Raw genomic sequence first — 72,089 nt, 5'->3', positions numbered from 1 at the left:
TACATTAATTGAAAGTAATTCCGATAACTCACAAGGGAAAAACAGCAGCTCATCTACAACTGAAATGTCACATTTTGAATGCAAGCTCAATGGAGCAAAATCAAGAAAACTCCTTACCCCAGTGATCCTAAGCACACCTTCGATAGCAGCAAAGGCAAAATACAGGACGCCTAGTCCCACCACTCTGTGCATCACAGTACCCAGTCGAGGCCTGATAGGAAACACAAAATGTACTACATATAGATAGCAGGCTAACCTATCAACAGATTGGGAGTGACAGGGAGTGAGTGATGACCTTTATTTTCTCAACTTACTTGACTATACCATATCCCAGACTAACAATAATGACCAGCAGCCGTGCCAGGGTTCTCTTCAGGGCAGAGATGAGCTCAGCAAAGATCAACAGGCCTGGAGCTGAAAACAAGAACATTGGAATGCATGGTAGAAAGGCAGAAAAACAATGTATTGCTCAGAATAATAACACTCCCTAAACCTCCCCCTTGGCTCTAAGCAAATCTGTAAGGTAGAAGCAATATGATGGAAGCACCATCATCACTACACTGCTTATACCTGCCTATTCAGACTAAGAATATGTCGAAGATAAATACACAACGCAGTGTACAAGAGGTCAAGAGGACTAAAAGTAAATAGAGTACTAACGATCAATGGAAATTGTGTTTTTTTTATGTAATAGGGAATTATTGATCAATGGGTCAGAGACATGGGAGGAATTTGTCTATGCATCGAGCCTGAAATAGGATAGTTATTCAGCCATTGGCCCAGATTTATTACAAGGAATTCTAATTGGTGAACCACAGGCTAGGGCTGGGTTATAAAGTACATATTGTCTCTTTGTCCTGTGGAGAGAAGCACAGGAGAGAATCACTGAGGACAGGGGAGCATGAACATCTACCATCTCCCTCCCCGCATGATTCGTCCTCTTTCAATAAGAATAAACCTATTTTCTTCCCCCTGATTTGCATTGGGGTCTGTGCTATTGAAGAGGAATATCAACTGCTAACAAGACCATACCCGCCTATTCAGACCATACCCGCCTATTCAGACCATTCCCGCCTATTCAGACCATTCCCGCCTATTCAGACCATTCCCGCCTATTCAGACCATTCCCGCCTATTCAGACCATTCCCGCCTATTCAGACCATTCCCGCCTATTCAGACCATTCCCGCCTATTCAGACCATTCCCGCCTATTCAGACCATACAGATTTGCAAAACAATTGGACAGGTTAGTGCCAAGAGGAAAGGGTAGGGAGGGAAATGGGACCGGATCAATGTGAGAGCTGGGTGTAGTGTACTGTAAACTCATAAGCTACCCCTGACACAGTTGTTCTCATACACAGCCTTCACCATGCTCCTATACAGAGGATCTTACTAATCTTTAAACCACTCAGAAAGAGAGCTCGGTGTAGTTTAGTAGTAGTATTAGTCGTAGTGTAGACTCACAAGCTGCCCCGACACCGTTGGTGTTCTCGTACTCAGCACAGAACACAGCCTTCTCCACCATGCCCAGAAATATGACTCCAGCTATCCAGAACTGGATCCGCAGTAAGTCCTTCCAGTAACAGGCAGCCCACATGAACCAGAGTAACGAGTACAGGATGTACACTATACACATCACCATGTAGAACTGAGAGGGAAAGAGATTGGTGTTAAAACATATGAACTAAACTACAATGATACAGGGTTTTAACCTGGCTCTCCTGCATGCCTGAAGAGCGCATTAGCCCACTAAGACAAAACCTAGGCTTTTGGGGAGTTAGAACGCACCTCCAAAAGTACATCATAAAGTTTGACAAACTGGTTTGTTTGATCACTGTCAAACCTAGGACTGCACAGCATCCAGTTTAATCAGGCCTGAAAGGGTCTTTAGTCATCTGAACAAACAACAAGGTCCTATATGGCTTGGTTGGTAGAGCATGGCACTTGCAACGCCATGGTTGTGTGCTCGATGTTGAAATATATGCACTCATGACTAAGACGCTTTGGATAAATGGCATATACAGTATTATATTACATATACAACACAAAACCCTGCAAGTGAAATGTGCAATTATTGGACAATAAAATAGATGACCTACGCGGAAGAATAAACTACCAACGGGACATTCAAAACTGTAATATCTTATGCTTCACGAAGTCGTGGCTGAACGACGACACTATCAACATACAGCTGGCTAGTTATACACTGCACTGGCAGGACATAACATGTATTTTTGTAAATAACAGCTGGTGCACGATATCTAAGGAAGTCTCAAGCTATTGCTAGTCTGAGGTAATCTCATGATAAACTGTAGACCACACCATTTACCGAGAGAGTTATATTTTTCGTAGCTCTTTACATACCACGACAGTAAGAGGCTGGCACGAAGATGCCATTTAATGAGCTGTATTCCGCCATAAGCAAACAAAACCCTCACCTAGTAGCCAGGGTCTTTAATGCAGGGAAACTTAAATCCATTTCACCAAATTTCTATCAGCATGTCAAATGTAGAACAAGAGAGATGAGAAAAAGAAGACTATGGATCACCTTTACTTCACACACAGAGACACATACAAAGCTCTCCCTTGCCCTCCATTTGGCAAATCTGACCATCATTTTATCCTCCTGATTCCTGCTTACAAGCGAAAATTAAAGCAGGAAGCACCAGTGACTAGATCAATAAAAAAGTGGTCAGATGAAGCAGATGCTAAACTACAGGACTGTTTTGCTAGCACAGAGTGGAACATGTCCCGAGATTCCTCCAATGTCAATGAGGAGTACACCACATCAGTCATTGGCTTCATCAATAAGTGCATCGATGACGTCATCCCCACAGTGACCGTACGTACAGTCGTGGCCAAAAGTTGAGAATGACACAAATATTAATTTCCAAAATTTGCTGCTTCAGTGTCTTTAGATATTTTTGTCAGATGTTACTATGGAATACTGAAGTATAATTACAATAATTTCATAAGTGTCAAAGGCTTTTATTGACAATTACATTAAGTTGATGCAAAGAGTCAATATTTGTAGTGTTGACATCTTTTTCAAGACCTCTGCAATCCGCCCTGGCATGCTGTCAATTAACTTCTGGGCCACATCCTGACTGATGCCAGCCCATTCTTGCATAATCAATGCTTGGAGTTTGTCAGAATTTGTGGGTTTGTGTTTGTCCACCCACCTCATGCTGGAAAAGGCATTGTTCGCCACCAAACTGTTCCTGGATGGTTGGGAGAAGTTGCTCTCGGAGGATGTGTTGGTACCATTCTTTATTCATGGCTGTGTTCTTAGGCAAAATTGTGAGTGAGTCCACTCCCTTGGCTGAGAAGCAACCCCACACATGAATGGTCTCAGGATGCTTTACTGTTGGCATGACACAGGACTGATGGTAGCGTTCACCTTGTCTTCTATGGACAAGCTTTTTTCCGGATGCCCCAAACAATCAGAAAGTGGATTCATCAGAGAAAATGACTTTACCCCAGTCCTCAGCAGTCCAATCCCTGTACCTTTTGCAGAATATCAGTCTGTCCCTGATGTTTTTCCTGCAGAGAAGTGGCTTCTTTGCTGCCCTTCTTGACACCAGGCCATCCTTCAAAAGTCTTCGCCTCACAGTGCGTGCAGATGCACTCACACCTGCCTGCTGCCATTCCTGAGCAAGCTCTGTACTGGTGGTGCCCTGATCCCGCAGCTGAATCAACTTTAGGAGATGGTTCTGGCGCTTGCTGGACTTTCTTGGGCACCCTGAAGCCTTCTTCACAACAATTGAACCGCTCTCCTTGAAGTTCTTGATGATCCGATAAATGGTTGATTTAGGTGCAATCTTACTGGCAGCAATATCCTTGCCTGTGAAGCCCTTTTTGTGCAAAGCAATGATGACGACATGTTTCCTTGCAGGTAACCATGGTTGACAGAGGAAGAACAATGATTCCAAGCACCACCCTCCTTTTGAAGCTTCCAGTGTGTTATTCGAACTCAATCAGCATGACAGAGTGATCTCCAGCCTTGTCCTCGTCAACACTCACACCTGTGTTAACGAGAGAATCACTGACATGATGTCAGCTGGTCCTTTTGTGGCAGGGCTGAAATACAGTGGAAATGTTTTTTGAAGGGGGATTCAGTTCATTTGCATGGCAAAGAGGGACTTCACAATTAATAGAAATTTAGACTGTGAAAATTCATGTGTGTGTCATTCTCAAAACTTTTGGCCATGACTGTACATACCTGAACCAGAAGCCATGTATTACAGGCAACATCCGCACTGAGCTAATGGCTAGAGCTGCTGCTTTCAAGGAGCGGGTCTCTAACCCGGAAGCTTATAAGAAATTCCGCTATGCCCTTCGACGAACCATCAAACATGTAAAGCATCAATACAGGACTAAGATCGAATCGTACTACACCAGCTCTGAAGCTCGTCGGACGTGGCAGGGGTTGTTAACCATTACAGACTATAAAGGGAAGCACAGATGAGAGCTGCCCAGTGACACGAGCCTATCAGACGAGCTAAACTACATCTATTCTCGCTTTGAGGCAAATAACACTGAAACATGCATGAGAGCACCAGCTGTTCCGGAAGACTGTGTGGTCACACTCTCCGCAGCCAATTTGAGTAAGACCTTTAAACTGGTCAACATTCACAAGGTCCCAGGGCCAGATTGTTTACCAGGACATGTACTGCAAGCATACGCTGACAAACTGGCAAGTGTCTTCACTGACATTATCAACCTCTCCCTGTCCGAGTCCGTAATACCAACATGTTTTAAGCAGACCACTATAGTGCCTGTGCCCAAGAACACTAAGGTAACCTGACTAAATGACTACCGACCCATAGCACTCACATCTGTAGCCATGAAGTGCTTTGAAAGGCTGGTCATGGCTCACATCAACACTATCATCCCAGAAACCCTAGACCCACTATTGCACTCCACACTGCCCTTTCACACCTGGACAAAATGAACACCTATGTGAGAATGCTATTCATTGACTACAGCTCAGAATTCAACACCATAGTGCCCTCAAGGCTTATCAATCAGCTAAGGACTCTGGGACTAAACACCTCCCTTTTTAATTGGATCCTGGACTTCCTGACAGGCCACCCCCCAGGTGGTAAGGGTAGGTAACGTCCGCCAAGCTGATCCTCAACACGGGCCCCTCAGGGGTGTGTGCTCAGTCCCCTCCTGTATTCCCTGTTCACTCATGACTGTACAGTCAGGCACAACTCCAACACCATCATTAAGTTTGCCGATGACAACAGTAGTAGGCCTGATCACAGACAGCCTATAGGGAGGAGGCCAGAGACTTGGTCCGTGTGGTGCCAGGACAACAACCTCTCCCTCAACGTGATCAAGACAAAGGAGATGATTGTGGACTACAGGAAAGAGAGGAGAGCACGCGGGGCTGCAGTGGAACAGGTTGAGAGCTTCAAGTTCCTTGGTGTCCACGTCACCAACAAACTAACATGGTCCAAGCACACCAAGACAGTCGTGAAGAGGGCACAACAAAACCTATTCCCCCTCAGGGGACTGAAAAGACTTGGCATGGGTCCTCAGATCCTCAAAAGGTTCTACAGCTGCACCATTGAGGGCATCCTGACTGGTTGCATCACTGCCTGGTATTGCAACTGCTCGGCCTACGACCGCAAGTCACTACAGAGGGTAGTGCGAACGGCCCAGTACATCACCAGGGCCAAGCTTCCTGCCATCCAGGACCTCTATACCAGGTTGTGTCAGAGGAAGGCTCTAAAAATTGTCAAAGACTCCAGCCACCCTAGTCATAGACTGTTCTCTCTGCTACCGCACGACAAGCAGTAACAGAGCGCCAAGTCTAGGTCCAAGAGGCTTCTAAACAGCTTCTACCCCCAAGCAATAAGACTCCTGAACACCTGATCAAATGGCTACCCAGACTATTTGCATTGCTCCCCCCCTTTTATACCACTGCTACTCTCTGTTGTTATCATCATATTCACTTTAATAACTCTACCTACATGTTCATATTACCTCAACTAACCGGTGCCCCCGCAAATTGACTCTGTACCGGTACCCCGCTGTATATAGTCTCGCTATTGTTATTTTACTGCTGCTATTTAATTACTTGAAACTTTTATTTCTTATCCATATTTGTTTTTAAACTGCATTGTTGGTTAGGGGCCCGTAAGTAAGCATTTCACTCTATGGTCTACAGCGGTTGTATTCGGCGGAAGTGACTAATAAAATTTGACGAGTGAGTAAAACAGGTGTCTGCAATCTATGACAATGATTAAGCCTACATTATATATTTGACTAGGGACAATTACTGGAAATTAGCATGAGCTAAAGTCTCATGGTACAATGCATCTGACTGTTTATTTAATGTGTTTAATTGAATCTGTCCCAACAAAGGAAAAAAAATCTATTAAATGTATACTCACAATCATGAGAGGCCATTCAGTGATGGAGATGTAGCCGTGAGTTCCTTTCATTACAACGTTTACTGGAAATATAAAGAGAGTATACATCAGCTTTCCATAACACAGAAAATAAATCAGGTTTACAACATACAACATTGAGCAATGTGATCAAAACAGTAGCCAATGTATTATTATTTTAAATAATTTCAATTAGTATTTATGCTGACTAAAGAAATGTCATTTCCATTTTGGTAAGCCTCATGGGCAAGTTTGACATTCAAGAACTGGGTCGTGTTCATTAGGGTAGATAACATAGATAGACATTATTGCAACGGAAAACAAAAATGAGTCCAGCTAGCTAGTCACGCCCAGTTTCAGTAAATGTTCTTCTGTTAGTTCTGGTGGTCCCGCCCTGTTGTTTCAGTCTGTATTTTTGTGTTTGGTGACTAATGAACACAACCCAGCTAAGGCGTATGGTGGTTAATGTAGCGAACCCACCAGTTAAATTCCAGTTGGCTTCCTGTTTGTTAGATTTAATCACCACCACAAACAGATAGGGGCCATCCTTCCACGTGGTGGCAATGACATCATCTTTAAGTGACACACTGGAATTCTTCACACCGCTGACTTTGTCGTACTCCTCCATCGTCCATTTGGTGTAGTTCTCATCCGAACCCTGAGTAGGAGGATTGAACCAACATTTGTTTTAAAAATTGCATTATGCAATGTATTTAGAAATCCCAGAAATATAAGAGAATCTGAAAAGTGATAGCCTGGTCCCAGATCTCGTAGTGCTTGCTGTATATGGCCAACGGCAACTCTATGCTCATTGACAATGACCTTAGGAATTGGCAATAGCCGAAAGCAATAGCTGAATGAGTGTGTGCTAAAAAAGTGATGCAAACACCATGACCCCATCATAGCAGCTCACCGGTGCTGCCCCTTCCATGGGCGGGACAACTGTCCGTGGTTCCACCTTGGCTTTCTGAAACAAAGTTGTCATAGTAAGTTGTCAGTAACTCAAACAACAAGTACATTCGGAAAGTATTCAGACCCCTTGACCTTTTCCCACATTTTGTGACATTACAGCCTTATTCTACAATTGATTAAATACCCCCCCCCCCCCTCCTTACCAATCTACTACACACACACACACACACAATACCCCATAATGACAAAGCAAAAACAGATGTATAAATTAAATTCTCTCATCAAGGATCGCGCTGTTCATCTTTCTCTCGATACTAGTCTCCCAGGCCCTGCAGCTGAAAATAATTCCCAGAGCATGATGCTGCCATCACCATGCGTCACCATATGGATGGTGCCAGGTTTCCTCCAGATGTGACGCTTGGCATTCAGGCCAAACAGTTAAATATTGGTTTCATCAGACCAGAGAATCTAGTTTCTCATAGTCAGAGTCCTTTAGGGTCCTTTTGGCAAACTCCAAGCGGGCTGTCATGTGCCTTTTACTGAAGAGTGACTTCCGTCTGGCCACTCTACCATAAAGGCCTGATTGTTAGTGTGCTGCTGAGAAGGTTGTCCTTCTGGAAAGTTCTCCCATCTCCACAGAGGAACTCTGGAGCTGTCTCAGAGTGACCATCGGGTTCTTGGTCACTTCCCTGAACAAGGCCCTTCTCTCCCGATTGCTCAGTTTGGCCTGGAGGCCAGCCCTAGGAAGAGTCTTGGTGGTTAAAAACGGCTTCCATTTAAGAATGATAGAGGCCACTGTCTTCTTGGGGACCTTCAATGCTGCAGAAATGTTTTGGTACCCTTCCCCAGATCTGTGCCTCGACACAATCCTGTCTTTGAGCTCTACGGAGCTCTTGGTTTTTGCTCTGACATGCACAGTCAACTGTGGGACCTTATATAGACAGCGGTGTGCCTTTCCAAATCATGTCCAATCAATTGAATTTACCACAGATGGACTCCAATCATCTTGTAGAAACATCTCTATGATGATCAATGGAAACAGGATGCACCTGACCTCAATTTCAAGTCTCATAGCAAAGGGTCTGAATACTTAAGTAAATAATATATATATTTCTTTTTTTAATGCTTTTCACTTTGTCATTATGGGGTATTGTGTGTAGATTGATGAGGATCACATTTTTTTTTTTAATCATTTTTAGAATAATGCTGAATACTTTTTGAATGCACCGTATCCTTTTCAAACTATTGAGCCGACCCGAACAAAACTGTGGCTTGAATATTTTGTTTTCACCCTGTCCTTTTCAGTACGGTTCAAGCAACTATGGTAGCTGAGTAACCAGGCCTGCTCAGTTCAGTCCAGTAGTGTGAAAAGCCCTGTAATGGAAAGTAACTCATGTGCTGTATGTAACCTATAAGCCCTTACATTTAGCATTGGGAAGTATCGCAGGTCATTGTTGCAGGTCAAGGGCTTGTGCTTGTGCTCAATGCATTCCCCTTGTCCTAGAGGGTTAGGATCCATACTCTGTCCTCGACTCAGTGGCGTCCTCTCATACATTTCCTTGAAAGTAATGATATATATCAAAGTTGAGATATTTTTTTACAAGTACAATATGTATTAGTAGTTGAATGTAGGGAGACATACTTTTAAATCTCATTGCTCAAAAGGAAATGTAACTCCAAAAGTGCATATTACAGTCAACTGGTAATTCACATCAACTGTCAATATGTGGCACTACCATAGGAATCCTAAACAAATTAAGGTAGTGATAATGAAAGATGACTATGGCAAACACTCACTCTCTGCTCCACACACCCATATCTGATATCAACTTATAGACCAGGGGTAGGAAACTAGATTCGGCCACAGGCAGATGTTTGGCGGAGCGGAAGGCCGAAAAATAACTAGAATCATTTATACACTAAATTGACCACAACTAAGCCCAAAAATGTATTTTTCTTTTCAAACACAATTTCATACCTTGATTACATTGAGTCACTATCACATATACATTCTTTTTTTTTCATGGGAATAATTGGGAACAGATTTCCTACATTAAACTAATTTTTAGCTGAATTCCTGGTGATTTTACAATGTATTTTTGTACTAAAAACTTGGGAGCAAAACAAATTCTGGCCCCCGGGCCACCTGTTGCCGACCCCTGCTTTAGACTAACATGGTCCTAGTAACTTAATAACTAGGCTAGTGCATGTACTTTACTTACCTCAATATTATTGAACTCGTTGTGACAGGGGTAGTATTTCAAGTACCATTGAATGGTAAAAGTAATCTCCTCTGGACATCCAAAGGACACAACTTTAAAAAAGAAACCAATAAAAACAAATAAAGTGTTACTAGGTATGTTTCCATCCAATTGGTGATGTTAATATTCTAAAATCCACATAAATATGCAAATTTTCCCATCAAATTGACCTGTTGCAGATAAAATGCTGTGTGTGATAACGTGGCGCACATAAAAATAACTTTTGCGGCTAAATTCCCAAGTACCGAAATAAAAAATACAAGTTAAATGGGTTTCCATAACACTTTCCAATCTACTGATTGTTGGCAAAAATAGCAAATGTATATGGAACTGTTAAGGGATTTTTTTAATCAATAATGACTAATTATGTATACATTTCAATCAGGACTGACTAATCAGAATACTATTATGTTACTGTATAGATGTATGAATTTTCTTTTAATCGTAGTACTGAATATAATGTGTGTAATTATAATCAAGAATTAGAACAATGACTGTCTGTTCCTTGGTAGAAATGAATGAACGTATCGTCAGACTGGCTAGAATGCTTATCTACACAGGAAGACCTTGGCTTGGTCATAAATTATCTAAATTGGTGGGAGACGATGTAGGAAGGCTTAAGTACTATACTGCCATTGTACCGGAGTGGAGGAGAGACGGGACAGTTCTAAACCTAATGACGTCATTTTCAGTATATAACCTGTTGTAAATTGCATCATGTTCAGTACTCTTGAGAATAAACACTAGTGCTTGATTTTGAGACTGGTCTCCGCCCATTTTATGGAAAGAAGTGTCTTACAAATCCTTAGAAATGGGCTGAGTGTATTAATTTAATTGGGTATTAAACATATAGGAATTTAATTCCACTAACAGGAACATATGGAATCATATTTTATATTTGATTTTCTTCAAAGTAGCCACCCTTTGCCTTGATGACAGCTTTGCACACTCTTGGCATTCTCTCAACCAGCTTCATGATGTAGTCATCTGGAATGCAATTGAAATTAACAGGTGTGCCTTGTTAAATTAATTTGTGGAAATGCGTTTGAGCCAATCAGTTGTGTTGTGACAAGGGTGGTATACAGAAGACAGGGCTATTTGGTAAAAGTATTATGGCAAGAACAACTCAAATAAGCAAAGAGAAACGACAGTCCATCATTACTTTAAGACATGAAGGTCATTCAATACAGAAAATGTCAAGAACTTTTAAAGTTTCTTCAAGTGCAGTCGCAAAAACAATCAAGCGCTATGATGTAAATGTCTCATGAGGACTGCCACAGGAAAGGAAGACCCAGAGTTACCTCTACTGCAGAGGATACGTTCATTAGAGTTAACTGCAATCCAAATAAATGCTTCAGAGTTCAAGTAACTAACACATCAACTTTTCAGAGAAGACTGCGTGAATATCAGACCTTCATGGTCGAATTGCTGCAAATTGGATCCAACCACCATGTCTTGGAGATTTTTGGTTCCAACCACCATGTCTTCGTGAGATGAAGAGTAGGTGAACCGATGATCTCTGCATATGTGGTTCCCAACGTGAAGCATGGAGTAGGTGGTGTGACTGACACGGTTTTATTTCGAATTCAAGGCACACTTAACCAGCATGGCTACCACAGCATTCTGCAGTGATACGCCATCGCATCTGGTTTGCGCTTAGTGGGACTATCATTTGTTTTTTCAACAGGACAATGACCCAAAACACACCTGGGATTTGTTGATGTGAGTAGTTTTTAATTGAATGCCTTTAGAGTATCTAATGGGTTAGGACCCAGATTGCAGTTCCTATGGTTTCCACTAGATGTCAGTCTTTAGACATTGTTTCAGACTTGTTTTCTGAAAAAGGAAGGAGGAGGCCTTTCTGTCAGTGGACTGTAGAATCATGCAGTGCTGGTTTTGCGCATGACCGATTGCGCGCCCTTAGTTGTTTTTCCTTTCTATTGAATACACTATTGTCCGGTTGAAATATTAGCGATTTAGACAATTGAGAAACTGAGGATTAATTATAAACATTGTTTAACATGTTTCGACGAACTTTAACGGTACTATTAGGATGTATTCGTCTGCATGTTTTGACCACCTTGGAGCCAGTGGATTACTGAAAAAAAAACACGCCAACAAAACAGAGTTTTTGGGATATAAAGAGGGACTTTATCAAACAAAACTAACATTTATTGTGTAGCTGGGACTCTTGTGACTGCAACCATATGAAGATCTTCAAAGTTAAGTGATTAATTTTATCGCTATTTCAAACTTTTGTAATTCCTTTACTTGGTTGTAAAATGTTAGTATGCTTTTGTAAGCAGGCACTGTCCTCAGATAATCGCATGGTATGTTTCGCAGTAAAGCCTTTTTGAAACTGACAAAGCGGCTGGAATAACAAGAAGTTCATCTTTAAGCCGATGTATAACACTTGTATTTATTATGACCATTTCTGTATTTTGAATTTGGCGCTCTGCAATTTCATCGGATGTTGTCGAGGTGGGTCGCTAGCAGAACGCCTGCGCCAGAAAGGTTAACACTTTTTTGGTTACTATATGATTCCATATGTATTATTTCATAGTTTTGATGTCTTCACTATTATTCTACAATGTAGAAAATAGTGAAAAATAAAGAAAACCCCTGGAATGAGTAGGTGTGTCTAAACTTGACTGATTCTGTACGTGGCACTGATACACATTTTTGCAATTTATTTAAAAATAAAACTATATTGGAGCTGTGCCTGTTTTCCTAGAGATAGAGGACACAGATTTTTTACTTGCTATATTGTATTTACTTTGCCATCATGGCCTTTTTTGCCTTTACCTCCCTTCTCACCTCATTTGCTCACATTGTATATAGACTTGTTTATACTGCATTATTGACTGTATGTTTGTTTTTACTCCATGTGTAACTCTGTGTCGTTTTATCTGTCGAACTGCTTTGCTTTATCTTGGCCAGGTCGCAATTGTAAATGAGAACTTGTTCTCAACTTGCCTACCTGGTTAAATAAAGGTAAAATAAATAAATAAATAAAATAAAAGATATATCAAATAACATTTTAATGTCACAAACTCCCTGAATACAAGTGTAGATTACCATGAAATGCTTACTTATGAGCCCTTTCCCAACCATGCAGTTAAAAAGTAAAAACATTTACAAATATATAAGAGAATTTACTACTTTAAAATGAAGATAGGCTCAATGGCGTTGCCCATGCTGTCACAGACGCTATAATGGCACAGATATAAAGAGTACTCCATCTATCTCCATGGGCTGTTGTTCACATGCGCATCTGACATTTCATTGGCTAGAATGGTCTCACCTGACCTCGCCTCCTCTTGCCTGCCTTCCATCTTTGAGAACATGCATTTCCATTGTTAAAAAGGTCACTTGACTATCTTTTCAATAGAATAGGCAATCTTTGGTAGCGGGTCGAAGATCTAGAACCAGAGTACCAGGTATTGTGACAGGGCAGTGAGAGTCGCATGGAACCTTTTGCAGATTGTAAACAAGCTAATCGCACGCTGAAACGGTTATTTTCAGGTCTTGTGAAAGCAAAACATTTAGCAGAATTCTCACAAATGCTCGAGGAAACAGGTTAATGTTTGACATCCTCATGCGAGGCATTTCCCATATACAGTATGATATCAAACATTGGCTAATCTTACCTTTCAATTTGATATCAGTGTCTTTATACATAGATTTCCTCAAAAGCAATGGTCTTGAGGTCTGTGAAGAAGAGGAAACAGTGTTTACATTGGCATTAATTAGATAAACTGAGTAAGTCAGTCCTGACTAATGTAGTCTAGGCCTAATGCCTAACAGGTCCTCTGTATCTCAGTTGGTAGAGCATCACGCTTGCAATGCCCGGATAGTGGGTTTGATTCCCGGGATACCCCATACATACAGTGGAAGTCGGAAGTTTACATACACTTAGGTTAGTCATTAAAACTTGTTTATCAACCATTCCACATATTTCTTGTTAATTAACTAACTATAGTTTTGGCAAGTCAGTTAGAACATCTACTTTGTGCATGTGTAACAGTATAGACTTTAATCAGGGCAAGGTGACTGGTAACATGACCGAATACAAACAGTGCAGCTATTCCCTCCGCAAGGCTATCAAACAAGCTAAGCGTCAGTACAGAGACAAAGTAGAATCTCAATTCAACGGCTCAGACAGAAGAGGCATGTGGCAGGGTCTACAGTCAATCACGGACTACAAGAAGAAATCCAGCCCAGTCACGGACCAGGATGTCTTGCTCCCAGGCAGACTAAATAACTTTTTTGCCCGCTTTGAGGACAATACAGTGCCACTGACACGGCCTGCAACGAAAACATGCGGACTCTCCTTCACTGCAGCCGAGGTGAGTAAGACATTTAAACGTGTTAACCCTCGCAAGGCTGCAGGCCCAGACGGCATCCCCAGCCGCGCCCTCAGAGCATGCGCAGACCAGCTGGCCGGTGTGTTTACGGACATATTCAATCAATCCCTATACCAGTCTGCTGTTCCCACATGCTTCAAGAGGGCCACCATTGTTCCTGTTCCCAAGAAAGCTAAGGTAACGGAGCTAAACGACTACCGCCCCGTAGCACTCACTTCCGTCATCATGAAGTGCTTTGAGAGACTAGTCAAGGACCATATCACCTCCACCCTACCTGACACCCTAGACCCACTCCAATTTGCTTACCGCCCAAATAGGTCCACAGACGATGCAATCTCAACCACACTGCACACTGCCCTAACCCATCTGGACAAGAGGAATACCTATGTGAGAATGCTGTTCATCGACTACAGCTCGGCATTCAACACCATAGTACCCTCCAAGCTCGTCATCAAGCTCGAGACCCTGGGTCTCGACCCCGCCCTGTGCAACTGGGTACTGGACTTCCTGACGGGCCGCCCCCAGGTGGTGAGGGTAGGCAACAACATCTCCATCCCGCTGATCCTCAACACTGTGGCCCCACAAGGGTGCGTTCTGAGCCCTCTCCTGTACTCCCTGTTCACCCACGACTGCGTGGCCACGCACGCCTCCAACTCAATCATCAAGTTTGCGGACGACACAACAGTGGTAGGCTTGATTACCAACAACGACGAGACGGCCTACAGGGAGGAGGTGAGGGCCCTCGGAGTGTGGTGTCAGGAAAATAACCTCACACTCAACGTCAACAAAACTAAGGAGATGATTGTGGACTTCAGGAAACAGCAGAGGGAACACCCCCCTATCCACATCGATGGAACAGTAGTGGAGAGGGTAGCAAGTTTTAAGTTCCTCGGCATACACATCACAGACAAACTGAATTGGTCCACTCACACAGACAGCATCGTGAAGAAGGCGCAGCAGCGCCTCTTCAACCTCAGGAGGCTGAAGAAATTCGGCTCGTCACCAAAAGCACTCACAAACTTCTACAGATGCACAATCGAGAGCATCCTGGCGGGCTGTATCAACCGTAAGGCTCTCCAGAGGGTAGTGAGGTCTGCACAATGCATCACCGGGGGCAAACTACCTGCCCTCCAGGACACCTACACCACCCGATGTTACAGGAAGGCCATAAAGATCATCAAGGACATCAACCACCCGAGCCACTGCCTGTTCACCCCGCTATCATCCAGAAGGAGAGGTCAGTACAGGTGCATCAAAGCTGGGACCGAGAGACTGAAAAACAGCTTCTATCTCAAGGCCATCAGACTGTTAAACAGCCACCACTAACATTGAGTGGCTGCTGCCAACACACTGACTCAACTCCAGCCACTTTAATAATGGACATTGATGGGAAATGATGTAAATATATCACTAGCCACTTTAAACAATGCTACCTTATATGTTACTTACCCTACATTATTCATCTCATATGCATACGTACATACTGTACTCTATATCATCGACTGCATCCTTATGTAATACATGTATCACTAGCCACTTTAACTATGCCACTTTGTTTACATACTCATCTCATATGTATATACTGTACTCGATACCATCTACTGTATCTTGCCTATGCTGCTCTGTACCATCACTCATTCATATATCCTTATGTACATATTCTTTATCCCCTTACACTGTGTATAAGACAGTAGTTTTGGAATTGTTAGTTAGATTACTTGTTGGTTATTACTGCATTGTCGGAACTAGAAGCACAAGCATTTCGCTACACTCGCATTAACATCTGCTAACCATGTGTATGTGACAAATAAAATTTGATTTGATTTGACATCCGCCCCCTCGCCCCGACCTGGGCGCGAACCAGGGACGCTCTGTACACGTCAACAGTCACCCTCGAAGCATCGTTACCCATCGCTCCACAAAAGCCGCGGCCCTTGCAGAGCAAGGGGTACCACTACTTCAAGGTCTCAGAGCAAGTGACGTCACCGATTGAAACGCCACTAGCGTGCATCACCGCTAACTAGCTAGCGATTTCACATCGGCTACACATGACACAAGTTATTTTTCCAACAATTGTTTACAGACAGATTATTTCACTGTATCACAATCCCAGTGGGTCAGAAGTTCACATACACTAAGTTGACTGTGCCTTTAAACAGCTTGGAAAATTCCAGAAAATGATGTTGTGGCTTTAGAAGCTTCTGATAGGCTAATTGACATCATTAGAGTCAATTGGAGGTGTACCTGTGGATGTACATCAAGGCCTACTTTCAAACTCAGTGCCTCTTTGCTTGACATCATGCGAAAATCAAAAGAACTCAGCCAAGACCTCAGAACAAAAATGTAGACCTCCACAAGTCTGGTTCATCCTTGGGAGCAATTTCCAAACGCCTGAAGGTACCACATTCATCTGTACAAACAATAGTACGCAAGTATAAACACCATGGGACCACACAGCCATCATACATCTCAGGAAGGAGACGCGTTCTGTCTCAGAGATGAACGTACTTTGGTGCGAAAAGTGCAAATCAATCCCAGAACAGCAAAGGACCTTGTGAAGATGCTGGAGGAAACCGGAACAAAAGTATCTAAATCCACAGTGAAACGAGTCCTATATCGACATAACCTGAAAGGCCGCTCAGCAAGGAAGCCACTACCCCAAAAACGCCATAAAAAAGCCAGACTACGGTTTGCAACTGCACATGGGGACAAAGTTCGTACTTTTTGGAGAAATGTCCTCTGCTCTGATGAAACAAAAATAGAACTGTTTGGCCATAATGACCATCGTTATGTTCGGAGGAAAAATGGGGAGGCTTGCAAGCTGAAGAACACCATCCCAACTGTGAAGCACAGGGGTGGCAGTATCATGTTGTGGGGGTGCTTTGCTGCAGGAGGGACTGGTGCACTTCACAAAATAGATGGCTTCATGAGGATGGAAAATTATGTGGATATATTGAAGCAACATCTCAAGACATCAGTCGGGAAGTTAAAGCTTAGTCGCAAATGGGTCTTCCAAATGGACAATGACCCCAAGCATACTTGCAAAGTTGTGGCAAAATGGCTTAAGGACAACAAAGTCACAAAGCCCTGACCTCAATCCCACAGAACATTTGTGGGCAGAACTGAAAAAGTGTGTGCGAGCACAGAGGCCTACAAACCAATGTTACACCAGCTCTGTCAGGAGGAATGGGCCAAAATTCACCCAACTTATTGTGGGAAGCTTGTGGAAGGCTACCCAAAACATTTGACCCAAGTTAACATTTCTAGGGTCGGGGGCAGTATCCTGAATTTCCACCTGTCTGATGTGCCCAAAGTAAACCGTCTGTTACTCAGGCCCAGAAGCTAGGACATGCATATAATTGGTAGAATTGTCAAATAAATGTCTGAGTATAACAGAACTGATATGGCAGGCGAAAAAAAACTCACCAACTTCAAATGGGAAGCTATTGCAAACTATGACTTCCGCCTCCCAGATTGCAGTTCCTATGGCTTCCACTAGATGTCAAGTCTTTATACATGGTTTCAGGCTTGTTTTTTGAAAAACCAACGAGTAATAGTTGTTTATCGTGGGGAGAGGTAAGGCAAAAGTAGTCTCTTTGCACACGTGAATGAGGGTTCGCTCTTCGTTGTTTTCCTTCCCTATTGAACATACTATTCTCCATTATCCTATATTTAGCTATTAGACTACCTGAGGATGAATTAGAAACACCGTTTGACTTGTTTGGACGAACTTTACCGGTAACTTTTGGGACTTCTCTGTCTGCATGTTGAACGGGTGGATTACTGAACTCAATGGTGCCTACTAAAACAGACTTTTTGGGATATAAAAGAAGGACTTTATCGAACAAAACAACCATTCATTGTGTAGCTGGGACCCTTGGGATTGCAAACAGAGGAAGATCTTCAAAGGTAAGTGATTTATTTTATCGCTATTTATGATTGTGACACCTGTGCTGGTTTGTAAACATATGTTGATGTGAGGCGCTGTCCTCAGATAATCGAATGCTATGCTTTCGCCGTAAAGCCTATTGTAAATCGGATAACGCAGTTCGATTACCAAGATTCTAAGCTAAAGAATCATGTATGACTCTTGTATTTTCATGAATGTTTAATATTACGATTTTGTATTTGGCGCACTCCGATTTTAGCGGATGTTGTCGAATGCAGGATCAGCATGCTAAGATGTTAAGCAATTTAAAGGCAATGCTACCAAATACTAATTGAGTGCATGTAAACTTCTGACCCGCTGGGAATGTGATGAAAGAAATAAAAGCTTAAATAAATCTACCATTATTCTGACATTTCGTATTCTTAAAGTAAAGTGGTAATCCTAACTGACCAAAAAGGGAATTTTTTATTGAATTAAATGTCAGGAATTGTGAAATTGAGTTTAAATGTATTTGGCTAAGGTGTATGTAAACTTCTGACTTCAACTGACATTCAGTGATATGAGGAAACCCTATTCCCTCTATAAACCACAACACTCGTGTTCTCTCATCTGGTGCCGTATGTATCCAGCCAGAGTGATGATTTAGAATCCGTTTTGCTTTTTCAGATCACGATAAATTAGATTACATTGGAAGGGGGACTTGATCCTTGACCAGCACTCATTCCTACTCTTACACTTCATATAGGCCCTGGTAACCATTATTGGGAGTCCCTAAGCAGGCAATGGGTAGCTCTCACATTACTCTGCAACAGGATATGGTGGTGGACAGACACCTGACCACCTCCATGGAAAACAAACTCCCAATTAGCCTACCTCTCTTGTGCACTTGCTCACTTCCCTTCACGGACTTGAAAGCAATTCACTGGTAGATCTCTCCAATTCATTGGACACAGTAGCTAGTCTACCAAATAGATTTGGCACAGCCCACATTCTAATCTGAACATTAACTAGCTCACTAATTTTACTTGCTGAATGATTTGTAGACGTATGTTCTATCTGGGCTAAATTGCAGGCAATGATCTAACCCTGAGTACAGTGGTCTGTGTCTGATGCTTGTTTACATTTAGCTATGTAACTTTAGCTAGCTAGCTGCCCAACAGAGGTGTTGGCCAAGAAATTTAGATATGAAGATCGGCAAACACGGCTTCATTAAAAATCCCAGCTCAAATTTGTAGACGACGTCATGGCGACGTTGTCTAGCTAAACTCATGCGCAGAAATACGTAATCTCGTCTCGCGCCGAACTGCGCATGTGTATGCCGTCAAATATAAAGGCACACTTTCGATAGTAGTTTTGACAAATGAAAACGTCTGTCACTTTCACGAGGTTGGAGAAATAACATGTTCATCTACTTAATACATTGTCTCGAATCTATGTGTCTTTAGATTGAGAAAATTAACTAAGGAACAATGTTTCACTTCACTCATTGACTTCTCCAAACCCGGCCCTGGTCTGCTTGGCAAGCGTTCCCGGAAGTTTCGCAATGTTGCGCGTCTGCTTGGCAAGCGTTCCCGGAAGTTTCGCAATGTTGCGCCTCTGAGAGGTTAGAAACTCTGTGGCTACATCTTTCAACGATATCGGGTTAGTGAGCCTATGCTATCTAGCTCGCAGATAAAACATTAATGTTTGCTTCAACGCCTTGTATCGATAAAGTCTGAATCTGCTCAGGAAAATGCATTATTAATCAATAATGTTCAATTTTATGAACAGAAAAACGCCCCCTTCATCCAAACCCATGCTAACTGGCTAGGTAGGTTGGATTGCTAGCCGGTTAGTTGAAATTAATCGCACGATTGTTCTTGCTAACTAACTATATTACATATTTTAATACTCACATTGACAACTGTAATTCTCCACTGTCCTGGTTCTGGAGCTGCCATCACCCCGCTATTTACATCTCCTAGTAAAATAATCCCTGCCAAATAAAGGAGCCAGGTTTTCACTGAGCTAGATGTGTTCCACGTCCTCACCCGTACAGAAGCAGCCATGTTTTCAGCATGTGGTATAGCTGGGGCGACTAGCTAACTCACCTGAGTGGAAGTAACGTCACGCGCATGCTGAGTTGACGTTTTAACATCAGATGCATTGAACAACACACCACGTAAAGCAGTGCCAGTGACCATATATATACTTTATTAACCCTTGTGTGGTGTTCAGGTCTGTGGGACCCATTTTCAATTTTCAATGTAATGAAGAAAAATTATACAATTAATTAGTTTTTCACCTGCAACTCATTGGCCTTGGCTCATTTTCTGTGAAGAACATGTAAAATAACACATTTTCATTGAGTGCACAGTTTACCCCCTACACATTTATATTACATATGTGGTGTTCGGGTCCACCTGTCTGTCTGCCTGTCTTCCGCTTTTCTCACTCTCTTTACACCTTTGTAGTGTGTGAAACTATAAAATGTACTGTGAGAACCTGCACACCGCCATCGCATTGGCCCTGGTTACATCCTTATTACATTGGCCGCCATGCGGTGTGGCTGCCAATGTGATAAGGATGCAACCAGGGCCGATAAGGATGGCGGATTTCTCATGTGCAGGACATAAAGTCTTTTGAAATGTTCATCCCAGACACCATCTAGAAAATTATTCTGGACTGTACTAATTTGGAGGGAAGGCATCTTTTCGGAGAGAGGTGGAAGGAGATGGACCAAACTCATTTACATGCATACTTTGGGGTTCTTATCCTTTCTACTGTTTTCATATCCAATGGGGAATCTACAGAATCCCTGTGGGATGTAGAAACGGTCAGAGAACTCTTCCGTGCAAAACTGTCTCTGGAAAACGTCCACATTATTTCCAGGATTATCCGCTTCGATAACCGAGACACCAGACCAGCTCTGCGGCAGAGAGCAATCAGGTCAGTGCAGAGAGACTAGCTAGCTGCAATCAGGTCAGTGTGGGACAAGTGGTCACCTTCCCCTGTTGTACAACCCTGGGCCCAACGTTACTGCTGATGAGCAGCTTATGCCATTTAAGGGCAGCTGCCCTTTCAGGCAGTACTACAGAATCCCTGTGGGATGTAGAAACCAGCAAAATATGGAATCAAGATCTGGGCTGCCTGTGATGCTGCTTCATCATATGTGTGGAACATGCAAGTGTATGCAAGGGGTGGCAGGGTAGCCTAGTGGTTAGAGCGTTGGACTAGTAACCGGAAGGTTGCAAGTTCAAACCCCCGAGCTGACAAGGTACAAATCTGTTGTTCTGCCCCTGAACAGGCAGTTAACCCATTGAAAATAAGAATTTGTTCTTAACTGACTTGCCTAGTTAAATAAAGATTAAATTAAATACAAGGAAGCCAGATGGAGGAGCTCCTGAGAAGAACCAAGGGATGCGGGTTCTCCTGGATGTGACACAGGGACTCTGTGGCCACAATATCACATGCAATAACTTTTTTACTTCACACAAGCTGGGACAGGAGCTCCTCCAGAAGAAGCTGACAATGGTAGGACAATTGAGAAAAAAACAAGCCAGAGCTCCCACCTCAGCTGTTGAATACATGGAACAGGCCTATCAATTCCTTTAAGTTTGTGTTCACGTCCGGCACGTCCCTAGTGTCCTACATGCCAAAGATAAGCAAAAATGTGGTACTCACGAGTACGGTGCATAAGGATGGGAGAATTTGTGGCCAGGGACATCAAAAAACAGAAATCATAATGGATTACAATGCCACAAAAGGAGGGGTGGACAATTTAAACAAGCTGGGGACTGGCTACAGCTGCAAAAGAAGAACCCTAAGCTGGACACTTGTGAAATTCTTCAACAGCTGGGCCACAGTGTCTCCTGACCCCTCCTGTCTCAGACTCCAGTATTTATGCTGCAGTAGTTTATGTGTCGGGGGGCTAGGGTCAGTTTGTTATATCTGGAGTACTTCTCCTGTCCTATTCGGTGTCCTGTGTGAATTTAAGTGTGCTCTCTCTAATTCTCTCTTTCTCTCTCTCAGAGGACATGAGCCCTAGGACCATGCCTCAGGACTACCTGACAAGATGACTCCTTGCTGTCCCCAGTCCACCTGGCCGTGCTGCTGCTCCAGTTTCAACTGTTCTGCCTTATTATTATTCGACCATGCTGGTAATTTATGAACATTTGAACATCTTGGCCATGTTCTGTTATAATCTCCACCCGGCACAGCCAGAAGAGGACTGGCCACCCCACATAGCCTGGTTCCTCTCTAGGTTTCTACCTAGGTTTTGGCCTTTCTAGGGAGTTTTTCCTAGCCACCGTGCTTCTACACCTGCATTGCTTGCTGTTTGGGGTTTTAGGCTGGGTTTCTGTACAGCACTTTGAGATATCAGCTGATGTACGAAGGGCTATATAAATAAATTTCATTTGATTTGATTTAAACATCCATAGTGATAAACTTTTTCATTTATATTCGTTCAAGATAAACAATTTATTCCGCCCATGTAACTATTTTATTTTTAAAAACGAATAGCGCTTTTATTGATAAATGTGTTCTAGCAGGTAATTGCCAAATAATAACCATGTATGCTGTCTATATTGCTTGTAATTGATATAAGTCAACATCTAAGTATTTTTATGTAAATTGCTATGGCTGTATTGTTTTAAAACCCCAATAATATTGTGGGTCCATCAGACCCGCAAACATTGGGTCAATAACAAAAACATGAACACTACACAAGGGTTAAAAAATGATAGCAACTTGAAATCTGTTATTTATTTCCCTTTCTCTTATCTGATCTGATCATCATCATGTTTGGTGTGTGTGTGTGTGTGTTTTTGTTTAACTATCCTTGTCGGTACCAGAAGCCCTCACAAAGATAGTAAAACATTGAACATTCGGTGGGGACATTTTGCCAGTCCTCACAAGGGAAAAAATATATTTTAGACTTAGGGGTTAGGTTTATAATTATGGTTATAATTAAGGTTAAGGAAAATAGGATTTTGAAAGAGAATTAATATTTGTGGTTCCCACAAGAAGATTAAAACAAAACTGTGTGTGTGCGTGCATCTTATTCAATCCAGGATGGATTTATTTTCAGGGTCAGATGGATAAAAAAATTGCTAATTTTTTAATTTGCAAACATTTATTGCATCATGAAAAAAATCAACAATTCAGTCAATATCAACATTGACTATATTTATATTTAACAAAAGTTGAACTTCTATTAAAATCTGTAAAATAAACTATTAGATATTGTGGACATTCCAGGGTCCACTGCCTAACCTTGGTGGAGTACCTCAAGGCTGTATACAAGGTCCTCCGAGATACAAAATAACTGTTGTTTTTTTTCTTCAGTCCATCGATATCATATGTACACAATACTCTATATACACATATCATGTAAAGTTCCTATACACATTGCCACTTCAAAAATACTTCAATATATAAAAGGAATTCTTAAAATTACGTACAGTTTAAATGCTTTAGATGGCCTCTGATTGTAATGGGAGTGTACTACTGACTTACAACAGTGGTTGGCCGTAATTGTGCCTTGTTCACAGCTTTCAATATCTGCTAGGGATACACTGACAATTTTTAGCAGAGCTTATTTAATTGGAAATATACTATAAGAGAGATGTGCAAATGTAGCGTCTCTTATGTACATCTCTTATTAACACTGATAGCTAGTGGTAACCATTTGAGGTATAAACATCCACTGGAAAACTGGTCATAATTATTTCAATGCAAAGCATTGGGGAATAGACAAGGTAATAACACTTTTAATAATGCCACAAGACAGGATCATAGAAATAGGGATTATATTTCTATAGACACTGGGCAGATCCTTGGTGAAACAACTTGGAAGTGTTGCAACGTGAGACTACACATGCTGCACCAAGCAGAAGGCCTATGTGCTCATGATCCACACAGTACCATACGTTCAAACTGTAACAAAATGAGGGAGTAGCACGAGATTCCGAGGCGTGATTTGCACCCAGTATCATAGGGTCCAGATCCAGAAACGTTACCACTGCTCCAAGAAAGCTAGTTCCCTTGGGTGAGTGGTCATCATGCTTATCAACGGCAGGGTCTTTACAATACCTATATTATGTCCTCAACAGTCCAGAGTGCAGACAAGAAGGATGTGTATTATCATCAGACATGACCGCTGGGGGAGAGCTTTTCTTTTCTTTGACTGGTTTCAGATTACTGGATTTCTAGTCCCAACGTTCCATGCCTATCAGAGCAACAGCGTTGTGTCACTCGCGTGCTGATCTATCCCAGTGACATCACCCACTGAGTCACGAGTAGCTCCCCCCAAAACCCCACCCAAGCCTTCCCGAGCCAACAGGGGAGTGTCACTGTCCACAGCTGCTGTTGTCATGGTGACAGCGGGGGCCCCACTCCTATTGGCATTAGAGATGACAACAACGTAACGATCATCTTCCTCCTCCTTTTCCTCCATAGTCTCGTGGATGACTGCTGTTACCAGATCTCGGTTGTCTCGTCTCTGGCGACTGTTACTGCAGGACGGAGAAGAGCTGAACTGGTCGCTACAGGAAGGGGAGGGGCTGAATTCGTTTCTATGATTGCAGGACGGGGAGGAGCTAAAAAGCGGCAAATCCAGGTGGGAGTCTGCACAAGCACCGGGCTGATCCTCCTCAGGGAAACTGGTGTTGATGTAGATGATGTCCTCTTTGCTGGTAGAAGCCACCGGAAGTTTCTCTGTCAGCTTCTCCAACAGTTCTCTAACCTGAGGAAAGTCCGGAAGATTAGAAGATTAATCTTTACACAGTCTGTCTGCGTAGCAAATTTTACCTTGTTCGTTATATTCCCTCTTCCGCTGTTCCCATAGGAGAACGTTTTTTGGTTCCAGGTAGAACCCTCTGTGGAAAGGGTTCTACATGGAACCAAATGTGTTCTACCTGGAACCAAAAAGGGTTCTTCAAAGGGTTCTTATTTGAGGACAGCCGAAGAACCCTTTTAGGTTCTTGATAGCACCTGTTTTTCTAAGAGTGTAGTGCACAATTTTTGACCAGGGTGTCTATGTCAATGTCTGCATCCCAAATGGCACCATATTATTTCTTATATAATGTACTACTTTTGACCAGAGCCCTATGGGTTTCCCTAAGTAGTGAACTATAAATTGAATAGAGTGCCATTTGGGATGTAGACTGTCTAGAGCAGCTTCGCCGGGAGTTCTCTCACCTGAGTGAAGACGGGGCGGTCCAGGAGGTCAGCACGCCAACAGCTGTACATGATCTCGTACCTGGTGGACAGGAGAAGTAAGAATAATCATTCAAATGTGATCTGTTTTGCGTCTTAATGAACCACAACAGAGTTGCAGACATTACTTCTTCTTCAGTTTATCTATATTGTCCTGGCTGTAGCATAATGTTCCTTAACCTGGTCCCAGATCTGTATAGTTAATATGTCCATTCATTGACAATGACCTTAGGAGTTGGCAATACAGCACAAACAGGTATTGGATCAGGCTAAATGTTCCTATTCACTAAAGCCCAATCCGAAAGACAGCCATGTAGAGAGAAGATAAACACTCACAGTTCATCTAAGCAGTCTGTTGGCTGCTTCAGCCTGTGGCCCAAAAGTAGGTAATCATAAATCTCATGGTTCTGGATACCAGGGTACGGTGTCATGCCCCGTGTCGCTATCTCCCACATGGTCACACCAAATGCCCACTGCAAGAATACACACAGCACACATTTAAGTTAGCTGTAGTTTCTCTCTCGTGATAGACTGTTAACGTAAATGTTAAAATTGCTGTGTTCTGCTAGCTCCTACTAAAATAACATGTTAGATGCATCTACATAACGTGAGCAGAGAACTGTAAAGGCATTTTAATTTGTGAATTCAAGTATCATATTTGCAGTCTGTTCAAATTAAATTGTATTTGTCACATTCCCTGAATACAACAAGTGTAGACTTTACAGTGAAATGCTTACTTACGAGCCCTTTCCCAACAATGCAGTTAAAAAGTAAGAAAATTAACAAATAGATCAAAAATAAAACAGTACATTAATACAATAAAATAACAATAAGGAGGCTATATACATGCTATATACAAGGAGTTTTGCGTCAGTGTACTGGGGTACGAGGTAGTTGGGGTGATTGATTGAGGTAATATGCACATGTAGGTTTGGTAAGGTGATTGATTGAAGTACTATGTATATGTAGGTGGGGGGAGAAAAGCAGAAAGTCCGGATAGCCGTTTAACTGTCCTGCAGTCACACGGCTCTTTGTTGAGAACTCTGTTAAGCTATCCAATAACTTTTCCAATGCTGAGAGCTGTGGGCTGAACTTCACGGGCTGGCTGTTTAATTTCTCAGAAAGGGAACTAAATACTTGAATAACAGTACTTTTCATTTCTCTCTGACACATTCACATGTATTCCCATAATCAGTCAAGGATTGAAAGAAATGTTACTAGCTGATGGGGGCTCGATCTCAGACGTTCCTTACAACATCATTGTGTGTGTGGGTGTGTGGACCTCCATACCACATCACTCTTCACAGTGAATACTCTGTCCGCCAGGCTCTCCACCGCAATCCATTTCACAGGCATCTTGGCTATCCTGCCCTGTCTGTAGTAATCACCACTGTAGATCTTCTTAGACAAGCCGAAGTCTGCCACACACACCGTCATGTCATCACGCAGCCTGTAGGACCAGACCAACCAATCAATCAATAGAACAATCTATCAATTCCACATACTAGAAAAATATCAAAATTGACTAGGCAGGATACAAACGCAAGAATTTGGCATTTATTCAAAATGTCAAGAGCAATGTGTCTACATCACATTGGCAATATGGTGGACAGCAACAGTGAGTTTCTACTTGAATAAGTTGCCAAAATAGACCACAGTCGTACATGAACTGTACCAAGGAACAAGGATGGTTTAGCTGCCGTCCTCTCTCCGTTTACCATGAGATAAGACTCATTATATCTTTACATTGTGAAAAGGTCAGACCTGTAGACACACACAAAGTGGTGTAAAATACTTAAGTAAAAATATTTGAAAATATATATATTTTTTAATTACTTTACTATTTATATTTTTGACTACTTTTACTTCACTACATTCCTAAAGAAAAGTGTGCAAAGCTGTCATCAAGGCAAAGGGTGGCTACTTTGAAGAATCTTAAATGTAAAATATATTGATTTGTTTAACACTTTTTTAGTTACTACATGATTCCATGTGTTATTTCATAGTTTTGATGTCTTCACTTTTATTCTACAATGTAGCAAACAATAAAAGTGAAGAAAAACCCTTGAATGACTAGGTGTGTCCAAACCTTTGACTGGTACTGTATATATATATATATATATATATATATATATATATATAGTTCAACAAAAATAAGTTCAATAAGTTCAACAAAAATATAAACGCAATATACAAAAAATTCAAAGATTTAGCTGAGTTACAGTTCATATAAGGAAATCAGTCAATTGAAAATGAATTCATTAGGCCCTAATCTATGGATTCCACAGATATACAGATACCTTTAAAAATAGGTAGAGGATCAGAACACCAGCTAGTATCTGGTGTGACCACAATTTGACTCATGCAGCGCAGCACATCTCCTTCTCATAGAGTTGATCAGGGGGGCACTCTGTTCACAACGTTTACATCAGTGAAACGCTCGCCAACACGACACCATACACGTGGTCTGCGGTTGTAGGTACTGCCAAATTCTCAAAAGCGGCTTATGGTAGAGAAATGAAGATTCAAATCTCCAGAAACAGCTCTGGTGGACATGCTAATTGCATGCTCCCTCAACTTGAGACATCTGTGGCATTGTGCTGTGTGACAAAACTGCCCATTTTAGAGTGGCATTTTATTGTCCCCAGGAAAACGCTTTACATGTTGCGTTCATATTTTTGTTCAGTTTATATATATATGTGTGTGTGTATATACAGCTCTGATCTGTACTTTGTCACAATGTAAATATGTAATCCCTATGTGTTCAAAATATTAGGAATAGCTGCTATTTCCATGAAATAGACTGACCAGTTGAATCCAGGTGAAAGCTTTTATCCGTTATTGAGGTCACTTGTTAAATCCACTTCAATTAGTGTAGATGAAGGGGAGAAGACAGGTTAAAGAATGATTTTCAAACCTTGAGACAATTAAGATGTGGATTGTGTATGTGTACCATTCAGAGGGTGAATGGGCCAGACAAAATATGTAAGTGCCTTTGAAAGGGGTATGGTAGTAGGTGCCAGGCGCACTGGTTTGAGTGTGTCAAGAACTGCAACGCTGCTGGGTTTTTCACGCTCAACAGTTTTCCGTGTGTATCAAGAATGATCCACCACCCAAAGGACATCCAGCCAACTTGACACAACTGTGGGAGCATTGGAATCAACATGGGCCAGCATCCCTGTGGAATACTTTTGACACCTTGTAGAGTCCATCCCCAACAAATTGAGGATGTTCTGAGGGGAAAAGGGGGTGCAACTCAATATTAGGATGGTGTTCGTAATGTTTTGTACACTCAGTCTGGCTCTGGTTCAGGTGAAATGTAAACCTACATGCAGTTGCGTGCAGCCAAGTCACGGTGGAGGAAGTTCCGCCCACTGAGGTATTCCATCCCCATGGCGATGTCAATCATAAACTTTAGGAGTGTCTGAGTGGGCAGGAACTGAAAGAGAAATAAAGAAGAAGAAAGAAACAACATCTTCATCATTAGAATGTCATTAACCATATTCAGACAAGACAACACTTTTTTTCAACGTGCTCCTCGGGAAAGCATCAGATAGCTCACCAGTGGACTGTCTCCGAGGCGTGAGCGCAGCAGGAAGCTATGGAGGTCTCCATATCTCATGAAGGGAAGGATCACCATGGGCTTGGGGAAGTGACCAGACCCCGCCTCCAGACAAACACCTAGCAGGAGCAGATCAACGTAATAGCAGGTAAATAACAGTTGTAAAATGATTGTAAAATAAAGTTTTTACTAAGTTTTACAAAATCCTGTAGACATCAACTGTGATCTCTCTTATGTGTATGTATGGCTGGATGGAGTGAGGGAGCATGAACCCGTAGTTTCTGCATGATGGGCAGGACTGAGCAGGATGGTCTGTGATGGCAGCAAAGAAGACCTACAGTACCTAGCAGCCTGATGACATTAGGGTGGTCAAAGTCCTTCATGCAGGCAGCCTCATTCAGGAACTCCTCTATCTCCCTCTGGGAGAAGTTATCCACTAGAAAACAAAGAGGAAATTAATACAAATGTCATGTGTTATTTAGCCTGGTCTTAGATCTGTTTGCACTATCTTTCCAACTCCTTTGGTCATTGGCATGCCAAACATGGCATGAACGGTCATACTAGCTGGTTATACAGCACAAACAGATCTGGGAGCAGGCTATGAGGAATTCATCAACCATCTAGGATATTAATCAGAGGGTAAGAAAGAGAAAAAAGCACTCTGAATCTGACCTAAACGAATGGGCATTGTTAGATCAGCCCAATTAAAGAAAACTAACAAGAGGATGAAGAAGCTCACATTTCATGGTCTTCACAGCCACTTTCTCAGATGTTCCGTCCAGTTGTTTCAGATGTCCCTCCACCACAGAGCCAAATTCACCTGGTCAATAAACAATGGGTTGGTAACAGTCAGAAAGGGAACAGTCAGAAATACCTCTAAATTACGAGAAGCAACAAATAAATGACATGTGAAATGTGATTATGAAACAGCCACAAACAAATTAAATTACCAAAAAATGTAAGAAATGACATTGGGAGAAAATGACATATGACTGAGATAAAGTTGTATTCTACCTACTTTATAACACAAAAAGGCCCCTGATTTTGTGTACTAAATAATCAAATGAATGTCATCCTCACCCTCTCCCAGAACCTTCCCGATGGAAAGCAGATTTCTCATAATCATGAAGTCCTGTAGTTTGGCTTGGAGCTCATCACTCACACCCAGGTTACCTACTAAAAAGAGGGCAAGAGGGGAAAATAGAGCTGATATTTTTTATTATTGTGCAAAATCTGTGGATATAGATTTTCTTCTCCGATGTATGTTAATAGGAACATAGAGGATTAGAGTAGAGTAGAGAAAAGTAGAGTAAAGTAGAGCAGAGTACAGTAGATTAGAATATAACTTTTATTCACGTACGTGTAATTTCAATGGCTGATCGGTTGTAGGACTTCTGTGGCCTGTACTGAACGATGGGTTGAAGCTTCTCTCCACTTCCAAACATCTGACTGCAGGGGGCGCCAGAGAGAAATGAAACAAGTTACTTTATACAATGGAACAGAATGAGTCATTCACTGACTAACACTTTAACAAGAGCTTGCCTCAGAGTTGTAATCATTTGGTTGACTAGATTGAGAATTCATCTTGAATCAGGAAGTAAGCTCTATCACCGGATGTTTTCCTGCCTCTGGGTGATGAGAGATGTCTGCCAGTTCTGAGCATTCTTATCTGTATATCCCAAACGGCAACACTGAGTCACCTCTTTAACATAATGAATTCCAGAACAGAGACAGCAGAACGGAGAGGAGATGGGTTGTTTTGGTGATGAGGAGAGGAGGAGCAGAGGAGAGAGTAACAGAGAGGACTGGAGTGGGGAGAGGATTAGAGTGGAAAGGATTGTTTTGGTGTTTCTTTCCAACACAGCTAGACTACCTCTGTCTTCAGCAGTAAGACCAGGGATGGTTGTGTTCATTAGGCACCAAACAGAAGAAAATAGACAAACAGGGAGGGACTACCAGGGTTTGTCTAATGAGATAGGCCCATTTTCATTTTCTGTTGAAAAATTAAAATGTGAAAATGTTTTCCATAGTCTGTCCTAACTAAAAGGAACAAGTCAAGTACCGGTAAGTTATTTGAGGAAGGAAGACTTGTCACGCCTTGACCTTAGAGAACCTTTTATTTCTCTATTTTGGTTAGGTCATGTCACGTTCTGACCTTTTTCCTTTGTTTTGTCGTTATTTAGTATGGTCAGAGCGTGAGTTGGGGTGGGCAGTCTGTTTGTTTTTCTATGTTTCGGCCTAGTATGGTTCTCAGAGGCAGGTGTCGTTAGTTGTCTCTGATTGAGAATCATACTTAGGTAGCCTAGGTTTCACTGTTTGTTTGTGGGTGTTTGTTTCGGTGTGTGTGGTTGTCGCCACACAGTACTGTTTTGGTTTTCGTTCGTTTCACGTTTATTGTTTTTGTATTCATAGTGTTCAGTTTGTTTTTTAAATAAACAACCATGGACACTAACCACGCATTGGTCCTCCGATCCTTCTCGCTTCTCCTCCTCAGACGAAGAGGAGGAGGAAAACCCTAACAGGTCAGGGTGTGGGTAGTCTAGTTTTTTCTTTTCTATGTTGGCCTGGTATGGTTCCCAATCAGAGGCAGCTGTCTATCGTTGTCTCTGATTGAGGATCATATTTAGGCAGCCTTTTCCCACCTGTTTGTGGGATCTTGTTTTGTATTGTAGCTTTTTTGCACTACAAAGCTGCACGCTCGTTTTGTTACTCTTTATTGTTTTGTTGCTGGTTCATATAATAATAATAATAAACATGATGAACGCCTTCCACGCTGCACCTTGGTCCAATTCATACAACAACGCTCGTTACAAGACTGCACTTAGCTACACCGTTTCCCCAGACCAACTTAAGAATCAAGATACTGTGTGACTTCTAGTACTACAACAATGGACTGCAGCACGGTCGAAGTCAATACACAGGGGTTTAAAGTGATCATGATCAGATCATTAAGGTATTGAGAACACCATTAGGTTAGTGTCAGAAACAAGACAAACCAGATGTTACACAGCATTCTGGGTACTGTAGTACATCAATGTACACCCCTCCTTGTACATCCTGATACAATTAAGACTTTAATATGTGAAGAAGCATGCAAACTTACCCAAAGCGTGTGTCTAGTATCCTGCTTCTCATGCAGATAGCAGCCCAGAGTACTAGCAGCAGGAGACAGAAGCCACATACCACCCCCAGTATGATATACACAGAGTCTGATCCTATGGTGTCTGGACTGGAGGAGGGAGACAGGGGCCAATCTGGAACACAACACGCAATCAATCAATGATTGAATCAATCAAGCAATGAATGAATCAAATCAAACTACGATCGATTGATAGAACAGAACACACAAACATGATAGAAACATGATCAAAGTTTCAACTCAACTGTATGTTGTATTTGTATAGGTTTTGCTGTATATGTGTGTGTTCTCAGTTTGTGTGTAATTTTGCAACAAGCGAATTGCCCTTTAACACCACTGCAGATGCATCACTATTCTGCATCTTCCCAATTAAGTAGCCTCATTTTGTTGTATGGCTACTTGAAGAGAACTAGGCAGTGGCATGTATCATGCATGAGAAGGGAAGCAAGGCTTCCCCAAAACATTGACCAAACAAAAAAACATAAACATAATAATTGATCATCTTCCGTCTTAGTTTCATAATTATCCTTCAATTCGGAAGAGGCTGAATGTCTCTCACCGGAGAAAGCATCCAAGAGAGCAAAACAGTGCCCCTCTGTCTCTGTATGTGTAGCGTATCTGATACGGTCTGGTCAAAAAGAGTAGGACATTTTTTCCACCTGTAGTATTGAATGCAAGGGAAACCAGCAAGCATTTGGCCTCCCTTGATAAAAAAAGTATAAAATTAGCCAATCAGCGTTGGGCTAAACTGAGTTAGCTAAACTGTGAATGTTCCTGGCGCACCAAAAAAAAGGTATCAAGGGAAGCCAGTTTGGATTTGGCTTCACACCAATCACATCAACATAAAAATGTAATTGACAGAAAAACGTGCATTGTTACATCTCATTGTGTCATTGTCCTCTGGTGGCTAGCTAGCTATTTAAAAGTGTCCCTTTCCTAGATAGCCATGGATGGAGATAGGGATTTGGATTTGTGGTTTTACCTAATTCTCATTTGTGGTTTTACCTAATTCTCTGTACTGGCAAGTGATTATAACGGCGATTCTGATCCAACCATATATTGATACATTGTGCCTGAGAGGATGGAAGAGGGGATGGAAGTTGAGGATGGAAGTGCAACGATGAGAGGATGGAAGTTCAATATGTAGCTAGGTGAAGTAGGCTAATGTTAATTAGCTGGCTCATCGTTGCACATGAAAGGAAGTTTGGTTAGTGAGCAAGCATTTTAGCCAGTTAGCCTAGGGCAACAAAAACTAAAAGCATGTACTGTATGACAGAGTCAGAGCGTTTAATCAACATGAAAGAGAGGAGGATGGCATTGGCGTTGTGACAGAAATTTTTATAATGTGAAGAGACAGCCTTGAAAATGTTAATGTGGGGTGAGTCAACATGTTTTGTTCAACTTGCACACACACACACACACACACACACACACACACACACACACACACACACACACACACACACTAAGCAGAGGTAATTTGATGTTGAAATGTTGAAGTTGAAATGGTGCTGGAATAGTGGAGGCAGCTCCTGTTTTCTATGTGACTTGTGGTAACTCTCTGTGGTTCTAAATCAATAGTTGTTTAGTAGTCCGAAAATGTTGGAAACATTAACTTGACCATGCTGTAGTTCATGTAACTGTTTGTTACATTCAATATGCTTTGTGGACTTCACCAGACAGAGGTCGCTCTCCCTTTTTGTGATGAAAAAAGGTCTAGTTTAATTTATTCTGCGACTGTGTCTTCTTATTGTCTCGGCCTTAGGCCTATATATCACAGTGGCAAGGCATATGAATTAACAGGTTATAGAGCAAACAACGCAATTATCACAACACATAGGTTGTAATATGGCTTTTTATTCTGGATTGGCTTCCCTGGTGATTTTACCAGTGGTGGAAAAAGTACCCAACTGTCATACTTGAGTAAAAGTAAAGATACCTTAGAAGTAAAGTCACCCAGTAAAATTCTACTTGAGAAAAAGTCTAAATGTATTTGGTTTAAAATATACTTAAGTATCAAAAGTAAATGTAATTGCTAAAATGTACTTAAGTATCAAAGGTCAAAGTATAAATAATTTAAAATTCCTTAAAATACGCAAATCAGACGCCACCAAATGATAAATTTTTTAATTTACGGGAAGCCAGGGGAACACTCCAACATTCAGACATAATTTAAAAAACAAAGCATGTGTGTTTAGTGAGTCTGCCAGATCAGAGGCAGTAGGGATGACCAGGGATGTTCTGTTTATAATGGCGTGAATTGGACTATTTTCCCGTCCTGCTATACATTCAAAATGTAACGAGTACTTTTGGGTGTAAAGGAAAATGTATGGAGTAAAAAGTCCAATATTTTCTTAAGGAATGTAGTGAAGTAAAAGTTGTCAAACATATAAATAGTAAGTAGTACTTTAAAGTAGTTTCACACCACTGGATTTTACCCACAAACTGCTACTAGAACTAGGGCCTGTCACTTGCAACCCACCTCTTCCAATCCATTGTAGAAAAGTGTGCATTTAATTCTACTAGATGAAGAGCTGAAATTAATACAACATCCTGGCATTTAAAACATACTCAATTTTCAAAAATGCACAATGTAAAACGATATATTTTTGCATACTGAGACTGCGTCATGCGCTGTTGCGTTGTTTCACGTTATTGGTTAATTTCAGTAACACCATATCTGATTATCAGCTGTTGTCAAAGCCGAAATGAGTATGACATCCGGAAATTTAAAGTATACTCGATTTTCTAAATGTCACATACAATAAAACTTAATTTTTATCACATACTTAACCGGCCTACTATTTAGAACACGGTCAGGTTAAATATCTACTTGCGGTTGTTGACATGCTTATGTACGTCAATATGTATAATGATGTTAGGATTAGGAACTCCTGATGTAATTCAATATGTAAAGTGTTAGGATTAGGAACTCCGGATGTAATTCAATATGTAAGGTGTTAGGATTAGGAACTCCTGATGTAATTCAATATGTAAGGTGTTAGGATTAGGAACTCCTGATGTAGTGCGGTCTACTCACTGTTCTCTGGTACGAAGATCCTGACCGGTGGACTGAGCATGCCACGCCCAGCCTGAGTACAGGCAGCTACCTGAACACTGTATGTAGTGTTGAACTCCTGTAGGGCCACCGCAGCAGTGTTGGAGGAGCTGCGGATCTGAGGAACACCACAGCATGTTAGAGAGATCATGGTTGTACTCAGCAGTTTACAGTAATAGACACCTATTCAACTGATCAACTCATACCACTAATCAACTCATCATCAAACCTTTGACTAGTGGAATCAGATGTGTAGTGCTAGGGCAAAAACAAAAATGTCTTCCCAGGAATTAAGAAACACTGTTATAACTACAGAGGTAGGATCTTAATTTCAGCCAGTTTGCTACAGCAGGAAAATAATCCTGCAGCAACAGGAAATGTGGATTATAATCAATGGTTATTTTTTGTCGGGATTTATATATTTTTTGTTACGGCAAAACAAGTCTGACTGTTTTAAGTGGAAAATGCAAACTTTAGAAGCCTTTTGAAGCCTTGAATACATTACAAGTTTGCATTTGCTGCTGTGCATAAAAATGATCAGCAACAAAAGACTGATCAAATTAAGATCCCACATCTGTTGCCTTATCATGTCATGATATATTGCTAGTTTGTTTTTTGCTCTTGAAGCGCTTTGAGGTTCTATGAAAATACTATAGAAGTTTAGTAAATAATAATTATTATTATTATATGATAGCAAATCATTTACCAATGTAAAACTACAATCTGTGTTCTTACTGAGAATATTTCAAAATGTTTCCCTTCTACTGAACATTTTTTTTAAATTTTGTATTTATTTTACCTTTATTTTACTAGGCAGTTAAGAACAAATTCTTATTTTCAATGATGGCCTAGGAACGAACAGTGGGTTAACTGCCTGCTCAGAGGCAGAACAACAGATTTGTACCTTGTCAGCTCAGGGATTCGAACTTGCAACCTTTCGGTTACTAGTCCAACGCTCTAACCACTAGGCTACCCTGTACATCACCCAGTAACAGACGGACACCTGGGAAAATTGTCTGCCATTCGTACTATAGGCAATTTTTTGGATTATAGTGTTTGTAGTGGTCCCTTGAAGTTAATGATTATCTGTGTGAAGTCAAAGTCAGTGTTAGATATGCGGCAAATTCTTATTAACAGCCAGGGAATGATGTTAACCAAACACTATGTAACACTATGTCACGGATCCCTCCGGAACTTTCATCATGCACACCTGTCCCCTATTCCCACTGATTAGTATTTGTATATATGTGCCCTTTGGTTTCCATTGGGGGGTTGATTATTGTTACAATGTCTGTTGGTGCGTGTGAGTACCTGTGCAGTGTGTTTTGGGCTTTCGTGCCCTTGTGGATTGTGCAGATGATTATGGGTCTTGTCCTGTGTGTTAATCATTGTGCGCATGTGTTATTTATTTGAGGTACTCCTCGCTCTTTTGTTTGGGTTTCAATCCTGTGTTTTTGTTACGTGTTTGTTTGGTCTTCGTCCATGTGCCTTAACACGGCACATGGACGGCTTAATTAAAAACCCTATTATGCATTCCTGCGTCTGTTCTCCAGATCCTTCATGCCAACGTGAAATATATTTGTACTTGTAACACACATTTTTTTTGTGTCAAGTCATTGTAGAGCCATTCTGGATGTTTCTAGCTCTGCTAACATTGGGAAGCTGAGAACATTGTTTCACAGCGCTCTAAAAAAGGGGAAGAAAAGCAAACATTCTTGACAGGCTGGCTGGTATGTGGACTTGGGTTTAGTTCCAAATCGCAACCTATTCGTATTCCCTATGTAGTGCACTTCTTTTGACCAGGACCCATAGAGTAGAGCACTTAATAGGGAATATGTTGCCATTTGGGGCTCAGACATGATCAGCATGGTGTTTACAGAGAGCTGAGAGGGGGATTGTTTGGTGAACATGTGACAGTGGATAAAGCCCTTGGTTGCACAATACCACCGCATGGCAACATCTGGGGTTCCTCTCTCACTAGTTAACATGCTGACAGTGAGACTGGAGGCCTGGAAAAACATGGAAGTCACACAGACACATGGTGTACTATCTCTCTATGACAACATTTCACACCGGAACTTTTATTTTGGAAACTAAAACTGAACTAGCTAACATGCTGACTGCGTGACTGGTCTGCTGGCTAAAGGCATAGAAAATACACACGCAGAGTCATGTTGTACTATATCACTGACCAAAAACATATATTATATGTCTAAAAATAGCAATTATACTGTAGCTTGGTGATAGAATAGAGTAGTGTAGAGCAGAGCAGGGTAGAGTAGAGTGTAGAGTAGGGTGCAGAGCAGGGTTGAGTAGGGTGCAGAGCAGGGTTGAGTAGGGTATAGAGTAGGGTGTAGAGCAGAGCAGGGTAGAGTAGGGTGTAGAGTAGAGAGCATGGTAGAGTAGGGGGTAGAGCAGAGCAGGATAGAGTAGGGTGTAGAGTAGGGTGTAGAGCAGAGCAGGATAGACTAGGGTGTAGAGTAGGGGGTAGAGCAGAGCAGGGTAGAGTATGTTGCAGAGCAGGGTTGAGTAGGGGGTAGAGTAGGGTGTAGAGCAGAGCAGGGTAGAGCAGAGCAGGGTAGAGTAGGGGGTATAGGAGGGGGTAGAGCAGATCAGGTTAGAGTAGGGGGTATAGGAGGGTGTAGAGCAGATCAGGGTAGAGTAGGGGGTATAGGAGGAGGTAGAGCAGAGCCGGGTAGAGTAGGGGTATAGGAGGGTGTAGGGCAGATCAGGGTAGAGTAGGGGATATAGGAGGGGGTAGAGTAGAGCAGGGTAGAGTAGGGGGTAGAGCAGAGCAGGGTACAGTTGAGTAGAATAGAGCAGAGTAAAGTATAGTAGGGTAGAGTAGAATAGAGTAGAGTAGGGTTGAGTAGAGTAGAATATAGTAGTGTAGAGTACAATCTTAGAAAAAAAGGTGAAATCTAGAACCTAAAAGGGTTCTTTGGCTGTCCCCATAGGAGAACCCTTTTTGGTTCCAGGTAGAACCCTTTTGAGTTCCACGTAGAAACTGTTCCACAGAGAGTTCTAAAAGGAACCCAAAAGAGTTGTACCTGGAACCGGAAATGGTTTTCCTATGGGGACAGCTGAATAACCTTTTTTTTCTAAGAGTGTAGAGTAGAGTAGAGTAGGCTTGAGTAGAGCAGGGTTGAATAGAGTAGAAAAGTAGAATAAGTTAGGTGTCTGTGTAAGGTGTTTCTGTGAATCACTCTGTGAATCACTCTCTTGAACAACACAGCTGTTTGGCTGGTGAAACAGCTGAACAGCTGAGGATACAGGAGTTGGGTCTCTCACACACACACACACACACACACACACACACACACACACACACACTTTCCGTCACTGATATGTGAGTGTTGTTTCTGACCAAGCCTTTGTGTGATGACGTCATGCGGACAGCTTTTGACTGGACAGGACCCACATGGGTTATTATACATATCCATTCATTCACTGATGTCGTTACAAAGCCTTTGTACGTGCGGATGTCATCATTTGAATGGACAGGGCATATGGTTATTACACATGTATATCTTTGTTTGAGTCCCTATGTAGTGGGACACAAATAGAGCAGTCTTTCCTAAGCTTTGATGATTTGAATCAGCTGTGTAGTGTTTGGGCAAAAACCTAAAGGTGCACCCCTTGATGTCTCCAGGACTGAGTTGGGGGATCAGAGAACAGGGTGCCATTTGGGACACAGTCCCTCTCTATCTAAGGTATTCATTTTCCGTTCACTCCACCAACCAATGACTCAGACAGGGACACAATACTCAGACGGGGAAACACTATTCCAGTAAACCACGACACAACCAGAAAGTGACAGGAAACCTGCTATTGTATTAGAGAGACCTGGGAAGTGTCCTAAATGGTACCCTATTCCCTACACAGTAAACTACAGATCTAGGACCAGGATAATAACTTTCAGCATTCCCTAAAAATGACAACTCCTGCATTGCTACACACAGGAGAGGTTACTGTTGACTCAACAGTAGAGTGAAACACTTTAGTTCAGGACAGAGAATAGAGAAGTTGACCGTCTGTTGGGTAGAAAGGAATGACGTCAGAAGGACCAACAATCCCCCACCTCATACAATGCATGCACGCGCTCACACACACACAAACAAGCGCTCACACACACACAAACAAACACACACACTCCACCTTATGAACAAACTGACTGACTATAAAATCATATGACCATCTCACTTCTTGAATCCTGGTACCGAAATCACAGTATGAAACTGACATTGTTAATATTGAAAGTGCAACAAAACCTTTTACAGTAGGCCATCTCAAGTTTCTGCTGTTCTAGATCTCACAGAGGCATGGATGAATCAATAGAATAGAATACTTTTTGAGACCCATGGGGAGACCCACTGCCTCTTTCAGTGATTGAGAGAGGCAATGAGCGCCATAGAAATAGAATGGAAACGTCCATTCTAACAATCATATTTCTAGGGTGATAGCATCAATGTCTTCCAGGTTCCAAGAGGAGACTCACCTTGTTGACCCGAGTCCCATACGTGACGATGACATCATAACCCGTGAGGATTCCGTTGACCCTGTCCTGGGGCGGGTCCTTCCATCGGATCACCAGCAGTGACTCGTTTAGCATAACAGTCACGTTACGGGGGTAGACTGACGGTACTGGAGTAACAAAGGGAAGGAAAAGAGAGGGTCACACACTCAAATATGATCTTCAATCTTGGAATCTGTGATAATACTCAAATAGACTACTTTTGCAAACATTGGCACATTCGCATTGATAAGAACTGAAATGTTGATGCACGGTCCTTCACGGTTACACGGTCATGTGCACGGTCCTTCACGGTTACATCAACATTTTTATATAGGAGGTAATGAAACAAATAATAAATCCTTTTCAATAAGTCTAGTCGTCAAAGAAAATGACTGAGATGAGGCCACATTCGGGCCAACCACTTCTGATGTTTCCTACGGCATGGAAAGATTTCTGTCAGATCTGCAGACTAAAATATCCCCAACAGCGGCTTGAGTTTAGAGAGGAAGTCGGAAGCAGCCCCACCCGTACTCTATGAACTGCATGCTTTCTCCATGAGACCACTCCTGCTTTTGCTTCCTATGTGGCCTCTCAGGAAGATATGCAAAGATAATATCAGACATATTCTGGATGTGATGCACATTTTACTAGGGAACCCCCTGTCATGCAAAATATAATATGTACTGTACTTCTAATGATTACTGATCAATGAAATTAAACTGATTTCTGAATACCTGATGGGATGAGGGGACAAGAAAACTAGCCCCGATCCAAACTGAATGGCTCTCTTTCGTGAAGTGAAACAACTGTGAAATGTAACAATTCAATTTGGATCCTCCCAGGATACAATAACACACAGCCATGCATCTTATACAGAGGCAGGACCTAACACAGGATCTACAGAATTCAATACAGGCAAGTGCGTATGATGTATGCAGTCTTAAGAAGGCAAGGACCTGGACAGGCTGCTCCTGCGATCTATGCATTCTCTATGCATGAAAACACGACCGAAATCTCCAAACAGACCCATGGCCTGGCTGCAGTATAGCGGATCATGATGTGGTTGAAACATTGTCACCAATAGCGTAGACTCCAGTGTACAGAGTCTATTTTCACCTTGTATTGAAAATGTATTGATGTCCAGCACCTTTTCAAAGACAATGGGTCTGTGTCCTAAATGGCACCCTATTCCCTACATTGTGCACTACTTTTTACCCATAGATGTTACCCACCTCCTTCTGTAGTGTTGCTCTGGACCCAGGTACTGACTGGTGAATGGCCAAGCTCATTGCTACAGGAGACGCTCATGTTGTACCAGGTCATGGCCTGTAACCCCGGGACATCACTCTGGAACGGAGGAGCTGTAGTGTTGATTATCCTAGCCAGCCTGACCTCTCCTCTCCTTCGGCTCACCTCTTTCACCTTGAAGAGAGCACAGGGAAAAATATAGGTTAGAAAAATATATAGCCTACTGTAGACAGACATTTAGGACAGAATTTTCTAATAAAAAGATACATTTGTGCAAAAATTATCACAGTGGTTTAGGAACCACACTGCTGACGTCAAATTGAGGGGCATTATACCAAACAATCCATCAGCTTGTTAATATTTCCGAAACAGTGCTTTACCCACGTGTTCAGGCTCTGGCCCAACCCATTGGTTTCTGGGACCAATCAAAATGCTTTGAATGTGTTCGCATTCTAGAAGTCATCAGGTAGGAGATCAAATCCAGACTTATAGTGGAGAAGAAATGTTAGAGCTTTTTTCCATCTTCGTAACATTGCAAAAATCTGAAACCTTCTGTACAAAAATTATGCAGAAAAGGTCATCCATTTCTTTGTCACTTCTAGATTAGTATACTGCAATGCTCTACTTTACAGCTACTCGGATAAAGCACTAAATACACTTCAGCTAGTGCTAAATACGGTTGCTTTAATCCTGACTAGAACCCCAAAATTTGATCATATTACTCCAGTGCTAGCCTCTCTACACTGGCTTCCTGTTAAGGCTAGGGCTGATGTTTAGATTTTACTGCTAAACTACAAAGCATTACATGGGCTTGCTCCTACCTATCTCTCTGATTTGGTCCTGCCAAACATACCTACACATACGCTACGGACACAAGACGCAGGCCTCCTTATTGTCCCTTGAATTTCTAAGCAAACAGCTGGAGGCAGGGCTTTCTCCTATAGAGCTCAATTTTTATGGAATGGTCTGCCTATCCATGTGAGAGACGCAGACTCAGTCTCAACCTTTAAGTCTTTATTGAAGACTCATCTCTTCAGTATGTCCTATAATTGAGTGTATTCTGGCCCAGGGGTGTGAAGGTGAACGGAAAGGCACTGGAGCAATGAACCACCCTTGCTGTCTCTGCCTGGCCGGTTCCCCTCTCTCCACCGGGATTCTCTGCCTCTAACCCTATTACAGGGGCTGAGTCCCTGGCTTACTGGTGCTCTTCCATCCCATCCCTAGGAGGGGTGCATCACTTGAGTGGGTTGATTAACTGACGTGACATAGGGGTGATCTTCGTGGGCTATACTCAGCCTTGTCTCAGGATGGTAAGTTGGTGGTTGAATATATCCCTCTAGTGGTGTGGGGGCTGTGCTTTGGAAAACTGGGTGTGGTTATATCCTGCCTGTTTGGCCCTGTCCAGGGGTATCGTCGGACAGGGCCACAATGTCTCCCGACCCCTCCTGTCTCAGCTTCCAGTATTTACGCTGCAAAGGTTTATGTGTCTTGGGGCTAGGGTCAGTCTGTTATATCTGGAGTATTTCTCCTGTCTTATCTGGTGAATGTAAGTATGCTCCCTCTAATTCTCTCTCTCTCCCTCTACCTCCCCTCCTGGCCATGGGAGCATGCCTCAGGACTACCTGGCCTGATGACCCCTTGCTATCCCCAGTCCACCTGGTCGTGCTGCTTCTCCAGTTTCAACTGTTCTGCCTGCGGCTATGGAACCCTGACCTGTTCACCAGACATGCTACCTTGTCCCGGACCTGCTGTTTTCAACTCTCTCTCTCTCTACTGCACCTGCTGTCTCTAACTCTGAATGCTCGGCTATGAAAAGCCAACTGACATTTACTCCTGAGGTGCTAAGCTGTTGCACCCTCTACAACCACTGTGATTATTATAATTATTTGACCCGGTTGGTCATCTATGAACGTTTGAACACTTGGCCATGTTCTGTTATAATCTCCACCCGGCACAGCCAGAAGAGGACTGGCCACCCCTCAAAGCCTGGTTCCTCTCTAGGTTTCTTCCTAGGTTCCTGCCTTTCTAGGGAGTTTTTCCTAGCCACCATGCTTCTATATCTGCATTGCTTGTTGTTTGGGGTTTTAGGCTGGGTTCCTATATAGCACTTTGTGACATCAGCTGATGTAAAAAGGGCTTTAATTAATACATTTGATTGATTGATCGATTGATTGATGGTTAGAGGGCGTGGCGTTTGGCCGGAGCGATGTGGATTGGTAGCAAGGCTAGTCTCTCTGTGTCATCATACACCATCTAGGAAGAGAGTGTGGGGCTTTGCTTACCCTGATCTGGCAAGTAGTGAGTGGGGAGAATCCATCGTGTCCAGGGGTCCATCTCAGAATTAGTTTGTTAGATTCACGTTGTATCACTGTGACCTCAGAGACAGGAGCTGGAAGCACTGCAAACATACCAAACACAATCCATCATAACGAGAGAAGGGGAATAAAATCCACATAATCCCCATACAGTAATAAATACAGCCAAAACAGCAATCCATAAATTAACAAATAAAACCGAAAAACACCAGAGCAGCGACCTAACACCGTGGCTGACTCACCAAGAAGCACCGTGGCTGCCTCACCAAGAAGCACCGTGGCTGCCTCACCAAGAAGCACCGTGGCTGCCTCACCAAGAAGCACCGTGGCTGCCTCACCAAGAAGCACCGTGGCTGCCTCACCAAGAAGCACCGTGGCTGACTCACCAAGAAGCACCGTGGCTGACTCACCAAGAAGCACCGTGGCTGACTCACCAAGAAGCACCCTGACTGCCTCACCAAGAAGCACCGTGGCTGACTCACCAAGAAGCACCGTGGCTGCCTCACCAAGAAGCACCGTGGCTGCCTCACCAAGAAGCACCGTGGCTGCCTCACCAAGAAGCACCGTGGCTGCTTCACCAAGAAGCACCGTGGCTGCCTCACCAAGAAGCACCGTGGCTGCTTCACCAAGAAGCACCGTGGCTGCCTCACCAAGAAGCACCGTGGCTGCCTCACCAAGAAGCACCGTGGCTGCCTCACCAAGAAGCACCGTGGCTGCCTCACCAAGAAGTACCGTGGCTGCCTCACAAAGAAGCACCGTGGCTGCCTCACCAAGAAGTACCGTGGCTGCCTTACTGGGCACCACACACTGAGATTTAAGGCACTATTACTGCTCAGACAGCCTGAATGTGCACTCAAAAAGATCAAAGCCCATTTTCACAAAGTGCTAATCTAGGATGATCTCCCCTGTCCATGTTATCTTATTCAAACAGTTCAAAGTGTGGGAGGAGACTTTGGAGTCCACATTACCTTTAATGTTGACGTTAGCTTCCCTGGAAGTAGTGACACCTTTCTGGTTGTGGGCCTCACAGCTGAACTGGGTGTACTTGTCCACACCTACAGACAAAAACATAACACAGCAGAACATGCTAACTGAATTGTACAGAAGGACAAGGTAATGGAACACGTTTTATAATGATAACGCTTCAGGTGTAAAGTTGAACTTTGTGTATAACCAAATAAAAGTATGGTGGAGTAGTTTCAGTTCAACTTTGTGAACTCAACCGATGAAATATTTCAATTGAAACTTTTACAAACAATATACTGTATTTATCATGGGCATACAGTACATTAACTACTGAAATGCAATAGAAAGTATGTCAAGGTCTTGATAACGTTCATGCCTCTACCAACTACCACACAAACAGAAACCAACTGTCATATTGTGTCAGCCGCAAAATGAACATGTCAAACAATGTGATACAAGCCAACTAAAGCCACTTTTTAATTTAATTCCCTTCCTGTTACCGCCTGAAATTGAATGTTACTAATAATAGTTTACCATTAGCAGAATACAGGACTACATGTACTGTAGTGGGTAAAGTGTTAGACCATGAAAAAGATTGATGAGAGCTGTGTCAGCTTGACAGGGGGAAGAGCTTTAGTCCTGAGTAGGCCTAAAGAGAATTATTGACGTGAGTGGTTTGAGTGGTTTGTTGTGAGCGTGAGATTAAACGCTGTAAACCACAGTCATCCTTGAATCATCCTTGAATCATCCTTGACAAAACATAGGCCTAGTGTTAGGTTAGATAATGGCAGTACCTCAACAATAAACTAAACTTTTGAATCTTTCCACTTTGCAACCGCTTCTGATCTACTAAAGTCCCGACTGGACCAATGGCGTCTCTCTCAATGCCTGGGTTCTTTCTCCTGGCTACCACCACACAGGAGCAGTGTTTAAACCCTGCATCTGCCCAGCGTAGGCCTGCTCCAAATAATGTCCCTTTTGTGCTGTTGTTTTTTTCCACACTGTCCAGTGTTTCATGCTTGGAAACCTTTTCCACAACAATTCACTGCTTGCTCTGCCTCCAAGCTCAGAAACCATTCCACAATTCACTGCCTGCTCTGCCTCCAAGCTCAGAAACCATTCCACAATTCACTGCCTGCTCTGCCTCCAAGCTCAGAAACCATTCCACAATTCACTGCCTGCTCTGCCTCCAAGCTCAGAAACCATTCCACAATTCACTGCCTGCTCTGCCTCCAAGCTCAGAAACCATTCCACAATGCACTGCCTGCTCTGCCTCCAAGCTCAGAAACCATTCCACAATGCACTGCCTGCTCTGCCTCCAAGCTCAGAAACCATTCCACAATTCACTGCCTGCTCTGCCTCCAAGCTCAGAAACCATTCCACAATTCACTGCCTGCTCTGCCTCCAAGCTCAGAAACCATTCCACAATGCACTGCCTGCTCTGCCTCCAAGCTCAGAAACCATTCCACAATTCACTGCCTGCTCTGCCTCCAAGCTCAGAAACCATTCCACAATTCACTGCCTGCTCTGCCGCCAAGCTCAGAAACCATTCCACAATTCACTGCCTGCTCTGCCTCCAAGCTCAGAAACCATTCCACAATTCACTGCCTGCTCTGCCTCCAAGCTCAGAAACCATTCCACAATTCACTGCCTGCACTGCCTCCAAGCTCAGAAACCATTCCACAATTCACTGCCTGCTTTGCCTCCAAGCTCAGAAATCATTCCACAATGCACTGCCTGCTCTGCCCACGAGAGCTGACTGGAACTGGAAACAGCTTGGCTTGTTATTGTTTTCATTCTTCTGAATATCTAATGAATCTGTTTTGTAGTGTACCCTCAGTGTGATTCTACATTAGCCAATTGAAACTTCTACCACCACCTTACAACATACTTTTACACACATTTTTCTTCAGGACATTTACCTTTTCTAGTTTTGTTTACTTTCCTCTGAATATCTAATGAGCCTGTTGTCTTGGTGAGGAGTAGAAACATGATGTGCAGAGTATTATGGGTAATGTACATTCTTAGAAAAAGGGGTTCCAAAAGGGTTCTTCTCCTATGGGGACAGCCAAAGAACCCTTTAGGTTCTAAGAGTGTAGTACATAATGCCACATCAGTCTCGTCAGGGTATGGAGCCTCTCACTCAGTTGTCACGGCAGTCAAATATTGACATTTAAACAAGAGTGTTTCAAAAGTACAGAAGCTTACCTCCTAAGTCCAGTATAAGGTCTATATAAATTAGAGGTCGACCGATTATGATTTTTTTCAACGCCGATACCGATACCGATTATTTGAGGGCCAAAAGGGCCGGTACCGATTTAATCAGCCAATTTTTTTCAAATGTATTTTTTATTTGTAATAATGACAATTACAACAATAATGAATTAACACTTATTTTAACTTAATATAAAACATAAATAAAATCAATTTAGCCTCAAATAAATAATGAAACATGTTCAATTTGGTTTAAATAATGCAAAAACAAAGTGTTGGAGAAGAAAGTAATATGTGCCATGTAAAAAAGCTAACGTTTAAGTTCCTTGCTCAGAACATGAGAACATATGAAAGTTGGTGGTTCCTTTTAACATGAGAATTCAATATTCCAAGGTAAGAGGTTTTAGGTTGTAGTTAATATAGTATTTATAGGACTATTTCTCTCTATACCATTTGTATTTCATATACCTTTGACTATTGGATGTTCTTATAGGCACTATAGTGTTGCCAGTGTAACAGTATAGCTTCCGTCCCCCTCCTCACCCCTACCTGGGCTCGAACCAGGAACACAACGACAACAGCCACACTCGAAGCATCGTTACCCATCGCTCCACAAAAGCCGTAGACTTTGCAGCGCAAGGGGAATAACTACTCCAAATCTAAAAGCGAGTGACGTTTGAAACAGTATTAGCACACACCCAGCTAACTGGCTAGCCATTAGGCTGATAGGCTTGAAGTCATAAACAGCGCTGTGCTTGCGAAGAGCTGCTGGCAAAATGCCCGAAAGTGCTGTTTGAATGAATGATTACGGGCCTGCTGCTGCTCAGTCAGACTGCTCTATCAAATCAGACTTAATTATAACATAATAACACACAGAAATACGAGCCTTTGGACATTAATATGATCGAATCCGGAAACTATCATTTCGAAAACAAAACATTTATTGTTTAAGTGAAATAAAATACCGAACGGTTCCGTATCTAATGGGTGGCATCCCTAAGTCTAAATATTCTTGTTACATTGCACCCACGAAGCATCGTTACCCATCGCTCCACAAAAGCCGCGGCCCTTGCAGAGCAAGGGGAACCACTACTTCAAGGTCTCAGAGCAAGTGACGTCACCGATTGAAAAAGCTATTTAGCGCACACCACTGCTAACTAGTTAGCTGTTTCACATCCGTTACACTAGCAATTTATCTTGGCTTCTACTGCATTCGCGTAACAGGCAGGCTACCTAGTTAAATACATTTTTATTTTATTTTTTATAATCAGAAATCGGCGCCCAAAAATACCGATTTACGATTGTTAAGAAAACTTGAAATCGGCCCTAATTAATCTGCCATTCCGATTAATCGGTCGACCTCTAATATAAATACCTACAAATCCTTTATAAACTAAAACCTTACGCTTTGGTAAAACTATGATCAAAGTTTTGACATCTCTCAAAGTCTCATGATCTCTCTCATTTTCACTCAGAGTTACTAAATACTTCCAGCAGGGTTGAAGTTCTTCAAACAGACAAATAAACTAACCTCCCATTACAAACTGAGATAGGCTGTAGAGAAGCCAGTGAATGGTCACAGAGAGGGAGAGGGAGAGAGAGGTAGAGAGAGAGTTAAAGACAGAGAGTAAAAAGAGGGAGAGCGAGAGAGTGAAAGAGAGAGAGAGCGAAAGAGAAAGAAAGAGAGAAAGAAAGAGAGAGCGCGAGAGTGAAAGATAGAGTGAAAGCGAGAGAGAGAAAGTAAGAGAGAGAGAGAGAGAGTTACTCAGTTTATGATACTGGTTTTATAGAGCAGGAAAGCCTTTTTTGGCAAACCAAGGTTTGTCTATTTCAGGCAACAGCGAAAAGAGCCAAATCTAGTAAATAACAGCCAACGACTGCGTCCAGCTTCCCTTTCTATATAGTGCATTAAAGTTGACCAGAGTTCTATGTCCCTGGTCAAAAGTCATTCACAATAAAGGGAATCGGGTGCCATATTAACAGCGTCTTTCAGAGGGCCTTCCAACTCACAGATCATTCAATGAGTACTACAGAGTCTAAATAAAAAGACAACACACAAAGCAAAGGTCAGACACTTGCTCTTCCTAGACAACTCTTGCAGCCCAAAACGGAATCTCTTGAGACTTGCAAGTGACCATTCCAACTAAAAGGCTAACAACATTGAAACTGGTTTAGTGGATTACAGTAAATGAGAGAGTGAGTGGGTGGAGTGAGCTGAAACTGGGTTGAAATACTATTTAAAATCTCTCAAATACTTTTAGCATTTGCTTTAGTCTGCCTAGAGTGCCAAATGGGCAGGGATTTGCACTTTTGCGACTATTCTATTGGTTCGATTAGGTCAGGCAACCTCAATCAAGCCTAGATGTATGATCTCGCTATAACCAGCGAGCCAAATGTATGATCTCTCTGTAACTAGCCCTGGAAGTATTGCATTGCGGTTCCAAGTCCAACAAACAGTGTGTAATTATCAGGTTTAGCAAGGTTCCATTCTATTTCTATGGTTCCATTCTACCAGACTTTCACTGCTGAACTGACCTGGTTGCGGAACTACCTCATATAACCCAGTATGCGTCCCAAATGGCATTATATTCTCTATATAGTGCAGTGCACTACTTTTGACCAGGTTCAATTGGGCTGTAGTCAAAAGGAGTACACTTGGGGACACACACCTCTGCCCCAATGTCTTTTTCCATTTTCAACTAAAGTAGAATCTAAAATCTTTGAATACACTGTAACACATTTGTTCCCTTTGTGCTCTGAGGAGATTGTGGGCATGTAATGTGGTCATGGTCTGACCCTGTACTGTGCCTCTGGGGACTAGGTTTGTAAATCATTATGTAACATGTATTTTTCTGGGAGAGAACAGTGGCTAACTGGACTTTAATATACAGAAAGGAAAATTGTCAGAATTTGAGGGAGCAAAGGCTACATGTAACAACAGTAGGCTACCACCCCAGTAACAAAAGCTGAACAGGCTCAATCAGAATCGAGTCAGAAAAGGGAAGGAAACTGCTCAGTGTTAGTGGGAGGAAAGGCTACCCGTAACATCCAGAGACATGGATGTAAGTAAACCCTGCCAGCCAGGCAGTCCCCAGCCAGCTCCCCTTTCCAGTCCCTCCCTGTAAAGCAGAGTGGGGGTGGTGGGCCATCCCGTGAATGAGGCCTTTGTCCAGGGAGCCATCCCCCGATCTGTCCATCTTCCCTACGACCCCCATCACACACACACACACACACACACACACACACACACACACACACACACACACACACACACACACACACACACACACACACACACACACACACACACACACACACACACACACACACACACACACACACACACACACAGCCACAGCACATGCTGGAAAAAACACAACTTTGGCCTCTAACCCTCCACCCTTCACCTCCCAGCCAGGCTCTACAACTCACCACTGTGTCTGGACTACTGAAGGCTCTACAACTCACCACTGTGTCTGGACTACTGAAGGCTCTACAACTCACCACTGTGTCTGGACTACTGAAGGCTCTACAACTCACCACTGTGTCTGGACTACTAAAGGCTCTACAACTCACCACTGTGTCTGGACTACTAAAGGCTCTACAACTCACCACTGTGTTTGGACAACTACAGGCTCTACAACTCACCACTGTGTCTGGACTACTAAAGGCCCTACAACTCACCACTGTGTCTGGACAACTACAGGCTCTACAACTCACCACTGTGTTTGGACAACTACAGGCTCTACAACTCACCACTGTGTCTGGACTACTAAAGGACCTACAACTCACCACTGTGTCTGGACTACTAAATGCTCTACAACTCACCACTGTGTCTGGACTACTAAAGGCTCTACAACGCACCACTGTGTCTGGACAACTAAAGGCTCTACAACTCACCACTGTGTCTGGACAACTAAAGGCTCTACAACTCACCACTGTGTCTGGACAACTGGTGACATAAATGTAAAGTTGTGTATCGTGTGCGTAGCAGTGAAAATCATTGCAGTGCTTTTTGATAACACTACCAAGGGGAAAATTATATATATATATTTCAACTGAACATTACCGGACCCAAATCAAACCACAGAGCTCAAAAGATTCATGAATTATTTTAACCCCTTTTTCATGGTATCCAATTGCTAGTTACAGTCTTGTCCCATCGCTGCAACTCCCATACGGACTCGGGAGTGGCGAAGGTTGAGAGCCGTGCGTCCTCTGAAACATAACACAGCCGAGCCGCACTGCTTCTTGACACAATGCCCGCTTAACCTTTGAAGCCAGCCGCACCAATGTGTCGGAGAAAACACTGTACACCTGACAACCGTGTCAGCGTGCACTGCACCCAACCCGCCACTGGAGTCGCTAGAGCACAATGGGACAAGAACATCCCTGCCACTCGGGAGGCCCTAGATTCATAAATTCAATGTAAAATATATGTAAGGATAAAATATAATTAAATATGGGGGATTGGAAACAATGTAACAATTTGTAACAATTTGATAGAACCCACAATCTATATGCAATATTAAAGCTGATCTTCCCTCCAAAATAAAAAATAAATAAAAAATAAGGAATGCTTGGCCCCAGGTCACAAAGTAAATGAACTGCTGTAAATTGAGCCAATAGAGCCAATTTTATGTTTTCACATTGAAGACAGGTATCTGTCTGTGGGAGAACCTAATGGAGGCAGGTAACTTCAAGTTTTATGCTCACAACACTGCTCAGCTTCAAGATACAGTGCCTTGCGAAAGTATTCGGCCCCCTTGAACTTTGCGACCTTTTACCACATTTCAGGCTTCAAACATAAAGATATAAAACTGTATTTTTTTGTGAAGAATCAACAACAAGTGGGACACAATCATGAAGTGTAATGACATTTATTGGATATTTCAAACTTTTTTAACAAATCAAAAACTGAAAAATTGGGCGTGCAAAATTATTCAGCCCCTTTACTTTCAGTGCAGCAAACTCTCTCCAGAAGTTCAGTGAGGATCTCTGAATGATCCAATGTTGACCTAAATGACCAATGATGATAAATACAATCCACCTGTGTGTAATCAAGTCTCCGTATAAATGCACCTGCACTGTGATAGTCTCAGAGGTCCGTTAAAAGCGCAGAGAGCATCATGAAGAACAAGGAACACACCAGGCAGGTCCGAGATACTGTTGTGAAGAAGTTTAAAGCCGGATTTGGATACAAAAAGATTTCCCAAGCTTTAAACATCCCAAGGAGCACTGTGCAAGCGATAATATTGAAATGGAAGGAGTATCAGACCACTGCAAATCTACCAAGACCTGGCCGTCCCTCTAAACTTTCAGCTCATACAAGGAAAAGACTGATCAGAGATGCAGCCAAGAGGCCCATGATCACTCTGGATGAACTGCAGAGATCTACAGCTGAGGTGGGAGACTCTGTCCATAGGACAACAATCAGTCGTATATTGCACAAATCTGGCCTTTATGGAAGAGTGGCAAGAAGAAAGCCATTTCTTAAAGATATCCATAAAAAGTGTTGTTTAAAGTTTGCCACAAGCCACCTGGGAGACACACCAAACATGTGGAAGAAGGTGCTCTGGTCAGATGAAACCAAAATGTAACTTTTTGGCAACAATGCAAAACGTTATGTATGGCGTAAAAGCAACACAGCTCATCACCCTGAACACACCATCCCCACTGTCAAACATGGTGGTGGCAGCATCATGGTTTGGGCCTGCTTTTCTTCAGCAGGGACAGGGAAGATTGTTAAAATTGATGGGAAGATGGATGGAGCCAAATACAGGACCATGCTGGAAGAAAACCTGATGGAGTCTGCAAAAGACCTGAGACTGGGATGGAGATTTTTCTTCCAACAAGACAATGATCCAAAACATAAAGCAAAATCTACAATGGAATGGTTCAAAAATAAACATATCCAGGTGTTAGAATGGCCAAGTCAAAGTCCAGACCTGAATCCAATTGAGAATCTGTGGAAAGAACTGAAAACTGCTGTTCACAAATGCTCTCCATCCAACCTCACTGAGTTCGAGCTGTTTTGCAAGGAGGAATGGGGAAAAAAATCGGTCTCTCGATGTGCAAAACTGATAGAGACATACCCCAAGCGACTTACAGCTGTAATCGCAGCAAAAGGTGGCGCTACAAAGTATTAACTTAAGGGGGCTGAATAATTTTGCACGCCCAATTTTTCAGTTTTTGATTTGTTAAAAAAGTTTGAAATATCCAATAAATGTCGTTCCACTTCATGATTGTGTCCCACTTGTTGTTGATTCTTCACAAAAAAATACAGTTTTATATCTTTATGTTTGAAGCCTGAAATGTGGCAAAAGGTCGCAAAGTTCAAGGGGGCCGAATACTTTCGCAAGGCACTGTATTTATTACTAATTCATCATTAAGGCCCCTTTAGGTGTTTTGGAGCGTTTCAAAGGTGCAGTCCCCACTCTGTCAGTCCAGGATTCAAATTATAACCCATTTAACAAATCTCCAGGCCAAAATGTTGTAGCCCTACTCAGTCTTGACCAGTGGAGGGAAAAGTACCCATAAGTACCCATACAAAGTACTCATACTTGAGTAAAAGTAAAGATACCTTAATAGAAAATGACACCCAGTAATTCTACAGACAGACAGACAGACAGACAGACAGACAGACAGACAGACAGACAGACAGACAGACAGACAGACAGACAGACAGACAGACAGACAGACAGACAGACAGACAGACAGACAGACAGACAGACAGACAGACAGACAGACAGACAGACAGACAGACAGACAGACAGACAGACAGACAGACAGACAGACAGACAGATTGTTAAAGCATGAGTGGAACGAATTGCAAAAATCTCTGAAGTTGGAGACTTTTATCTCCCTCACCAACTTTAAACATCTGCTATCTGAGCAGCTAACCGATTGCTGCAGCTGTACCATAGTCCATCGGTATATAGCCCACCCAATTTACCTACCTCATCCCCATACTGTTTTTATTTATTTACTTTTCTGCTCTTTTGCACACCAGTATCTCTACCTGTACATGACCATCTGATCATTTATCACTCCAGTGTTAATCTGCTAAATTGTAATTATTCACTCCTATGGCCTATTTATTGCCTACCTCCTCATGCCTTTTGCACACAATGTATATAGATTCTTTTTTTTCCTACTATGTTATTGACTTGTTTATTGTTTACTCCATGTGTAACTCTGTGTTGTTGTCTGTTCATACTGCTATGCTTTATCTTGGCCAGGTCGCAGTTGCAAATGAGAACTTGTTCTCAACTAGCCTACCTGGTTAAATAAAGGTACAATTTAAAAAATATATTTAAAAAAGCTATTCAGCACTGTAACCCAGGGGGACCACAGTTACAGTGAACATGGTGATACATTTCTCTGTGGTAGCAGGACAGAAAAAGAGAAAGTGGGATAGGGCAGAGAGAGAGAGAGACGAGACAGAGACTGTAAGAGACACACAGTGATAGACAAAAAGAGAGAGGAAAATGGAGAAAAGCGGGAGAGAGAAATGGATGGAGGGAAAGAGAGAAAGGGAGAGACAGATGCTGAGACTGTAGATAGACAGACTGACATCACAGTATTCAGACCTCCAACACATCTCTGCTACAGCTGAGTAGGACACAGCTCTGCACATTTTACACTGATAAACACACAAACACTGACACGAATGTCCTTTACCATCGCTTATGAATAACTAACCAAAAGACTGCCTGGACATTCAGCGATATGAGGAAACCGTATTCCTTCCATAAACCACGACACAAGTTCTTCTTGGTCCTCATACTCTCTTTTGGTCTTACTTCCTCTCTCTATCTCAGTCTTACTTTCTCTTTATCACTCTATCTCGCTCGGTCTCTATCTCTTTATCCCGGTATCTCTATCTCTCCCTCTCTCTCACCATTCCGGTCGCTCTCTCTCTCTTACATGAAACAATTCATTTTAATGAAATAAAAGGTAATTTAATTCAGATAAGGGGATTTTAATTTTATCGTAATAATATGCACACATAACAAAACCTTTCCCTTAAGAGACCTATGCACACATTTTCTTTAGGACCTAGGAGATTTTGTATGCCAGAAAACCCAACTCAACATTGCAAAATACAACATGACCTACAGTACATTTGTGGTGTTATAAAGGAGAGATTCAGGTGAGCCTCTAAGATCCCTATTCAATATACGTCTGTGTATTAGCAAATGACCTGAATTCAAAGTTTAGCAAAATGGGCAAAGCCCGGTGTGGAATTCCACTTTTTTTTAAAGAGGTTTTCTAGGCCTTAGGAGAGAGGCTAAGGGTATCTCCAAAATGGCACCATATTACCTATGTAGTGCACCACTTTAGCCCAGAGGCTCTGGTCAAAGGTAGTGCACTTGATAGGGAATAGGGTGCCATTTGGGATCCAATCTAAGATGATGGAGCAATAGAACAATCCAATACACCTCCAGACTCTTTGTGAAACCCAGAAAGAGGTACTGAGATAGTATTGGCAGCCAGTTCAATACTTCATATGAAAGCAAGAGATTGTATGTGCATATGTGTGTGTATGTGCATGTTTGTGGGTATGTGCATGTGTGTAGGTGCATATGTGTGTGTATGTGCATATGTGTGTGTGTGTGTGCATATGTGCGTGCATGTATACGCACGTGCGTGTGCTCATCTGTGCATGAGCCTGTGCATGTGCTCGCGTGTGTGTGTGCGTGCATGTATGTGTCTCTCTCACCTGGTACAGTGTAGTTGCTGGGGGAGGAGGTAATGTACCCTATCACACGCACTCCGTTGCGTAGCCAGTGGATCCTGATAGGATTCGGGGGACCCACCGCTTCACACGAGAGGTTAAAGGGGCTGTTACGAGTTACGTTCCTGTCATCAGGCTGTCTGGTGAATGTTGGTAGACCTAAAAACACACACAGACAAACAGAGTACATGTTTGAGATCGACTACATTGCAGTCAGGCTGTGCAGAATCACCTTACATTGCAAATAACTACTTATTATGATCAAGATCAGTGATTCTACGCCTCGTCTTGCTCAAACTGGTCACCTAAAAGACACAGTATATAAGAACCAGTCATGGAAACCCTTGTCATCCATTTGAAGCACTCGTATGATGTTGGGACTTACCTTCGACCTGGATAAGGATAGGCTGGGACTCTATCTCTATGTCACTGACTCTCAGTCTACAGCGGTAGTCCCCAGAGTCAGCTCTCTGGACATGAGTTATGCTGAAACACACAAGTAGTGGAGAAATTTAGCAATCCAGACATTTCAGAACCACCTGATATATAATACTGATTGCACTCTCTGTGTCACTTTGTGTTTGTGTTTCTATGCTCTGACGAAGGTCGACTCTGACCGGAAGCTTGGCATTTTAATTGCAAAAAATTGCAAGGATCTAAGTATCCAAATGCTCTTTTCCTCACATGCTGTGTCTGCCATGAATGTCTCCCGCTCACACCCAAGTCCTCCCATCTCAGTTACCTGACGGTGGACAGCAGGGTCATGACCCCGTGTGTGACAGTCTGTAGTTCGTTGATGACCACCTGCAGGTTTTCAGCCAGCTCCATGTTGTTCTTCCACCACAGCACGGTGAGGTCCAGGTTGGCGTCAGGGATGTCGATGGAGCAGTTGAACTTTGCCTCGTGGCCCTCGGATAGGTGCACCGAACCCACCGTAGACTTGAACCTGGATGGAATCAAATAGAATAGAATTGAGTTGAATGAAATGGAAGTTGAGTTGAGTTAAATGTTGTTGAATTTTACGGTTGCAAATGAAATCACATCAGTAAGATGTGATTTAAACCTCAGAGGATAGCTCACGTATTGATTAATACAAATACTTATTCCCAAAGGGGTTCAGAATGGTAAAACAAATAACATCTACCTAATGATAATAAAAAAAGACAAGACAAAAGTTACAACAACAACAATACAAACAAGTGATTAATAGATAGTAACCTCAGCTTCCTGATGTCGTCCTGGCTGAGGTGGACCCTCGGGGCATGGGCTGGTATGACGAGGGTCTCGGGGGATACAGTGGGCTGGGAGGACCGACCCTGACGTCCTGGCATGTGGGGGGAGACCCCGCCACGGCCACGTCCTCCAGAGACACGGTAAACATAGGGACTCCCATGATGCTCAGCTGTATGTGAGCAGGAAGGGACGGTCATTTCCAAAGCCTGATACAATATTATAGACCATCTCTGTCATTTCTCCTACCTTAGATCAATAGTCAATAACTTTATATACTGTATTTCTCACAACAACAAAAAAACATAAAATAACGCCACAGGGGGATTGGAGAATAATCTGCAATTGAAACTAACATTTCACTTCCCTACATTTAGTATTTTCCCTCAGAGTTAGAACTACTCAAATGATTCAAGCCACCACGATTAGCCTAACTCAATGGAAACAAACGGTATTGAGATTGTATAGGAGGGGGTGGAACAGCTCATTTGATATTCAATACCACTCTGCATTTGTTTCTCCCTCTCCCTGTGCTAAGGGAGGAACCATACAATGTAAGCAGAGGAATCTACCAAATATCTGGAGTATTTCAGTCATTCTCAGCAAAGTCATATTCATATAGCCTGATTCCAGATCTGTTGGTACAGTCTTGCCTAAACAGTAAAAAATAGATATGGGACGAAGCAAATATGTGTATGGCAATATCCTTATAAAATATCAAGACAGGCTACTGCCACTTAGCCTGGTCCCAGATATGTTGTTGCTGTCTTGCAAACTCTGATGGTCACAGTTCAACAACCAGCACAGATAAAGGACCAGGCTAGCCCTCACAACCACAAAAAAACACATGAATAAAATGACTTGAAAAAAAAAATATATATATGTTTGTTAGTTGAGATTTTCACACAAGTCAGAGACGTGGTTTTCAGACACGTGTGAAGATGTACTTTTCCTGGCGAATTAGTTTTTGCTCATGTGACTTTTTTTTTACATGTTAATTTTCACCACTTCCAGCTACATCTGGTTTCCCATCCAGGGACCAACCAAGACCAACCCTGCTTAGCTTCTGAGGCAAACCAGCAGTAGCTATGTCGCTAGAATGAATGTGCCAAAACATGGAACTGGGAAAAAAAGGCAGCAACGGCCAGGGTAACATAACCAAAGATAGAGAAAATTGCAGGAAAGAGGGAGGTGTTTTATTTAATCGCATTATCATGAAAGAAAAATCACTGAAAACAATTTTTTTGCATCTATTTACAATGAATTTGTTCTCGCATTTTGAAATGATTTCCATGCAATATTTTGTTTGGCTATCCATACTTTTGGGTTTATGTTTTGTTTGGCTATCCATACTTTTGGGTTTATGTTTTGTTTGCAATGCTAGGTTCTCGACTTTAGATGTTTTACTTGTTATTATTGGCACAAAAGTAACTCCCTCACTAGAGGATTTCTCCATATAATATCACTATTACTCTTTAAAGGTGTTTAAAGCTGCAATCCTTAATTGAAACATGAACAAAGTGTACTCCCCACCACAGTTTCAGTAAAAAGCTGAGGGATGGGGCTAGAGAAATGCAACCACTCTCAACCACTCCACGCTATGGATGCAAGGACTGACCATCCATAATATCAAAATGATAGTTTTAAACATGCTTTTAGGCTATACAGTGAACTGTTTACATTTATTTTATTTACAAACATTGGAGTAAAACAAGCTTATATTTTGGCTTCTGATGGGATATACTCATGAGGCATTTACATTATACATTATATACTTTAAAAAATCAATGGGTACATATCATTAATTTACAAGTCCAAAATGGAATGTTACAACTGAGGATTGCCCCTTTAACAGGAAGTGACCTTCATACAGCAGAACTATGTCGCCATTTGAAGGTCATCCATTAACCTGCCCACCCAAAAAACGATTCTGTCCACTGTTCCGTGAATGTCACACAAAATGGTTCCCTTGTCCCGCATTTGGGCTTTTTAGATGTGGTCACCCTAATTCAGTGGTGTAAAGTACTTAAGTAAAAATACTTTAATATATTACTTAAGTCGTTTTTTGGGGTATCTTTACATTACTTTACTATTTATATTTTTGACAACTTTTACTTCACTACATTCCTAAAGAAAATAATGTACTTTTTACTCCATATATTTTCCCTGACAACCAAAAGTACTCGTTACATTTGGAATACGTAGCAGGACAAGAAAATTGTCAAATTCACAGACTTATCAAGAGAACATCCCTGTTCATCCCTACTGCCTCTGATCTAGCGGACTCACTAAACACACATGCTTTGTTTGTAAATGATGTCTGAGTGTTGGAGTGTTCCCCTGGCTATCTGTAAATGATGTCTGAGTGTTGGAGTGTTCCCCTGGCTATCTGTAAATGATGTCTGAGTGTTGGAGTGTTCCCCTGGCTAAAAAACAAGAAAATGGTGCTGTCTGTTTTACTTTATATAAGGAATTAGAAATGATGTATACTTTTACTTTTGATACTTAAGTATATTTAAAACCAAATACTTTTATACTTTTACTCAAGTAGTATTTTACTTGAGTCATTTTCTATTAAGGTATCTTTACTTTTACTCAAGTATGACAATTGGTTACTTTTTCCACCACTGTCCTAATTCCACCTGTGGAAACATCTTTTCACATGTGAGGAGAAGAACATTATTTCAACCCCAGATTTCGAAACTGCTTATGAAACTGCTAATGAACTTGCAATTCTACATGTGAACTGAAATTTTCACATGTCAATGTTTTTAACATGTGAAACTGCAATTTCCTCACATGTGAACTCTAAATGTATACATGTGAAAATATGGTTCTCTAAATGTATACATGTGAAAATATGGTTTCAATAGTGAAATAAACGTAAGCTCATACATTTGACACCAGCTTTCACTGGGACAGAGAGGAAGGGGGGAATACCAGCAGTTCAGAGTTAAAATAATCTGTTATCAGAGGAAGCAAACTGTTTTGCCTCCCTGGAAGCAATGATCCACTTTGTTAGTGATGCCAGAGTCCAAAGGCCAAACCTGTTCTCTCACTTCTCTTCACACGGTGTCGTAGGCTACATACCTTACACAAACCTAGAGAAGCGGGTGAACATCGATACAGTAGAGCATCGCAATATTATTTGTGTAGTTTTTATATCGATACTGTGACTGCAAGAATCGATTTGTAAAAATAAAATAAACAAATAAATGTTTTTGCTAGGTGGTTAACGTTAGCTAGCGCTAGTTGGCTGTACCTGCACCAAAACTCTCGTATACAGGATATAACTCAGGGGTACTCAACTCTTACCCTACGAGGTCTGGAGCCTGCTGGTTTTCAACATGAGAGGAGGAGAATAAAAGAGGGATTAATCTATTCAGAACTGAACGTTTGTCCTTACCATAGGTCCCTAAAAGAGTCAAGCAGACATCACTGATCAGCGAAATCCTTAACAATACATCAAAACACTACACTGCATTGAAACAAAAACGGCACATTGGAGTGTGGGGCTGCCCGACAGGTTTGTGCATTCCAAGTAACTGGTCAAACTTAGAATCCTTCCAGGCTATTTTTAATCAGTACCACCTGGATTTGGCTTTATAAAAGCCCGATAAGCATATACTGTAGGTTGGGATTAAAGTTACACTCTGTAGGATAATGTAATACCATAAGAGAGTGTTCAGGGGCCCCTACAAAAACATAAACAAATGGATCCCATGGGATTTCCACATGCATATAGCATTGGATTTATATAGGCCTATTTGAAGTGTTCAAGGTATTTGATGATAACAACTTTACTTTTGTCCAATGAAAACAAAAACATAAACAATTGAGTACTGGGGGCTTATCTTAAGGTAATAAACAAGTACTTTTAAAATTAGCCACATTTATAGACTCTTTGTAACCCCCACTAAGGATACGTGTAAATGTATGTTTCAAATTTTTTAACAAATAAATACATTCTCACAAGAAATCACTATATGGAATTAATTTACAATCGAACAAATATTAAACTCAAGTTTCAAAATGAAAAACAATGAAACATCGATAATGAATTGCTTGAAAAAAAAGCAGTTGATTTTCCTCAAAGACATAATTAACTTTTGACAGAAAGAGTTGTTCAAAGTCCTCCAAACCGCAAAAAGTGTTACATTGTAACTTACCACTGGCCAGATTTCCCCAAATTATGCCAACACTGGTAGAAAGTAAAATAGTCCATAGATGTATCGTAGTTGACTTTTTCGCCATAGTAAAGAATGTGCAATGCGCAGACAATAGGATTTTATCCGCTACCACCTCCTCTCCAATAAAAATGAAACTATTTTCTAGAAGTCGTACGATCTGACACGTTACCACAAATAGTTATCATTCTCATTTCTCAACATCATTGAATAACACAGACATTTATTTTGCTCTAGAATCCAAGCTGTTTTCGTCCATATAAGTGCTTCACTATAGCAGCACAAACGATGACGCCACATGGTATGGTAAATCAAAACCTTCAAAATAAAAGCCGGGATTATAAAAAAGCTAAGCATTGTAGATAACTCATTAAAAAGATATAGAATTTTAATCAATGGCCACTTTTATTACGCCAAAAAGAAATGTATGGAAACAAATAACATTTATATTTTTTTAAACCAATAATGAAAAAAATGCGATGTTATGTTCAGAATTTGTCTGTACAGAGAAAACATTTCTACCTGGCCCAGCTAAAGTGGGATGGAAAATCTTCAATAGGGTCTCTACCAACCAAATATGTGTAGTTTTGGAGGGGGACTGTGTTATATACATATGCATTTATGCATAAATTAACGTACTGTTGCTGTGAATGTCAGTTGGAATGAAAAAACACCATAACTACCACGTTTCAAGGTAAGACCCAGATGCAGACAACATCGAATTAACAACAGTTTATTCATCCAAAAGGGGCAGGCAAAAGACAGGTCAAGGACAGGCAGGGGTTAATAATCCAGATAGGTGGGGCAAAGGTACCGGACGGCAGGCAGGCTCAGGGTCAGCAGAGGTCAGTAATCCAGATAGGTGGGGCAAAGGTACCGGACGGCAGGCAGGCTCAGGGTCAGCAGAGGTCAGTAATCCAGATAGGTGGGGCAAAGGTACCGGACGGCAGGCAGGCTCAGGGTCAGCAGAGGTCAGTAATCCAGATAGGTGGGGCAAAGGTACCGGACGGCAGGCAGGCTCAGGGTCAGCAGAGGTCAGTAATCCAGATAGGTGGGGCAAAGGTACCGGACGGCAGGCAGGCTCAGGGTCAGCAGAGGTCAGTAATCCAGGTACGTGGGGAAAGGTACCGGACGGCAGGCAGGCTCAGGGTCAGCAGAGGTCAGTAATCCAGGTACGTGGGGAAAGGTACCGGACGGCAGGCAGGCTCAGGGTCAGCAGAGGTCAGTAATCCAGGTACGTGGGGAAAGGTACCGGACGGCAGGCAGGCTCAGGGTCAGCAGAGGTCAGTAATCCAGGTACGTGGGGAAAGGTACCGGACGGCAGGCAGGCTCAGGGTCAGCAGAGGTCAGTAATCCAGGTACGTGGGGAAAGGTACAGGAAGGTACAGATCAAGGTGTGACAATAACACTTTTTGTTGCTTACCCTGTTTGCTTCCTGTGTGGAATACAACTACATTCCATGGTAGACTTCCATGCACTCATGCCTTGCCCTAATTGGAGGTGCCAAATATCGATTATTGATATTTTTGAGGCAGTATCCAAGGAAAATCATGGCGCTATATGTTTATTTCACCCCAATTATGCACAGCCTTGCAAGAATTGTTTTAACCCCACCTTGGTCGCAATTAATCCAAAGGTTTGCTTCTTGGATTTGGGTTTAGGACTGATTCATGGATCATATAGCCCATCTCTCCAAATTGTCAAGTGATTTTTACTTGGCCTTTGTCTTAATAGAAGTCCTGTCATATTTACAGTATTTATTCTCTAAAGCAGTCTTATTAGAGAGCTCTAAAGCAGTCTTATTAGAGGGTTCTAAAGTAGTCTTATTAGAGGACTCTAAAGTTGTCTTATTAGAGGGCTCTAAAGTTGTCTTATTAGAGGGCTCTATAGTCTTATTAGAGGGCTCTAAAGTAGTCTTATTAGAGGGCTCTAAAGTAGTCTTATTAGAGGACTCTAAAGTTGTCTTATTAGAGGGCTCTAAAGTAGTCTTATTAGAGGGCTCTAAAGTAGTCTTATTGGAGGGCTCTAAAGCAGTCTTATTAGAGGGCTCTAAAGTAGTCTTATTAGAGGGCTCTAAAGTAGTCTTATTAGAGGGCTCTAAAGTAGTCTTATTAGAGGGCTCTAAAGTAGTCTTATTAGAGGGCTCTAAAGTAGTCTTATTAGAGGACTCTAAAGTTGTCTTATTAGAGGGCTCTAAAGCAGTCTTATTAGAGGGCTCTAAAGTTGTCTTATTAGAGGGCTCTAAAGTTGTCTTATTAGAGGGCTCTAAAGTTGTCTTATTAGAGGGCTCTAAAGCAGTCTTATCAGAGGGCAATGTGAATACTTTATCACAATGGAATACGAGGGTTTGTTTTATATGAGTTATCAGAGAGAAAACGACTACGTAATGCATTTAAAACTTTACAGAAAATGCCTTTGCAAGCGTTAATATACTGTGTACTAATAGTTTAATATTCATTACATTTAACTTGTAAATAAATGAGATTTTCGTTTTAATAACAAAGTTTGTTTCTTGTGTTTCTTTTGTTGTTGTTGAGCACCTATTAATTTCATGTCTGTGACAAGTACCACATCCTTTAAAGCTGTGTTGCTGGATAGGCATGAGTCCCCCTCCAAAACTACACATATTTACTGTTCAAGTGTATTGCATTGGGGACTATGGAGAGGGGGGAGTGAAAAGCCATCAGCAGGCCGTGCTACAAAGTACCCTTCTAAAAAGAAACCAATAGAGATCCTGCTGAGTATTTTCCATTCGACTTTCGCTGAGACAGACGTTTTCTATCTACAAGTCAAAATGTTTCCCATGTATAGTCTATTACAATGTATTGCATAGGGTGCTAGGTATGTACAGAGTATGTACGACATGGTCCCCCTACTAAACTTCACATATTTAAATAATACAATATTTTAAATAAATATTTAAAATTATCAATTTTTGTAAGGTGGTTGTAGTATTTTTTTTAAACTGTTGTACTGCACTAGAGTGCAATTTTTTATTAGCATTTCTTTGAAGGGAAACTCTTATTTAAAAAAATATTATCTAATTTTTTTGCACTGCCAGCATAATATCCTGTTGCTAAGAGAACAATAATAAACTCCACGATCAGAAAATACCTTTCTCTGACTACATTGTTGTACTATTCTGCCAGCAGCACAAGTTACAAAGTCATGTTGTATGGTAATGAGGAAACCTTCAAAATATAAGTTTCAAAACATTTCAATGTCGATAACTTATTCAAAATATTGTAAATCGTAATCAATGGCCAATGCCATGGTGCTTATAAGCAAATGCAAGAAGGATTTAAATTAAATATTTCAGAAATATGTTTTAAAAACATAAAAACAAAAAAAATACAATGTTCAGACTTTTACTGTATATTCACAATATTGGGCTGTAACTAGTCTTTGTACTGATGTAAAAGTGGGGTTGTGAGTACTCAGTAGGGTCTGTAGAATCTATATACAGTACTAGTCAAAAGTTTAGACACACCTACTCATTAAATGTTTATTTATTTATTTTTTAAACTATTTTCTATATTGTAGAAGGGTGAGGACATAAAAACTATGAAATAACACACAAAATATATTTGATATTTGAGATTCTTCAAACTAGCCACCCTTTGCCTTGATGACAGCTTTGCACACTCTTGGAATTCTCTCAACCAGCTTCATGAGGTACTTTGGAATGCATTAACAGGTGTGCCTTGTTAAAAGTTAATCTGTGGAATTTCTTTCCTTCTTAATGTGTTTGAGCCAATCAGTTGTGTTGTGACATGGTAGGGGTGGTATACAGAAGATAGCCCTATTTGGTGAAAAACCAGGACAATGTGTGCTCCTGAGTGGTGCAGTGGTCTAAGGCACTGCATCTCAGTGCTAGATGTGCTACAGAACCTGGTTCAAGTCCAGGCTGTAGGGTGGTGCACAATTGGCCTAGCGTTGTTAGGGTTTGGCAGGGGTAGGTCATCATTGTAAGTAAGATTATTATTTTTTAACTGGCTTGCCTAGTTAAATGAATAAAGATTTTATGGCAAGAACAGCTCAAATAAGCAAAGAGAAATGGCAGTCCACCATTACTTTCAGACATGAAGGTCAGTCAATCTGGAACATTTCAAGAACTTTAAATGTTTCTTCAAGTGCAGTCAGAAAAACCATCAAGCTCTATGATGAAACTGGTTCTCATGAGAACCACCACTGAAAAGGAAGACCCAGAGTTATCTCTGATGCATAGGATGAGATCATTAGAGGTAACTGCAGTGCAGAATGCAGCCCAAATAAATGCTTCACAGAATTCAAGTAGCAGACACATCTCAACATCAACTGTTCAGAGGAGACCGCGAATCAGGCCTTATGGTCGAATTGCTGCAAAGAAACCACTACTAAAGGACACCAATAATAATAAGAAACTTGCTTGGGCCAAGAAACACGAGCAATGGACATCAGACCGGTGGAATTCTGTCCTTTGGTCTGAAGAGTCCAAATTAGAGATTTTTGGATCCAACCACCATGTCTTTGTGAGACGCAGAGTAGGTGAACGGATGATCTCCACATGTGTGTTTCCCACCATAAAGCATGGAGGAGGAGTTGTGATGGTGTGGGGGTACTTTGCAGGTGACACTGTCAGTGATTTATTTTGAATTCAAGGCACACTTAACCAAGATGGCTAATACATCATTCTGCAGCAATACGCTATCCTATCTGGTTTGCACTTAGTGGGACTATCATTTGTTTTTCAACAGGACAATGGCCCAAAACACATCTCCAGACTGTGTAAGGGCTATTTGACCAAGGAGAGTGATGGAGTGCTGCATCAGATGACCTGGCCTCCACAATCACCCAACCTCAACCCAATTGATACGGTTTGGGATGAGTTGGACTGCAGAGTGAAGGAAAAGCAGCCAACAAGTGCCCAGCAAATATGGGAACTCCTTCAAGACAGTTGGAAAACCATTCCGTGTGAAGCAGGTTGAGAAAATGTCAAGAGTTTACAAAGCTGTCATCAAGGCAAAGGGTGGCTACTTTGAAGAATGTCAAATATAAAATATATTTTGATTTGTTTAACACTTTTTTGGTTACTACATGATTCCATATGTGTTATTTCATAGTCTTTCATGTCTTCACTATTATTCTCCAATGTAGAAAATAGTAATAAAAAAATAAAAAATAAAAACCCTTGATCGAGTAGGTGTGTCCAAACTTTTGACTGGTACTGTATGGTGTTATTCCATAGTGGACTAAATGAGAAAAAAGAAGGAACCCATACACTGCTCTTGACAGTATCACTGCTCTTTAATAAGCTTTATGTATCAGACCTCTGACGAAGGCCGTGAGGCCGATACGTAAAGCTTATTAAAGAGCAGTGATAATATCAACAGCAATGTGTGGGTTCCTTCTTTTTTCTCATATTGTTCAACTGTTACCATGCACCTGCAAAAAAGATAGCTCAGATGTGCGAGTGCCTTTTGAATGGTGGACTAAATAAAATGGAGTGTTGCTGGCCACCCATTCCATTGGCCATAATGCAAATCACTATATATGAATTACATATTGGGTTATGGAGAAAAGAATAGTATTTGTGCCTATGTAAAATTGCCGTTTGGAGTAGTCAGTAGGGTCTGTAGAATCTACCGCACTTTAATGCTCTACGTTACTGCCTAAGTTGTTGGGAAAGTGGTCAAATGTTCAGTTGTGTGGGTTCTACAATTCTGCCAGGTTACATGAAATTTGGCCGTTATAGCCCTAAGTAGAGTGGCCATCTTGGAAAGCAAAAACTATTCCTTCAAATTCTGTCTTTAAACTAGTGTAGAGGCCATGTCTGAAATCTGTCTTGCCTTCTACTTACTAAAACTACATACAGTGTACTAATTGTACTACATAATATTTACAAAATACGGTATAGGAAAAAAAGTTCTAGGACCGGTGCTGTGTGCTGCATTAGCATTTTGAGGTCTTATCACAAGCCCAGCGACCAACAATGTTCTGTTTAGTCTTTACTGCAGTGGGCTAAATCAGGGTCACACAGAGTGTTTCTTGGTAGTCTTAAACAAATCTACTTTGAAACAAAATTATGCACCTCACACACATGGGCTTAAAAAAAGAAGACACCTGTACCGTGTCAGATATAGAGTTGAAATGTGTTCCGTTTTGAGTTTGCACCCCAATATTACACTTTATATACATCATAAGATAACTTTTAAGTAATGCTGATTTATTATGAAATCATGAAAAATATGAATAACATTCTACCCATGAGGCAACTAGAGTGTGATTTGGTAATTTGACTGCAGGAAAGGGCTACAAACTTTAATGTTCTGAGTGATATGAGGAAACAAAGGTTTAATAACAAGAGATAGGAAGATCAGCAGTATTCTCACAGTAGGCTGCATTCCATGTGGTTGAAACTGGAGTTAAAGTTGTCAAGGCAGCGGGGTTTGTATAGCTTGTGATGAGAATGATTAAAGCCACACACCTTCATTTGGCAATAACCTCGAAGACTGGGCTACCAACAAAAATGTTAACAATGGAACAAATGCATCCCATTAAATTTTCACATGCAAATAGCACTTGATTTACATTTAAAAAATATATACATATATTGCCAAATTCTCAAAAATTATGTTAGAGGCAGCTTAGGGTAGAGAAATTAACATTGAATTCTCCAGAAACAGCTCTGGTGGACCTTCCCGCAGTCAGCATGCCAGTTGCACACTCCATCAAAACTTGAGACATCTGTGGCATTGTGTTCTGTGACAAAACTGCACATTTTAGAGTGGTCTTTTACTGTCCCCCAGCACAAGGTGCACCTGTGTAATGATCATGCTGTTTGATCAGCATCTTGATATGCCACACCTGTCAAGTGGATGGATTATCTCGGCAAAGGAAAAATGCTCACAAATAGAGGTGTAAACAAATTTGGCTAAAAAATTGAGATAAATAAGCTTTTTGTTCATATGAATCATTTCTGGTATTTGTTATGTCAGCTCATTAAACATGTTGCATGGGTTTGCACAACCGAGTAATTTCTGCACAAACGGTCAGAAACCGTCTCATCTGCATGCTCATCGTCCCCACCAGGGTCTTAACCTGACCGCAGTTCGGTGTCGTAACCGACTTCAGTGGGAAAATGCTCATCTTCGATGGCCACTGGCACGCTGGAGAAGTGTGCTCTTCATGGATGAATTTTGGTTTCAACTGTACCGGGTAAATAGCAGACAGTGTGTGTGGTATCGTGAGGGAGAGCGTTTTGATGATGTCAACGTTGTGAACAGAGTGCCCCATGATGGCGATAGGGTTACGGTATGGGCAGGCATAAGCTATGGACAACAAACACAATTGCATTTTATCGATTGCAATTTGAATGCACAAGGATACCGTGACGAGATCCTGAGGCCCATTGTCGCGCCATTCCTCCGCCGCCATCATCTCATGTTTCAACATGATAATGCACAGCTCCATGTTGCAAGGATCTGTGGAAGCTGACACAATTTGTGGAAGCTGAAAATGTCCCAGTTCTTCCATGTCACCAGACATGTCACACATAGAGCATGTTTGGGATGCTCTAGATCGAAGTGTACGACAGGGTGTTTCAGTTCCCGCCAATATCCAGCAACTTCGCACAGCCATTGAAGGGGAGTGGGACAACATTCCACAGGCCACAATCAACAGCCTGATCAACTCCATGCAAAGGAGATATGTCTTGATGCATGAGGCAAATTGTGGTCACAGCAGAAACTGACTGGTTTTCTGATCCACGCCCCTACTTTTTAAAAAGGTATCTGTATTCCCAGTCATGTGAAATCCATAGATTAGATTAGATCCTAATGAATTTATTTCAATTGATTGATTTCCTTACATGAACTATAAGTGCATGTTGTGTTTATGTGTTTGTTCAGTGTATATACTGTACATCTGTACATCTGTAGTTCTTTCAACATGATGGCAAATTCAACAGTGACTGGTTTGTGGCTACTCCTGGAAGTTTGCAGTTGTATCTCAAAACGGACCAGTAATAACAAGCAGGCCGTACAACACAGTCCCTCTGAAGAAATGAACATATTTCATTATTATAGATGTCATACATTTAGTTATTCAAACCATTTTGAATTGTGGATCCGGGATCCCGATGTCACACATCGGCACCATTATTTATAGAAAGACCCTATTGCATTGAGGGCAATGGAAGGGGCAGAGTAAAAAGTCCTGTTGGGTATTTTGACCTCAGTCCCTTATGAAATGACACCATATATAGATTCTACGGACCCTACTAGTACTCCCAACCAAACTTTTACATTGGCACAAAGAATAGTTTTTCACTGTAAGCCAATATGTCATTTATATACAGTGTTGCTTTGAGGACAATCGAGGGGGTTGAGGAAGGAGTCAAAAGCACTGTATTAAACCAGGCGTCCAGGAAAAGAGACCAGTTTAAGTTTTCCAGACTCTTGAGTAATTCCAATAACATATATTTTTTTTTACAAATGTATTTCTTTAAATATAGCCTAAACAGAACATTGATATTCCCAAAATGTTGCATGTCTTTGCAGGGGGACTCTTACTTAAAAAATATATATATACATCCGGGATCGTCCTTCCAGCATAATATCCTGCTGCTAGGAGAACTGTAATGATTCTCTGGAAGGTGGGGTAAACTTTTCTGGTGATGTCACTTGAGGTTTTTGAGGGATCCCACTTTTGGGCGGTTACTCTTCATTCCCTTCAATGATTACCCATATTGATCTCGTTATTACATTTTGATCAGCACTTTTTGATCAGCAAATATTTGCAATAGCTGATAGCCTACTGTGCCTTGAGTAGATAAATTAGACTACTGTGCACTGTTCTACCAATAATGCAATGATAAAACAATTAAATGTATGCCTAAAACAGGTTTCAGTTTAAAGTTTTCTTAGTCATATGTATGGTATACACTGTCCAACGAAATGAATACTGGCAAGATCCTTCTCGACAATGCAACAACAATAAGAAATAATACAATATAAGAATATAATAGACATTTTAGCACAAGTATAATGCAGGAAGGCACAATTTATAGTACAATATTTACACATGTATCAGAGAAGGGAGGATTTGGGGGTGTTTGAATTGTGTAGGGTTAGCAATAGTAAATAAGAGTCTGGTAGCAGCAGTTGTGAAGTGTACATGGATGTACACTGAGTGTACAAAACATTAGGAACACCTTCCTAATATTGAGCTACACCCCTTTTTGCCCTCAGAACAGCCTCAATTAGTCTGGACATGGTCTCTACAAGATCTCGAAAGTGTTCCACAGGGATGCTGGCCCTTGTTGACTCCAATCAAATCAAATCAAATGTATTTATATAGCCCTTCTTACATCAGCTGTTGTCTCAAAGTGCTGTAGAGAAACCCAGCCTAAAACCCCAAACGGCAAGCAATGAAGGTGTAGAAGCACGGTGCCTAGGAAAAACTCCCTAGAAAGGCCAAAACCTAGGAAGAAACCTAGAGAGGAACCAGAGAGGAACCCTGTCTCAATTGTCTCAAGGCTTAAAAATCTTTCTCTAACCTGTCTTCTCCCCTTCATCTACACTGATTGAAGTGGATTTAACAGGTGACATCGATAAGGATCATAGGTTTCACCTGGTTCACCTGGTCAGTCTATGTCATGGAAAGAGCAGCTGTTCCAAATGTTTTGTACAGTCAGTGTGTGGATGTGTGGATGTGTGAATGATCTAACCATTCACATTTTTTAATCCTCACAAAAGTAAACATTGTCTCCTGTCCATGGACAATAGGGATTTGACTAAGATTAGAACAATTAAGGATAGGCTCGCATTTACAACACATTTTATAATAACACACCGTTATCTGATATTAATGGGGACCCATTTTCATATGTGCGCCGCCTTTTGACTATTGACCACAGTACTGCTATTCAAGCAAAATAGACCAAGAAAGACCTTTGGCCTTATCAGTGGCGATTTCAGCATGGAAATCTTGGTAGGGGCAAAAAAATTTAAATAAATGTGATGCATGCCAGCAAAGTCACTACAACACAACACTAAACAATACATTAATTGAACTATAACGGTGACAAACAGTGCCCACAAACTGTTAGGGTCTACATAAAGCTGTCCCAACAGCAGTCCCGACATCTTACCCCTGCTACACCTGGCTATCAGAGGAGCGTTGTCTGGCAGCGAAACAGTTCATTCAGCCTCATTTACTGACTTAAAAAAAAAAAAGCTGATACAGCTGACTTGTTTAAACAAATGTGGTTTCTAATGACAATTGAGGTGTACAAACTATGACGTAAGGGGACAACAAGCTGATAAGAGGAAATCCGTAATTTCGATTAAGACATTAATGAGTGAGCTAGGACGGACATAGTCAATACAACTATTTGTTTAGCACTTTTGAAATGTACAGCAACAGAATTCAAAACATGGGCCATTGTTACAGTGTTCTCCCTGTACACCAAGTCAGAACCATAGGATAAATAAAGGGGGCATTGAAGCAGACAGTGATAGCTCTTATAGTATTTGATGATTACATTTCTCTAAAACAGGTTATAGGCTACATGTGCACCACCAGGTCAGAATAGTAGGCAAGATTAAGAGCGGTAAATAGACCAAATTATTATGGTGAGACGCATGGGCTACTAACATCTCACTACACAACATATACTTAGTATTACTTTCTTAGTTACAGTATACATATCTCCTTGGAATATTACATAATTTATGCAGCAGCATACAATACATTTTTAGACACCTTGTTGTGCTGTGCTCACTTGAACAGGAAGGTGACGCAGCGGTTCCTTGTTGGCAAATTTTTTCATCAAAGTCTGGTATTCTCTGAATTTATGGCGCTTTCAAAACAACTGGGAACTGAAAAAAACAAGGTTGAATCATGATGTCATTGATCTCCAGGACGTAGCTCTAGAAAGAGGCCGAATGTACAATTCCAAGTTGGATGACAGTTTGAAACGTATTTTCCCAGTCAGAGCTCATTTATTCCCGACTTCCCAGTTGTCTTCACTGAAGTCAAGTTTTCGCAAAAAAAGTGGGGCTCAAAATAGGTGGGGCTCTGCCCCACCTGCTCTGAATGACGGGTCGCCACTGAGCCTTATGTGAAATGCAAGGCTGGTTTACATTTGGTCTAACCACTGTCATGACGGTGGCCTGGGGGTAAGTTTATGACAGTCATAAACACCTCTTCCTCCCTTTTTCCTCTCTCTACCCTACTGATGTTACATTTGCAAACCCCTTTGGTTAACATAGAGATTCTGGGAACATCTCAGAAGGTAGGGGGAAATTAACTATATTCTGGTAATCCCGACCAATTGAGCATATGCGGTGGTACTTAATGAATATAATGTCAGTTCGGTTGTCATCTGAGACATTCTCATCAATGATAAGATGACATAAACTCTACAGTGGAAAGTCTACACAGTTATCGGATTCACATGGAATTGTTGTTCAATTTAAATGTTTGAATATGAAATGATTCGTGATGGGATGAAATATGATTTTAGCTTCTAAAATGGAGAATTGGGTTTTCAGAAGGTTAGGGCTCTGCTCAATCAGTGGCCCGTCCCTGTGAACTTTTCAGACACACCCTTCTCGCTCCACTATATAAACCCTTGATAAAAATGTAACCTCCTGTTCCGAGGATGTGAGGACGACGGTCCGATGTCAGAATAGTTCAGATAATAACTACAGAATGAAGCCAACATCAGCGTGAGCTTCGTTTGCGAATAGTATGAACTTTGAACTCTTATTCACTACAGAAGTGATACCTCCTAGCCGTTGAGTTAGCAACAGCAGCTGCAAACGAGGGTTAGGAAGGAACAGACAGAGTATCCTGTCCATCACACAACGACGTTACTACAACGTATCCAATTGACCACC

The 72,089-nt window shown here is 41.7% G+C and overlaps 2 protein-coding genes across 4 annotated transcripts in view; both read right to left on the bottom strand.

Moving 5' to 3' along the window:
* The window catches only part of tmem87b (transmembrane protein 87B), a 26,263-nt gene extending 6,286 nt beyond the window's left edge, over nucleotides 1-19,977 (bottom strand). For 2 of the 3 annotated variants that reach the window (XM_020461070.2, XM_020461071.2), the window contains exons 1-10: nucleotides 19,725-19,901; nucleotides 13,224-13,284; nucleotides 9,535-9,626; nucleotides 8,736-8,870; nucleotides 7,314-7,367; nucleotides 6,881-7,058; nucleotides 6,404-6,465; nucleotides 1,464-1,647; nucleotides 315-414; nucleotides 118-211 (exon numbers count right to left, since the gene is read on the bottom strand). In XM_020461070.2, the coding sequence (XP_020316659.1) occupies nucleotides 118-211; nucleotides 315-414; nucleotides 1,464-1,647; nucleotides 6,404-6,465; nucleotides 6,881-7,058; nucleotides 7,314-7,367; nucleotides 8,736-8,870; nucleotides 9,535-9,626; nucleotides 13,224-13,284; nucleotides 19,725-19,877 (1,113 nt within the window). In that variant the 5' untranslated portion in view covers nucleotides 19,878-19,901. The other variant, XM_020461073.2, reaches the window with a different exon arrangement.
* A 2,932-nt stretch (nucleotides 19,978-22,909) lies between these two features.
* Nucleotides 22,910-60,515, bottom strand: mertka (c-mer proto-oncogene tyrosine kinase a). Its single transcript, XM_020461069.2, has 21 exons — nucleotides 60,187-60,515; nucleotides 56,006-56,189; nucleotides 55,530-55,733; nucleotides 55,173-55,273; nucleotides 54,773-54,946; nucleotides 43,836-43,922; nucleotides 42,835-42,950; nucleotides 40,537-40,726; nucleotides 39,287-39,432; nucleotides 34,771-34,906; nucleotides 31,695-31,845; nucleotides 29,952-30,040; nucleotides 29,672-29,767; nucleotides 29,331-29,411; nucleotides 28,935-29,027; nucleotides 28,592-28,710; nucleotides 28,359-28,468; nucleotides 26,320-26,479; nucleotides 25,366-25,502; nucleotides 25,012-25,072; nucleotides 22,910-24,556 (listed from the first exon to the last, which is right to left on the bottom strand). Exons 1-21 carry the CDS (start codon nucleotides 60,269-60,271, stop codon nucleotides 24,044-24,046), a joined length of 3,033 nt encoding a protein of 1,010 aa, XP_020316658.1. The 5' UTR covers nucleotides 60,272-60,515; the 3' UTR covers nucleotides 22,910-24,043.
* Nucleotides 60,516-72,089: the final 11,574 nt, after the last annotated feature.

The sequence above is a fragment of the Oncorhynchus kisutch genome, linkage group LG25 (genome assembly GCF_002021735.2).
Source record: "Oncorhynchus kisutch isolate 150728-3 linkage group LG25, Okis_V2, whole genome shotgun sequence".
In the NCBI taxonomy this organism is placed as follows: Eukaryota; Metazoa; Chordata; class Actinopteri; order Salmoniformes; family Salmonidae; genus Oncorhynchus; species Oncorhynchus kisutch.
The sequence above is the reverse complement of the archived record's forward strand: the minus strand, read 5'-3'. Positions and strand labels throughout refer to the sequence as shown.

Coding starts and splice junctions, on each gene's coding strand:
- mertka (XM_020461069.2), bottom strand. CDS start 60,271: ATGGCGAAAAAGTCAACTACGATACATCTATGGACTATTTTACTTTCT. Junction 29,768..29,951: donor ATCAGCCATTGAAATTACAC/GTACGTGAATAA, acceptor CCCTCTTTTTAG/TAGGTAACCTGGGTGTGAGT. Junction 29,412..29,671: donor CGGGAAGGTTCTGGGAGAGG/GTGAGGATGACA, acceptor TTTATTGACCAG/GTGAATTTGGCTCTGTGGTG.